At 42.4% G+C, this 72089-nt stretch overlaps 2 protein-coding genes across 3 annotated transcripts; both read right to left on the bottom strand.

The window, feature by feature from the left end:
* Positions 1 to 35369: 35369 nt before the first annotated feature.
* On the bottom strand, positions 35370 to 51921 carry ptp4a2b (protein tyrosine phosphatase 4A2b). Of its 2 annotated transcripts, none has more exons than XM_079175824.1 (7): positions 51792 to 51921; positions 38688 to 38978; positions 38253 to 38361; positions 38073 to 38165; positions 37853 to 37983; positions 36307 to 36381; positions 35370 to 35655 (listed from the first exon to the last, which is right to left on the bottom strand). In XM_079175824.1, the coding sequence occupies exons 2-7, from the start codon at positions 38690 to 38692 to the stop codon at positions 35544 to 35546; spliced, it is 525 nt and encodes a 174-aa protein (XP_079031950.1). In that variant the 5' UTR covers positions 38693 to 38978; positions 51792 to 51921; the 3' UTR covers positions 35370 to 35543. The 2 variants fall into 2 exon arrangements, with proteins under 2 accessions (XP_079031950.1, XP_079031951.1); XM_079175825.1 differs by lacking the exon at positions 51792 to 51921 and adding an exon at positions 49508 to 49583.
* Positions 51922 to 56418: 4497 nt separating this feature from the next.
* On the bottom strand, positions 56419 to 62042 carry col8a2 (collagen, type VIII, alpha 2; the record flags this gene model as incomplete). Its single annotated transcript, XM_079175549.1, has 2 exons — positions 56419 to 58322; positions 61880 to 62042. 2 exons carry the CDS (start codon positions 62040 to 62042, stop codon positions 56419 to 56421), a joined length of 2067 nt encoding a protein of 688 aa, XP_079031675.1.
* Between the last annotated feature and the right edge of the window lie 10047 nt (positions 62043 to 72089).

Here is a 72089-nt window from a genome sequence, read left to right as displayed (position 1 = left end):
ATCTGCAACATTAGAACCGTAGTATCATCTACCCTCTCACACGTTCGTGTTTCAAAATTCGGCACCATTTCTCGTATCATTGTAGCATTGCTAGGGCAGTGTGGCTCTGCTGTTGTTGATTGCGGGTAATATTGGCGATGTAGAAATGAAATTGCTGCAGTAGCTCATCCGTGGTAGGAATGTCAGATAAAAAGCTGAAATGTGAAATTTACAAGTCTAAATCTACTTGATGGATCTCATAATGTGGGAGATGATTTTACACCATCCATCACGAACTGTGCTTATGACAAGAAATTCTTCCTTTGTTACAACCATAAAAGGGGAGAAGGAGAGAAATGCGATCTGGGAAAGCAGGATTTCTGGATACACCGTGACACGGTTTTTGTTCTCAAGTGCTGCACTTCTAATAACTCAGGGTAGCGCAGGATCTTTGACGTCCTCTTGGTATTTATAGAGAAACTGCCAGTGTGACACATTTGTGTAGTGTGCAGTTTCATCCAAGCAATCTGATTGGTCAAAGACTAATTCCAACCGCGCTAATGCTTCCACTCAATCAGCTTGTGTTTTTGTTGTCACATCAACCTTTGGGCCGGTGCTGGAGTTAGTGACCTCTATTCATTTATACAGTCTTTATAGATTTGTATGTGCATATGAGGACAGCAGGTTATTGATAACCTAATACTCATTATCAACTCCTATACTGTCACAACATATCTTAAGTAATGTGATCAGGTAAACTATGGGGATTACCATATGGGGCAACATTTGTTTCTCTTTCCAATCATCACATTACAGTCATTTAGCAGACATTTTCATTCAAAGCGACTTACAATTCAGATTCTATCACATTCATACAACGTAGGTACAGCTACGGGAGCAATTTCTGGGGTTAAGTGTCTTGCTCAACGACATGTGACTAGCAGAGCCGGGATCGAACCACCGATCCTCTGATCGAAGGACGGCCCTGCTCTCCACTTAGCCACAGTCGCCCCCACAATCAATAACCTTAACCAATTGTTTATTATTGTAAATCAACCAATTTAAGCCAAAACCACGATGTTGCCCTTACCTTAACAAAGTACTTATTTTAAACCAAACCATAATCTTCCTCTAATTCTGTCCAAGACATTTTTGTGCCTAAAGCTAACCAAACCGTTACCATACTCACTCACCCCTGTCCTCCATAACCTCCACTGGCTCCCTGTCCCACAATGGATCCAGTTCAAAATCCCTCTCGAAAGCTCAGAGACAACATCGATCTGTCCACATTATTGTTCAGCATTGATTGTAATGGTTTTGCACAGCACGGAGAAATGATACACTTCTTCTGTAACATTCTAAAGGGCATGGACTAGCAACATATGTAGTCCTTTAACTTTAGTGTAGCCTCATGGGCACCGAAGGGTACGTTTGAAAATTCCCTTCAACGTCTGAAAAAGTGGATGACAACAAACCGGTTTATTGATTATGGGATGCTTTTTGGCTGAAAGCATCCTTTGTGTAAAATTCAGCTAAATCTAGTCTGACATCCCAGCATTGCATTTCCACCTCAACATTTAGCTGATGCATAATAGGTAGTCATCATATGATGCATTTGAATGGAAGTATTTGGAGAAAAGGCTGAATAAAATGAGTGACATTGATCTGAGGTCACATCTGAGAGTTCAGGAAAGCTTTGAAGTTTAGTTTCAAAAGAACAGAGGATTGTTGCCGTCACGGCCAGACCTTAAGTACGAGAACAAAATCTGATGAAAGCACAAAATGATGAATTTATGACCAACTGCTATACTCATATATATTTTTGATATGTTCTTTCTTTGTTCAGCAACCATAGATTTGATTCAGTCCAGGCTTTACTTCCAATTATCTCGCTCAAACTATGACATTTCAATTTCAGCAGAAGTCTGGTATAATTCACTACCTGCAGAAACTGTTTACCAGTAATAACTGGAGCTAAATAAGGATGCTAACATTAATACCAGAAATGCAGTCAGTGCCACTGCACAATAGCTGGGGGACCATGCGGAGTATCAATGGTGGCAAAACTGACTACAGTCTATGCTTTAGTAAGCTATTTAGTTCTGTACATCTGTGGATCTAAGACAAAGTTGTGCCTATCAGCTACAGCACTTTCCATTTCCTTCCAGTGTGAATGGCATCATGTTTGCAGAGCACACACACAGGGAAACACCGAATCCCAAAAGTCATAGCAATTTAATCCTATCGGATGTATGTGCATCTGTCTCCTCTTTTGGAATGGCTCTCACTGGCTTCAAACACATTCAAAATTGACTTTACAAGATGGAAAACTAAAATATTCACACTAAAACTGCGTTTAGCTGCTTATTAAAGATGAATAACAACGCTTCGCTCCTTTTAATATGTTTGCATATGATCGTCACCCTGCACCGACTTTGGATACTCAAATACAAATCTTTCAAGTGACTATAGACGGAACATTTCTATTACTTGCTTGTATTCACCCCAGGTGTATTTGAGGAAACTCGAGGACCTACCGTAGATGTTCAATTAATGTTACTGCTCAGTTTGCCAAAGAACACAAACATGTAACAGAGGCAAGAACAGGAACTGTGATGTCTTCATCAAAGGCAGCTGGAAAGCCCATTAGCCTGAATATTTCTCTCCTGATCCAAGGAGAAAAGAACAAACAAAGAATTGGATTGTTCCGTTGTTTAGAAGGCACAAGTACGTGCCGGCTGTCAAGGTCAGAAAAAGAAAAAGAAAATAGACATTTAAGACGGCATGTTGTGCATGCATGATTCTTGACTCACAGCTCAGGTTTTACTGATGCAATCGATGATTCTGAGAAGGTTTCAGCTGCAAGGTTTACGTGGTTAGCAGCCTTTAAAAAGAATTGTGACGCACTACACAAAACCTTCCCTTGACTGTTAAACAGCCAATTATTTAAAAGGGAGTGTGTGGATCTGCGTTTGTGTGGGAAAGAAAGCCAGAGAGAGAAAGAGGGGGACAGAAACAGGCGGAGAGGTTAAGAATATGTGTGGAAACGCAAAAGCAGCTCCAGCCATGCAATCACAGAAAATGACACATGACATTTCGAACTCAATTTGTTCCATATAGCAATCCTCGCTGTAAATTACCGAACCAATCACCCATGACCATTTCTTCCTCTCCTTCTCTCTATGCAGGCAACACGTGCAAGCAAAGAGAGAAACCTTCTCAGCATGACCTATCTGTAAAATCTGTTGCATATTTCAAGGGCAAAAGCCACTTGTGACCTTGGGATGCACTCCATGCATGAGAAGTGAAATTAAATCAATAGGGTTGCAGGCTAATGGAGCCAGTAACAATATTCTGGAGAAGTGGTGTTATTACAGATGTCCTTTCGCTTGACACCTTTTATCTCCAGTGGTGCTGTTCTGACTTGGTGACATACACTTTTTTTTTTAACCAATCTCTTGATTATAATTCAAATTATTTCAGCAGGAGCATTTGTTTTTAACCTATTTTACAAATGATGGGATTTAATATTGATCTTGCAGATGTCAGAGAAGATGCAGAGGATATGGTCCGTCTGTTGTACAGCAAAGGTCAGTTTTATATCCCAGCTCAGTCAAAGTCATATGACTACAGTTTTAGCCAAAACATGTCAAACACTACTTCGGCAATTAGATCAAATTAACATCACTACAGTCAATAGCAGAGCTTTTGAAATTTTGCCACGAGGGGGATTAGACTGGAACTACTCAAACCGCGTGACAGCCGGTCAAAGTTTCTGACATGCCTGAACTCCAAACAATCTTCCAAGAGTGATATCTTTAATTGTTCAGGGCATCGGGACCCTCCTCAAACCGCACAACAAACGATCATTTGTCAGGGGTGTCCAATTTGAGGGTAAAATTGAAGGGTCGCCCCATCACCCAGCCCAAACGTTAAAACCACATATTGCTGCAGTGTTTTCTGTAAACTATAAGATCTAAAAAGGACTTGAATCAGACAGTTGAGCTTCATACTTTCCTCTACATGAGTGTTGATGGTGATATCAAAGTGAGTGTCACACTTTGCCCTGTCCTTGATCTCTCTCTGACTCGCGGATTGAGTCATCCCTTGTGACACGTGAGAGACTATAAAATGCTGGGACAAGGCATCCGTGTCAATTATTAATGGATGTGTCCATTTAGTGCAAGAGTTATAAGATGGTGTAACCTCTTTCATCTGTCTTGTTTGCTCTTTCCATCTCATTCTGTTTTTTCTGTAAATCACAGAGGTTGGATTTCATTGGAAGTATTAGCTGGAAGTGAAGGGGAGGCTTGACTCCCTATGCGGAAAGCAACCAGTCTCTGACGTTAAGACTCAGTATGTAACACCTCGACAGTCATCTGAGGGATGGATCACATCAAACTGAAGTGGGAGAGGAACAGAAGAAGAAATAATAAAAAAATAAAAAAGAGAAGCAGACACTTGCCTCCTGGGAATTTTGAAACCAGAGCTGCTAATGAAAGGAGTCAAACCACAGCGAACATGAACCTGAATGTATCAGGCACGGGGAGAAAACGACATATGAGAGCCTGCAAAAAATCAATGATGGCGGACTGGTGTCTGCAAAGACTGCTGTGTTCATACCACTACGTTGCAACGTGGCTGATTTATGAAAGAGACGTGGTGCCGCGGTGAAGCCAGCCTTGAAATTGATCTGAATATAGAGGCCTTAAGAGCACTTATACACACACGAAGCAACTGCCCCGGCATGCACTTACGCACACAGTCGGGGGGACAAGAGAATGCCGTAAGAGATGAAAAGAGGACCTGAGGATATTAGTAAAGCAATGAGAGCTGACCTTCCGCGCTCAGGAAAGCAATATCCAACTGACACAGAGCAGAATGTAAATCCACAGCCTCAGTAATAGCCAGGCAGCTTCAACCGTGTGCTGTTTAGCTTATATAAGCATTCCCATTTATTCAAGTGTCTATTATAAGACTGATTTGGACGTACTTTGCTGCTGCCTGCATGCAGCTGATGGGTGCCAGACACATTTAACTGCTAATGAAAGTGCAACATACCCAACGATTTTCCACAGGTGTGTGCAGCTTTCCAGACGTGCATTCATTAATGACATTTTTCTTTTCTGACACAATTTCTTTTTAATTTGTGTGCGAGAGTTAAAATGTCAATTTGTATGCAAATATAAAATATGGTATGACTCAATTTCATTCTGCCTTTAAATTAGGGAAATAATTTACACATCTATCTCAATCAATTTCTCTTTGTTTCCTGCAACCCATCACTCTAAATAGGTTTACTTGCCCTTGGAGACCTGCTGCATTTTGCAAATCAATATTTTCTATTGATTCTAATCACTCACAAAACATATAAGCCCGCACAGTCAATTAATGTTAAGTATGTATTTCACAAGACATAAATAAATAAATAGCAATTACAGCTTGTGTGTTTTTTAAATATTAATGCAATTGAATTATCCAATATTGGAAGAATTTGTTTGCATATATATGTGTGTGCGTGTGTACTGCATTTCCATTAGTGTGTACGTGTGTCTTCTTCCTCCCAGTTGATCAGCATTCTTCGCGGCTTCCAGTCCACAGCAGATCCAAGCCTCCCAGCCAGAATAACACGACAAATTTGCAACAATACGTGATTAATTTCCCATCAGAAATGTCAGTCGCCTCCTCTGACAAGTGCTCCTCGCAATCCTTTTTTTTTTCTTTTTTCATTTTCATTTTTCATTTCCTGTAGTGCACCTGAGACACAAAGACTCGCTCACTGCTCCCCCTCTGTGCTCCTGACACCCCCCCACCCCACCTACTTGGCCACGCTGACGTGTCACACACCTGCGGTATATACGCACAGTCACACATGCAGACATAGGCTCAATATCATAACCTGTCATACTGTGCGCTGAACATGTAGGAAAGAAGCAACCATAAGAACACAAATACACGCTAAGCTTTTGCAACGGCGATGCTATTTGACACAAAATCATTCTGAGATTGGTCGTCTTGCCTGCAAAGAAATAAATCTCTGTTCAATCCTGAGCCGCCTCCCCCAGCAGCCTCGAGCTCTTTATCTGAGGGTGTTTTCAGGTTTTGATTCCTTGCTTCATCCAGGTACACTGAGGGCTTTGTGTGATTCTGATGATAAAGAGGTAGCAGCAGCTAAAATCTCCAAACACAACAAATGTCACACAAACTTCAGATATATTTAACCCCGGCCCACTTTTCTTTTCTTCAAGCGATGCACTCTTAAAACATTTTAGTTTGGGATTATATCCGCCAATTTAAGTAACAGCCCTCAATCCTCTTATAAGTACATTTATTTAAATAAGAGTTCTCAATTCTTAACAGTACTTTTTTCAGTTTTGTTTATGTGCTTATTACAGCGTGTATTGTTTTATCATTTTATTAGATTGGCAGTTACAGTAGAAACTAACAGGTGACTGAATGAGATGACACGCAACAATGGCCATCTGCTACGGATGCATGGTTCATTTTCACCCATTTTTGAAACTAGTTTTCACACAGACTGATACACAAACACACACACACACACTTCACACTGAACTGCTGACCCAAGAAATATGTGAGATCAACTGTCAGTGTGAAAGGGTTGACCTAAGACGGAGAATAAGCTCGGTCAAGCTCAAGATTGATTGATTGCCAGGTCAACTCAGCTTCACTTCCTGTTAGAGTTCAGTGTCTTTCACAGTGCTGAGAAAACAATCCTTTCTTTGGAAGCCTCAGGGTTACAAAATAGATAGTGTTGAAAACCAAAGCCAAAGCAAGTAAAAGTCTTAACAAGTTCCCAAAACAATGCATGTTTTGCTGTTCCACTGAACACATGACTTTAACACCTTTGATTTTGATGTTGTAATAAAAAGACTTGAGAGTTTAAAAGACCTCACTGACTTTTTGGAAGTTTGTCCCGCTCACCTACTATCCCTTAAGAGAATTATCACTAAAATCATGATTTACGAAGTTGTGAGTCCTTGCACTGGTTACTATAACGTGTGCTTGAGACTTGACCTGGACTCATTTTGTGACATCTGAGCACCTCTGACTTTTCCAGAGAGATTTTATTGCATATGAAAGGTTTTTTTCCTCAAAATCTAATGGCTCAGCATGGGGGGAATGCTTATTTTAGTGTAGTTGGTGTTGGAGCATTTCAGTTAGATGTTTTGTTAAATACAAAGTTAAATGTTTTGGGCCTTTACTCATAGCACACACAGTCGACCATGTATAATTTCCAGGAGCCAAAACACAGTATTACAGTGATTCTCTTTTATGTATTACAGTTGGGTGGTTGAAATCTGACTCTCCTTCATGCAACATGGGGATTTAAAAAGTATGGCACCTTTATGATAAGCGGCAAATTAGGTATGCCTTAAATACAGCAAAGCAATGTTTGTTTTCTATACTTATGGCTGGAAAGGTGGATAAAGAAAAATGTTCATTGTATAATTGTAATAACATTGAAACTAAACTGTTTTGTCAAATTTCATCCCTAGTGTAGTTGTTATCGTTGCAGTGCACACAACATGAGGAATAAAATGCACCATTAACTAACAAAGTAACAGCATTAGCATTAAAAGCACACAAGACAGCAAAACATTTTACAAATGAAAAGCATGAAAACACAGTGAGCAGAACAGTCATTGTTCAATGCAACAGAATAAAAAGCACTGAATGACATTTTGTTGTGTCTAATTAAATCAAGTAAGTATAAAACTAACATATAGTGTAATCACTATAAATACTTGTGTACTGTATATGAATTTCATCTAATTCTGCACAGTAATTATTGGCTAATTAGTTGCCGCAACTTGTATATTACACTCTCTTTCTCATGTGTCATTGGCCAAACTCGACTGCAGAAGAAATTAGATTAAGCCGGCTTGTTGCTCATTAGCATTGTGTCTGTGTGATGGGTGACTAAATCGGGGGCATCTCAGGCCTTGCATACAGCAGCAAAAAAAAAAACTTTGAAAATAATTCGGGAAAAGTTGTTCGACTGTTAATTGCCATAACCCACAGTTTCCCTTCAATCAAAATAGTTCTGCCTAATCAAGCTGCAAAAAAATAATCCTCCACAGAAGGATCTTTTTAATGCATTTATATTCGTTCATTATTTATATCTCATTCAATGATTCTGTCACTGGCCCCAGTGGCTGTTATGGCAAATTAAACGCCGTTTGTAAAAAGACACACAGACACTTAAGCAACAGTGACATATCTTCATTGAAATAATAACGCATTGTTTATGCGCAAATTCATTGACATGCACACATGCTCGGTTTATCAGAGGGTGTCTTTGGCAATAACGTGATTACTTGCAAGTTTAATGCAGCACTGAATATCATGTTGAGATGGGGGAGTAAGAGGACGGGATGGGGGAGTGCGTGTGTGCGTGCTGTTTGAAAAAGGATAAAAAGAAAGGATAAAACAGAGGGAGGAGGGGTAAAGGATGTATTGGATAATTGAGCATTTATTTTTGGAGCTATGCCACAACAATAAGTGTTCAAACACACTGCGCAGGGTCCAACCTTCCTAAGGGACAGGACAAAGATTGTTTACGGGCGATTAGGCAAATTGTTATCTAAAAATATGTGTGTTTAGGAACAAACAAAAAGTGAAAGAAGACTAATGGAGTTGTTAGGGCACACTTTCCAATTGGCAAGTTCCCATTAACGATCCTAAGAGTATTAAATGGACCTGAAGACAAATGCTTTAAAAGATAGTCGGTCAGGCCACAACTCTGACTCCCTCATCATTCTTGCCAGCATTTAGCTAATGATGAGGTTAGCATTATTTTAAACAAAGTTCTCCTTTTGGCCTGGAGGCCATTTCAGTAGGGAGAGCAGCTTACTTTTCATGAATGTTAAATGACGACTAAATCCAAACCCAAGGTAATTTCCATTGGCCGAGCATCACTGCAAAAAGGTTCTCACCTCACAGAGAGGTTCAACACATTCAGCACCGCTAAAATATATCCACATGTATTGCAAATTTCATGACTGAATCCGATTCCTGAGTTCTTTTAAACTGCAGCATGGAAATGATTACAATAAACTGAGTGTCTGATTAAGTTGTTTCAGATGTTGTAAGATTGTTCCTCCATGGAATATTGAGAACTTTCTGTCTTCTTCACTCATGCTGAAGAACTTACACACCGATATGTCATGCGTGTGTAAATGTGACAGGCCAAAGAAACAGAAATATAAGAGTGATCGCCCGGTCACCCGTCATTGCAGGTTAGCTGAAAACTGGCCGGTTTCGATCGTCAGCCGATCGATCTTTGCAGTCTTACTCTAATCTATTAAATAACTGCAATGCATTAACTATGAAATGCATCTCAATCCTGACTGTCAGTCTAATACATATGATTTAATGTATTATTAGACTGATGGGCAAGAGGGGCAGGTCCTCCCATCAGTGTATGAATGTGTGAATGTTGATGTAGTGCAAAGCACTTAGAGTGGTCGGAAGACTACAGAGGTGCTGTACAAATGCAAGGCCATTATACATTCATATTTACCATTCAGATCGGTAAACTAACTCTCAACCAGAGAGCAAGTAAGCCCATTTCTTAAAATGTTGAAGTATTCCAGGAACAAGATTGCAGTCAAACTTACTCAACAGGAACACATTGCCACATCCACCCATGGGCTGATATTATTTCCTTTGAATGGCACCGTTCAGTGCCATGATGCACTTTAGAAAAGCCCAACTGAGAGTGAATGACAGCCCCAAATAACATAATAACCTAAAGCACACACTGCAGTGGAGTGCAGTAGGGATTCCCACTTGCCCTCAATTATATTTTTCCAAGTCAAAGTTGAAAACAATGAAAAAGAAGAAAAAAAAAAAAAAAAGGTGCAGCCACATCCAAAAGCAATACTTTTGCAATCAGTCAAACACTGTCCGCCTCTGGCTTGCGTGTGGAAGGGCTATTCTAAAGTCTGGCTACTGTATTCTCCAGAGCATGAGCCTGGGGTAAGGTGGGGTAATGTAATAAAACATGACATGCAATATTAACAGCTGTGGGCAGCAGGATTTGTTATACCCAAGGTGGCTGTAGATGGTGAATCAGGGCAGCATAGAAAGTAAATCCTGCTCGAACAAGACGCAAAGGGCTCCGTGTGAGCATGACGCAGACAGAAACAGCACTTTCACTCTAGAACGCTACAAACAAAAATAAACAAACAAAGCAGACGTGTGCAGACGCACTCACAAATCCAACAGACTAATCCGCGAGCATAACGTGGCACTCGACTTGGATGAATAAATTCCTATAGGCACACTCAATATTGTGGCATTTTGACAAACAGCCTGCCAGAAGTGGTCTGTCCACAGAGGGGGGACAGGAGCCAGCAGAAAGTGCTCAGAGGCTGTGCTCTCCCCTGGGGGATGAAATCTGCTCAATGTCCTGGAAGGCTGGACTACTTCAAGGACAAGCCTCCGTCAGAGCACCACGAGTGCCCGGGCTGTTCCAGTCAAGCCCAAACTTTCGACATTGTTTTTGAACAAATCTGCGACCCAAAATTAGAGCTGGGCGTTGGGAGAGGATGCGATAAGCTGATGAGGCAGTTATCAGAAAATAGACTAGAATTAGGGCATTTCATTGGAGCTGTAATTTTACATTCGCCGCTAATCACTAATCTGGGAAAGCTGCTCCGAATGTGCCGTGCGTGTGGACCTATCGATGTTCCGAGTATTTTCAATTTTTCCTTCATTCGGAAAACTAAAGGGCATGCTGGTTGCCATGACCTTTAGTCAAAAATGTTTATACTTAATCATTATTGTATTTGAATATTTGTATCAAATTTATTTTCAGCTGTGTTTACTCTCATTTGCAGATTCTTATTGACAAAGCTGTAGGTTTTAGACGTGAAAATCCTTTTAGAGTGGATAGGGAGAACTCTGAACTTTGATGATTCATGCGCAGTAAAAAAAAGTGCAGCATTCAGTTTTTCAAAAAACAGCAAAGTTACTTTACTGGCAGTAGTGATTTTCAGGCTTGAAGAACTCAGTAATACATTTGAATATTCTTTCTAGCTCTGGAAATATCAAATGTAATTAGCATTCCACTTCATCTAAATATCAAAACAAGTTCTGATGAAATCAGAAAAAGTTTGCGAGTCAAAAAAATTGGTAAACACATTTTTATCCCCATCTCACTCTCCCCCCGTCTCGGTCCTTGTCGATGCAGATCATTCCTGCTGAGTGGAGAGATTTGGGCTTGTTTGTTATGGTTGAAGTGTATCACTCACTGAAGCTCTGCTGCACTGCATCACATGAATTAATGATGAATGGAAGGCGAGCTAGGAAGAGGGAAAGGGAGAGGGCAGAGGGCTGCAGAGAGATGGACAGGAAAGAGGAATATGAATCAGAGATTAGCTGGAGACATTATGAGATGCTCATGTGGAGAGGCAAAATGAGAAAAAGGATCGGAGAGAATAGAGACCGATAAGAGAGGGAAATGGAGATAGCAAGAAAAAGAGACGAAGCAACCACACATGCTATTATCTTCCCTGGTTGTTTTGTGGCAGAATAATCATGGAACTCATTTGATTACAAGTGTCTCATTGAAAAACATGGGTTTTCATAAGTGTGCAGCCAAATCCTTCAATCACAACTACAAAGCATTTTGTGACTGGGGGTTTGTAATGACTACTTCACGATATTTCATCTCGTCTAGTCACTGAGCAGTTGGACGCTTTCTGGTGATTGTTCTTTTGGAATCAGTTCCAGGAAATGATTCATAGTTTTAGCGACGTTAGCGGCGAGGCTCAATGGCAATGTTGGGCGATTATTACTCAAGCAATCTCAATACCCAACTCTTCTCATTTTCATGAAACGTGAATTATGTTCTCATGCCTTCTTATTTCCAGTCTCAGTTTGCAAAGAGGTAAGAACCACCAGCCTGAAGATAGTGCCTGAAATTGTTTTCTGTCCAAGTACTGTTGTCTCTTTTAGCAATTTTGAGCAATTTTCCATTAAAATACTTAATTTTCTTTTACATCAAGCCATCTTCATTTTTCTTCGACATGATCCAGATAAACTCTTTGACTTTATGTATTCAACAAGGACAAAACTGAAGGGCCATTTTTGTAGCAAAACTATTTGTAAATGTGTGTGTAACTGGATCGCCATGTGTGTGTGTGCATAATCCGATTTGTAAATGTGTAAAACAATCTCCAAATCTGTACTCAGATTTGCAAGTGAATTGAGATTTGTATAGACACATCTGTAAATGCGGACATAAATATATTGGCTGAGAAAAGTATTTTGTTGTAAGAGCTGGAAATACAGACAAATCATTAGTTACAATTCAGCAGGCCTCTCAACTGCCTGTCTATGTAGATTTTTTTTAACTTTTCTACTTTTGCTCCACTTCTGCCCTGGCAGAGATTTAAAAATGCGTGTGGAAATTTGCAAATGAATGGCAAGATTTGTCTGAACCACTCTGTCAGCACTGTGCCTCGGTAGCAATAGCCAACATACCAGTCGGTGGTAGCAACCAGAAGACCGGAGGAGACTGGCCAGTAAACAAGTAAACAAAGGAACTGCAGTCTTTCTGGATAAAAGCACTCTAATGATTTCACTTCTCAACCGATTTCAACGAGCCGTTATATTCGATGGTTTATAATCTATGCGTAGTTAATCAAAATCTCAACAGTTAGGCTATAGTCGCTGCTTAACACAATACAACACTAAAAAAAAACACACTCATCTCTTGAGCGTCTAACAGCAGCGATGAAGCCAATGTGGCGATTCGGTATAATACGCAGCCCAGCAATGTCACGCTTAAAATCACTGGGCACTGTGACTCAAAATGCCAGCTCAGTGTGCGACAGGCAGGTTAGGAGGCTACTTCAACTGCTGCCAAGAAAAGAGAGAGGCGTATAGTTGCACCGTGGAAACTAAAAGAGGAAAGGAGAGAGCCGACTTACTTACACCCTGCAGTTACACCGCTCGAGAACAGGGGAAACGGGAATCACGGGAGAGCGAAGATGTACAAAGCTAACCAGCTAGCTGAGACTAGAACAGAAGTCTCCTAACATAAAGTATTTTAAAAGCCTACTTACATCAATATGACAGACAATATCAAATACAACCTGGCTGGTGTACAATGCGGCATCCAGGTATATACAGTATGACTATCTACCAACTGGTGGTATGTAGGCTGTATTGCTATTGAGGTACAGACATCTCCACACACATTTGCAATGGCCCCATACAAAACACGTTAACATCACCATTCTGTGATGATGAGCCAGATTTAGCAAATTGCTATTACTGAGCAGAAAGAAAGAGAACAAAGATTATATTTGGAGTCATTCTCCAAACGTTTAGGTGTCATCCGCTACTATCTGTATCGAATCAAAACCTTAAAACCTGTAAGGCAACAATGCGCTGTCCAAATAAAATGTATTACTATGATTAAAGTTAACGCTTGGAAATCTTGAGTGACATGACATTTCCAGAATGTCATTCAGTGTAAATGTTTTAAACGCCAGTTATAACTAATGGGATAGTACTTGTGGTAAAGGTCACTTGTGTTGGCAATACTGCAGAGATTTGGGTTTGAGGATCAGACATGCCACTAATCCCTGCCCGTGGACTTTACACCAAGTCCCTTTAAGTCTTAACTCAATTTGTGGAAAACAACACTTTTCAAAAATGTCTGAACGTTTTACATTAGCTCTTTATAATAACGCTATCAACATGCCAATAAGAAGTAAAAGAAAGCTATATTGGGAGGGGGGTCACGCAATCATACATATTCACAGTTAATCTTCAACTGTAGGTCATCGGAGCCACTTTTTAGTTTCTGTGTGTAAGTATTGAAGAGATCTTAAAACCATTAGCCTAAATCACACACTATAACAGTTAAATATAGAGGAATGGAGCAAAAAACTTGCATAAGGTTACGACTGGGCCAAGAACAAAAAAATAGTTTCTTAAAGACGTAATATTAGAGTGTATAAGTAGAAGTATCACCTCACGGTTGTCAAGTAACATAGTAGTGAAGACTATGAAGGATTCAATACAAAGATATTAAATGTATTTGGCGAGGTTATCCCTAAATTGACATGTATGAATCCAGTGAATACATTTCCAGACAGAAACATGCCGTCATTTAGAGACTATATTTATAGGAGTACAGAGGACTAATAGAGAGCTTTGTCACATGGTATAACAACAATGATCTAACGCTCAATATCAGCAAAACCAATTAGCTTGTGGACAACCAAAAGAACAAGAAACCCTCTGTGTCCTGGTTGTCAGCCAGGGAGAGGAAGTGAACAGGATGTTCTCGTATAAGTACCTTGGGGTCCAAATCAATAAAAATCTTGACTGAACCCACAACACTGAAGCCCTCTTCAGTAAAGGACAGAGCAGATTGTTCCTCCTGACAAGACTTACATCCTTCAGTGTGTGCAACCGCCTCCAACGGATCAGTCTGTAGCCAGCGCTCTGTTCTTTCGTGGCGGTGTAATATGGTGGTGGCATCAAGGCTTGGAGATCAGCAGTCTTAACGAGCTGTTAAGGAAGGGCAGCTAGGCGATCAAGTTAGAACTGGACAGTGTGGAGGCAGTGACGCAGAGGAGGTTAGAGTGACAATATCAATCTCGGATAACCCGTCTCACCATCTCTGCAACAAGGAGTGGCAGATTTGGGTCGAAGGATCGAGGGTGTCGTTTGCTGTACAGTCAGGTTTTTTTTGATTTGTGATATAGGGATGAATTAATAAAACTGATTTGACTTTGTTAAGCGTTATTGTTCTGCTGTTTGTGTATTAATGTGTAAGTTCATTGAAAGAATGCAAAAACAGTCATATTCCTCGGATGTGTTTATCAGCTTGGCCAATAAATCTGATTCTAAAAGAACACAAAGTTGTCGACATCTCTACATGTTGCTGAAAAGATGCTTCTCTCACACACACACACACACACACACACACACACACACACACACACACACACACACACACACACACACACACACACTTTGAACCCGGCAGCACAGAAGATGTATACAATCACCGCAGTTTCAAGATGGGCAGGGCACTCGGGATTAGTGTCACCAATTCAGTTTCCAGAAAGAGGTAAGACGCACAGACTGAAGAGGTTGTCACTCTCGTCTGAAGCATCCTCAGATTTATTTTTTTAGTTGTGGATGCACTTCTAAGTTTGAGTGTGTGTGTGTGTGTGTGTGTGTGTGTGTGTGTGTGTGTGTGTGTGTGTGTGTGTGTGTGTGTGTGTGTGTGTGTGTGTGTGTGTGTGTGTGTGTGTGTGTGTGTGTGTGTGTGTGTGTGTGTGTGTGTGTGTGTGTGTGTGTGTGTGTGTGTGTGTGTGTGTGTGAGAGAGAGAGAGAGAGAGAGAGTGTGTGTGCACAACCGTGAAAATTGCCATAAGGCCAAGTCCTTTCCACTAATCATTGCAGCAGGGATCTATTACCTCAAAGCCTGCAGGGAAAAACATTCTGCTCAAGACGCACTGCTCATCTGCCAGCATATTTTACTCCCTCCCTCCAGAGATTTCTCATAAAATGAAAATGAAATATGAGAGTAATCAATATCAAAGTGGGTTTTTTTTCTGACTCATGAAGAGTAATTACCTTCAACTCATCTAGAGGACAGTATGATTCAATTTTACCGGGGAAACATGCTACAGTCGTTATTCTTCTATTCACTGTCAAACAACCTATAAACCTGTAATTTCTGTCTCAATAGTGCAGCAAATTAAAAGGGTGCTTGCATCTGCGTTTCATCTTTACTTGTTGGTGTGAACATGTTGCTTTTTACTTTCCCCTAAAGGCTGTGCTTACAGAGGACGCTGTATAGATTCATGCCATAGCATTAAATTACATACACGCAGGATTTACCCATCGGGACGACAAATGTACGTAAAACACAAACGTATTTGAAATTATTCTCACTTATTAACAAATACAAATACTATAGAATAGAACAGAATCCAAAAAAAATAATGCCTTGATGTAAATCGACAGAGTAAAAGCCGTCCATCTCAGCCAAGAACAGAGAAATGTCTGGCTGAGTCCTTCCGGAGTCACGTCACTGAGACAAGCCGAGCCAGAGCTTTTCTGACAATAATTTGGGGAATACTCTTATTTGCATTCTTACAGAAAATAATAGTTAGTGGATAGTGGACATATTACCTTTGAGAAACAGGGAGATTGTGATGTCACTATTTAATATCATTTCATATCAAGTAATCAAACACAATGATAGATTAATAATCATCAGTCAGTGTCATTAGTTGTAGCCCTGTGTAGTTTACAGCCAAGCACACAAAATGTGAAGTACAAAAGAAAAAAGAAACTTGAATGAATTTGATTTAATGAACGACTTCATTTTGACAAAGTGGCTCTCCACCAGGATCTGAACCATTTGCTTTTGTGCCACTTCAATCTTTTTGTTTTACACTGCTCAATAATCATTTTCGAAAATATCACTAGATATATACACACACAATACACAAAAGCAGTGTTTCTGAACTTGTGCAATGCCAGGTCTTTCTTCAGCAGCGCCTCAGTGTTAGTCCCAGTCGGTACATCTCTGTCAGTGAACCGCCCCAAGCTTCATTCCAATAACATAGTCTTGTAAATCTCTAACAATTCATATACTCTTTCATTTGGCCGTCCAGCCGCCCGATGTCTAGAGAAGCAATCCTTTTAAAGGCCTGTACCAGAACTATATACAGCCAATGTGGCCAGGATGATTTAGCATGGTCTGCCTGGTAATGCGTGTGTCCATGTTCCCCTCGTATTCCTCGTCCCAACCATTCAAATCCTTTCACTCCACCACAAGACGACACCAAGTTCTCCTCTCTACAACTTCTCTCCATTTTTATTCCTTCACTCTTACTCCAGCGAGTAAGAGTGGAATAACGTGAGCACTGTCAGATCCACTAAGAAATGTTTACCACTTGCGAATTAATGAAGGAAAGGAACGAGTGGGAGCAAGCAACAGGAGAACCAGAGCGATGGTGAAGACACACAAGGCTTCAGGCAACATTAGGAACCCTCAACATAATCGAAAGTGACAGCACAACACCTGCATTATGGATATTTGATCATGGCCAAGGGAGATGTAATTTTGCTCACGCTCACGGGAACACACACACACACACACACACACACACACACACACACACACACACACACACACACACACACACACACACACACAAATGAATTCAAGTACACACAACTTTTCTTTAATACACTTCAAAAAAGTGTTGATTTACCATACATTCTATTTCTGGTATTGTGTATCTACAACAGCCCCCACTTAAAAAAAAAAAAAAGATGTGAAAGAAATAAATCCAGGCAAATTTTGATACATTTTGATACAGTTTTTGATGTAGTGTCAGCAGTATTCAAGCTCCCTCTAATCAAAATGTGTCAAACTTAACTTTCCTCCAAGCTGTGTAGCAGTACGAGGAGCCTGTAGTTGTATTCTTCCTCCTGGAAAAATGGCTACAAAAACTCCTGTGACATTTTTTCCTGCGACATTTTTTCTTGCTTCCAAGCCTCGGTTTGTCATCCTAAAAAAAAAAAAAAACACCACGGAGAATTCAGCACCGGTAAAGCACATTTTCCCCCATAAATACCGCCAGGAGAAAAGAAAAAAGTGAAAACAAAATTCAATATGGCTGCTTATGCCGGCGTCAAATCAGAGAGGGGAGGTAATGCCAGCAATACATCTTCATTACAGAATCCATTGGGGGGGGGGGGGGGGGGGGGAGAGTTAGAATAATGAAACTTATATTTTGCACTTGGGCACTGGAACACCTCATTATAAATCACACCCAACTCATCACACAATCACTCATTTCTCTCCCTACTCAAAATCCATGCTCCTCTCTAGAGAGTGAAAACAAATAAAAGTAATATATATGAAATCCAATAGATGCCAAAAGGTGTTGTTTTGACATTGTGAGGGAGCAGGAGAGAACAGGGGAAGAAAAAAAACTCACGACATGGGATGATAAATATATGGCAGAGGTGGAAATGGTTTCCACCTGATTTGATATGGAACGCTCTGCCTGTCCCTCTTAATCTCACAGTCTTGGTAACATATTCATTGGCACTATCAGACTCACTGCTTTATGGGCTAAAGGTTGGGAGTGTTGTCACATGCTCTTATCTGTACCAACCCACGTTTAACTTTTGGCATTTCCATTCAGCGCACCCACAGCGCAGTATAGGTTGTTCATACAGAGGCTTTTGGGGTCACGGAAGCGGTGATATATAATTTGTGTATTCACACATTATGGATGTTTTCAAAGCAGACTCAGGCGCGTACACACATTAAGGTTGTTTAAAGTTTAAAGTGTTAAGGCTGATCAATCTATATCTCTCTGCTGGAATAAACAGATTCTCTGATTAGAATCCATCTTTATCTGTCTCCATCTCTGTTGGTCTATATTTTTCACACACACACACACACACACACGCACACGCACACGCCTTGCCTGTAGCTGCTACTGGTGGCGATATAGAGAGGCTGCAGAGGCCCCAGCTGATCTGGGCTCTGCTGCTCTATGAATCTTTTATCACATCACCTCTGCAACCGTTGCTCCCCACTCTACCTACCTACCTACCCCCCCCCCCCCCCCCCCCCTCCCCTCCCTGCTCCCTTTTCATCATCACACTGCAAAAATAACCATATAAAATGGTGCAATACTAGAGAGCATTTTAACTTGAATAAATCATAGCCATATTAACGACAAATGATTAGTGTAATTTCCATAAACAACACACTCCTTTGCCATGAAGATCATCATCCTCTGCCAGCCATTTGAGCTCTTTGAGTAAGCGTTAATGATGCCTCAACCCTGCCCAAATTAAATAAGAAAATGCAACACAGTATTCCTTTTATAGCTGGGCGATAAATCAATTGTATCAATCATTTTCAAATACATTTTCTCATCGTGTCCCATATGAGAAGAATATAAGTGCAAATGAAAACGCTGGAGCTGGAGGTTCCGCCTGCTCTATCTCAAGAGGCCCGTCATAGAGGTTTGTCCAGATTGCAGGAAAAGGTCCGTCATTTCGTGTGCACAACGTCGAAAGGATTATTGGTGAAAATGCAAGAAGAAAAGGACGAGACTGAAACACACAAACACGGAGAGAGAATAAACAACAAAGAGAATTAACATCTCAAGTTTTGAAGTGGCCGTTGAGTGTACATAATTATAGTTCCCTTTATACTTCTATTTTAAGTTGTGTTACATTTTATCATCATTTTTTGACTACTCAGTGCTTCTGTTTGGCCGCCGTCTCGTGCAGCGATATAGTGCTTTTTAACATATCAATTTCGAAACGTCGATGCTCCAACACCAAAAGCGTTGTTCCCAGCCATGCATTGATCGCACTCCTTGCAATAAATGCATTGCATACTATTGGGTCAGGATCATTCTAAGGGGGACTGGCGAGACAGGTGACGGGTGATGATGTCGGGTCTGGGCTCGGCCTTTCAGGGCAGAGGACGGATGTAACGGGCACCGCAGCACTGTTCATAACAAAAAAACGATCAATAGTTTGTTTTTCATTTTGAATTACTGGTGTGTTTGAAGGTTGTGTTGTTGCTCGAGGAGGAGTATAGGGCGCGGTTTCACACAGTGTGTGTGTGAGTGTGTATTCGTGTCTCTCCCCACACTGAGCTCTGCAGACTTTGTGTGTGACGCAAAAGACACTTTGAAATTTGATTTTAGCAGCCAAAGCATTCGGACTGAGATGCATCTGTAGAAAGATGGGATTGGATACAAGGCCACAATCTGAAACATTTATAAGGGTTTGGAATTCCCAGGAATAGGAAATTATTAAGGAGCCCATAAATGTCATATGAGAATTGTATTGAAAAAATATTGAGCACTGGTTGTGTTATGGAAAAAATGAATGATGGTCAATTATATTTTTCATGAGCATGGATTTCAATAAAAAAATTCCTATTTGAAACAGTCATTGTGAAGAAATGGCTTGAAAGGTACGGTATGCCATTTCAGAAGATGAAGTTCACATATTCTTTAATTATTTCATTTTTAGTCACATATTCCTGCTGCAGTTTATTGTGCAGGTAAGGAGCTATGTTGCATGTCAAGTAATTACATTTTAAAATGGACAATACACAAGATATTCCACATCTTATGTTCAGGCTGGTCTCATCCAGCATTCGTAGCTTTAACTACGGAAAAGAAAATGCGTCACAATTTGTAGATATCACACAAAATGATTTGGTACGTTATCCACATAATCATGTATGAGGAAGTATAAAGACCGTAAAAGACCACACATGGCGGGTGAGAGGAGAGGTGGATGGGTCCAAGAAACGGTGATCTCTCAGCCGGGAGACCGCTGTTTGTTCCTCAGGTGAAGCAATAAGTCAGCGTTACGGTTTTTGTCACGTAACTTGTGTATTTCTGTAACAGCACTTTAACCCAAACGATGATCTTTTCCTAAACCTAACTAAGTAGTTTTGTTGCTTAAACCTGACTTGAGTAGTTTCCTGTGAAGACGGAAGTTTATTTTGAAAAGAACGTATGCATGTAAGGGGCAGAAATTGACACGTGTTGCTGGCTTTCGTAGGAAAATGAAAAATAAGCAATAACCTTTGGTAAGATATCATACAAACCATAGAATGAGGACAAGTCATGTTCATGTTTAGGTATGGGGAAATGAATACAATTGTATCACATAATAATTTCAGCAAAACAAAGCTCGGCGAAAACAACCAAAGACAATGTTTGCTACTCCAAGGATGCATTGGATACAGCTTCATAATTATCAGAATAGGAATAGGAATATTTATTCACTCCAGCTCCCTCTAGGGGTTTGGGAACCACTGGGTAAAGCAAATAAAAGAGGCAATGGCCTAAAGAAGAAAAGGATATATCTTTCTAAAGTAGGAGAGGGTTAGAAATCACCAACTTGTTTGGGGTTTCCCCTGTTAGAGGAGGAAGATGAGGGACTGACAGAGAGAGTGAAAATGAAAAGCAGGATAAAGAGTCACCCCGAGCCCACACACAACTGTGTAAACACTCCAGAAACACCAACAAATCTCACAAGCTGTATTCTAATTCAAATGTGTCTCTTCTTTATTAACCTCCAGTCATTCTTGACACTGCTGTCACTCCATCCCTGGCGGTCCGGAGAGAAGGTGCGCTGTTCAATTATCCCTCTCCTTACAGGTCGAGTGCGGCGACCTTGGCCAACCCGGCTTAACTTTAAATGAATAACAGAGGGGCTTTTATGTGAATTGTAGAACAGTACGGCACATGACAGGCAATTACTCTTCGTGGTGTCACTCTGTCAAGGGGTCACTCCCGCCGCCATTGTTGTTATGCGCTGCTCCTCCCGTTCGCACGACTTTTGATAGACATTTCTTTAGTGTTTGGGCCGAGCTTTGCTGGCAGTTTGTGGCAGCGCCTGGACAGAAACTCAATATGGGCCGGTGCCTGTATAAATGAACTTTGAGAAAGAAACGGAGGGAGGAGGAAAGAACGCAATGGTGGGCGAGGGAGAGAGACAACAGCTTTAGAAGTGACACAGATGGAGAGAGAGAGATTCACAGGTTTCCATGGATCGTGGTTATATCTGGACCGTGGTTCTGCCCGACATCCACTGCTACTAATCATTATTTTAGTAGTTGTATTACTATTGCCGATAGCATTACGTGATTTATTATCATTCTATTATATCCACTGCTGCTATTATTGGTAGTCGTAATTTTGCCATCATTATTCTGCTCACTACTCTTATTGTAAAGCCCTCTGAGGCAAATTTGTGATTCGTGATTTTGGGTTGTACAAAATGAATTCCAATTCTAATAAAGACTTTTCTAAGACTTGAGAAATTGTCTTTGTTCGAGTGAAATCCAGCCATGGTTTATTCATGCCAATCTCATTTCATTTCTATTTACATGCATAACATCTTATTCCACAGATAGCCCCCGTCCGAGTCCTCCGAGACATTTCAGACTGCATGATGACATTTTGAGTGACAGTGAGATACCATGGCTGATTTCTAAAGTGCTGCATCATTTAGGGAGAGAAAGAAAGCCCTGCTGTTTTAGAAACACAAACACAAGCAGGCGTCTTCTGAACGTGCACAGCAGCATCCTTTTTTGGTCAACGTATATGCATTTCCAATAGGGAAATGGGAGCTTTATCCATAAAGAACAGAGAGAAACAGCAAAAACGGGAAGAGCACTTTTCCCGTGGGCCCCAATTAAAACTTCTTTCAGGCAAAGTGGTAGCTTTTTATCCCTGGCTTTTTCCAATGGTTTTTTTTTTTCCCGCCACATCTCTTGACAAACTGAAGGAAAGAAGCAGTGAAAGCATGCTATTAGAAACCAAGAGCCAAGTGAGGGAGGAAGGGGGGGACGAGATAGGCTAGAAAACGGAAAGAGCAAGAAAGCTATTAGTCACGCATTAGTCAGAAATTATGGAATAATTTCAAATGTTAAAACTCTATATCTGGTTTTCAGAGTCATTATTATACAGTTTGCTTGAACTTAAGGGAATGAGCGGACTGCTTATGTAAAACAAGAACGACAACTAGTAACGGGGGGGGGGGGGGGGGGGGGTTATAATTCCAAGAAACCAAGAAGCGGCTGCGAGAGGTCTTCTACGCTGAGCTATGATGGAGTGTTATGAGTGCTGTGTGAAGCAGAACCCATTTGTAGCTCGACATACACACTGACAAATTGTCAAATTTCAAACAATGTAAGGATTTGGATCCAGTTGTGAGCATTTGACTGATTCTGACAGATAGCACAGATCGTGCAGATTTACGCAGCGCCGGTCTATTTTCATATTGATGCTTGCACATCTCACAGAATTACACTTCAAGTAGCCTGTAGTGAACTTCAAAATCCCTACATGTTACTGCTGCTTTGATGAGAGGCAGTAAGCTGTGCAATGATTAGTTATGCTTGTGGGGTTGGGATGGCTGGCTTGAAGTGTGTGCTTTCTTTTTGCTATCTCCATAAGCCAACAGCTCAGCTTGCTGTTTCTAAGAATACAAAGTTTCCATCCAGACCAGACCATCAGATTCAATTACCCAGCACAAAGCCCACAGCAGCACAAAACCCGCAGCATTCAATAACCGATGGAAATAAATAATGTGCTCTTATAAAAAAAGAAAAGGGAGCTCTAAGATAGTGAAATTGGCTCATGAGGTATTTTGATTAAAAAATATCCACTGATTGCTTTCTATCCATCTTTCTACTTAATTTGTGTGTGATTTGCAGCAGTCAAAAGACCTGAAAGAATAAAGACAAGCTCTTTTGAGCCTGTGAATTTGTTGGGATTGGACGCAAAATAAAAAGGAATAACAATTGGGTTAAAAAGGTTGAATGGTTATAATATATCTGGAAATAAAACAATGCATTAAAAAATAAAATTAAAATAAAAAAAAGGTACCAAATCTTAAGTATACCTTTACAAGCAGAATGAAACGCTTGTCTTCTTAGAGAGTCAAACCTTTTGAAATTTGTAAAACATAGAAATTTCATTGAAAGAAATCCCGTTTTCCATTGAAATCTGAAAGACAAGGTGGTCTCCTTTCACACTGGTGAATGCCAATGTCGAAGTAAAAACTTCATTAAATTCAGGAATCTAGTGTTTGGCCCTGAGCATCTCTTCTATCACACACCCGGAAAGATGAATCAACACGCAGCAAAAGGTGATCGGTCAAGGCAGAGTTGAATGGACTTCCCTGAGTAATGTTGCGTCGGTGTCTGTGAAAATCAATCGCTGATTAAATCCTTGCACATAATCTCAGCGCTGGCATCAGAGTTTCAAACCCAGATGTCCTATTCGTGACACCGACCTAAGAACTATCGAGTCAAAATCAAACTCGGAGCGAACATCGGCACGTGAAACTCGACTGAACTTCCCCGTATCGTTGCAGCTTCCAAATGCTCCACTGCAGCTCTCTGCAGCATGTAAACTCTCCATCAGTTTGAGACTGACACATTAACGACGTTGATCCACAGCTATTTCACTCCAGCACAGATAAGAGAGCAAGCATTGCTCCATATAAATGAAATCAGGGACCATATCTCACATTGGTACATGACGCATTATGAAATATCGAGTCAACCATGCACGCTGGGTAGGTACTGCGTTGGTAGTGAAGTGTGTGCGTGCGCGCGTGTGCGTGTGCGTGTGTGTTGCAGGGGATGTGACAGCCGGGATCAGATAGCAGTGAATGCATTCCAGACTGGATTTAGAGTCAGCCTGATATAAAGGTTGGAAGAGGGGGAGATTGTCTCCGATATTTATTGACTGCTACGCTTGTGGAAGCAGTAGCGACGCAAGCAGCAAAAAGGAAACTTTTTATGCTTTGTGTTACCGCGATTCCGAACTTGTATTAGATTGGACTTCTTTTCACACAGCTTGATGGAACGTAGATATCCTCGGGTGATGCCCCGCAACTTAATACTCTCTGCAGTATCGGATGCCCTCGCAGAAACATGTGGACCTAATCATATTACGAGCTTGAATTGAACATTCTTCTCAAAAGTCTGTCCCTTAAGGCCAATGCTTTGCAACTTGTCAGCAGATGATCACAGATGTCGGAGCCACACTCGATCAAGTCAACGTCCGCTCTATGCCAAGCATTTGCGAGTGTCCTGCAGAGGGCCTTTCAGGATGTAATGCCTGAGAATCCTGTCACTTACGGCAAATCCATGCCACTTCACTAGTGATGAGGAAGAAGGATAGACTGCATGCCTCTGGGAGAGAGATGGGTAAAGAGAAAGAATAATTGAATTTTTGCAGCCAGGAATGCTTTAAAGCGGTAGGTGAGAAGAAAAGGAGGCGCAAGAAAGAGAACACCGATTATACGGTTCGCTCCTTGCTTGACTGAGTGTATTGCGTGCAAACTATATGCACAAGCCCTCCACGTGCGCTTGCCTAGGGTGATGACACAGTTTGTCACCAGAAGTTTATGTCCTAACAAGTCTTTGTCTGTAGTCAGATTGAGGCAAAGGCCTTGAATGGACAAGCAGCCCGGAGAGAGAGCCTGATTAGCAACAAGAGGCCAAGCCCTTGGCAGACCTTTCCCGAGACCTTTTCCTGTCTCCCTCTTCTCACTACTGGAGACAGCTGAAGACAATGCCTTGGGTGCCTGGCCCTGAATGTAGAATAGTCATCCAACAGTAAACACTGTGGGACTATATTTAGCAGAGACATTGCATCATATTTTACCATATATATGTATGCAAACAAACAGCCCCAAAGGCATGAATTATCTGATTTGCCCTCCCTCTCCAGTTTATTTCTACACCCTGCCTTTTGTTTGCCAAGAAGATTGCCTCCAAGTCTTAGCCTGTGTGCGTTACCATCAAGGTGGTGCACCATAAACACATTTGAGGAAACACACGCTGAATAGTTCACGAGTGCATTTGCATGAAGACAAGTTCATCAGTTCCTCAACCTCTCGTCACCCTCTGATTTCCTCCCCTACCACTCCGGTTGCCTCCACCAACAGGAAACCTGTTATGCATCTTGACAGTGGTGGGTGTTTGCCAGCACAGTAAATGGTCGGAATACTAAATAGGTTCCTACGGTGTTTCTATCTGGGCTCGAACATGGTTGAATTAAACATGTATTTGGAGATCACTGTGAGTGCGTGTGTGGAGAGAAAAAACAAAGCAGCAAAGGTCAGAGGTGCACTGTGTAGAATCAGCTGTCAATTACACTGGCTTCATATTCAGCCATTCCTCTGGTGCCCTCTGTCAACTGCTCTTGTTGAATTTGGATGTATTATTGTTTATTCCCTCCCACCACTGCGTTCGCTCGGTCCCCCTGATTGCAATCGGAGTTCCAGCCTTCCGGCATTAAGTATGCAAGCCGTGCCGCATGCGGTGCCTTTGCGATCAGCAATCAGCAAATGCCACCGTATCTTGCCTTTTTCCTAAAGACAAGATGAAAAAGGACCTAACACTTGCAAAAACTACACACCGACAGGGGGAAAAAATAGAGGGGAATGAACGCTGACGACATGGAGGTATGCAATTACAAGCGCGCACACACCTGTCATTGTGCAACTCAAGTGTTTACAATGAAGAAACTCCCCTGCCACCTCATTATCTGAATACACATTGAATATGTACCTTTAAACTTGACTTTTACATGCCCTTTATGAATCTTACATTTTTACTGCTGATGGTCTGCATCAACAAACATTTGATGGCTTAAAAAAAACACAAGGCTCAATCATTGGAATTGAACAGCCTTTTGGACATTTTCTCAACACACCTCGCAGAATTACAGAAAAACGGAGGTATGTTTCTTGACAGGTACACATGGTTCCTGTCTAAATCTCTTTTTCGGAAGCGTAATGAAACCAAAGGAGATATTTTGGTGGGTTTGTGAGGATTAAAAGGCATTTTTCAGACGGATGCATGTTGTCTGATGTTTAATGAAAACATCAGCGCCTGCACTTTTATCTTCTGAACAGGCAGATGCCACAGATGATCACAGCTACCGGGAGGAGCACCTACAGATGCCTCAATCTCACACACTGATGAGCTCACCGTGTACCTCCAACTGTGGCGGTGACAGTCGAGTCTGCATTTAAATAACTTTACTTCAAAGTTGCACAGTTGAGTAGGTTAGTGCACTTTGTTCTTTAAGTGATTCATTCACTGCATGCGTTTCTCTTAGAAAGTAAAATACAGAAGAAGTAAAAGTACCTGAGCAAAACCAGTGACTTGATTCCTCTATTGCTGAAAAAAGGAAATTCTGGTGATGCATATTTGTTTTAAATTAAAATAGTGCAAGTAAAGTGCAGGAATAAGTGCATTTTGGGAAATAAGTCAATGTTCTTTCTTGCAGAGAAGACAGACACCGGTCGTATGTCTGTGCGGTAAATATAAAGCCCTCCTGGATCTTATTAAATATCATCAACAGTTTGATGGGTTTGTTATTTTTTAACAAAGATGCTCTATAACTGTCAAATACATGTATACGATTGCTGGCTTAGCATCAATGTGAATTCAGGGAAACAATGTGTTCTTGTCCTCATCCTTAGGTGACCAGGCAACCAGACTCCAGGAAGTTGATAAGAAATACTCCGGCACATAATTTACATTTTACACTTCAGTTTTTGGACGGATTAAACAAACAAGATATAGAGTGTTAATTGTACTCTGGTAGTCAGATTGTGTTGGAGATAGCCAAACAAGCCGTTTCCCCAAGTTTCCAGTCTACTAGCTAAACTAAGCTAAGCTAAGCTAACTGGCTGCTCGCTTCAGCGACATATTTACCACACAGACCTGAGAGTGGTATCTATTTTCACTCTCTGCAAGAAAGGAAGCCTATTTTCCAATATGTCAAACCATTCCTCTTAAAACAGCACAGCCGTAATACATGTTGCAGATACTCTGATTAGCCTGATTAGCCCTTTTGAACTTCCATTTGATGATTTGGGCCAACAACCTTTCATCCATTAATGGAGAGGCTTTCACACTACATTGGAGTATACTTCTCCACGGCATGCACATATCCAGAGGCCTAGCATAAATACCACTTTGATCTCCCCACAATGGAAGAATAGCTCAGGGATAATAGTGAGATCACCTCTCCAAGCCCCTCTCATCCACTCCCTGGAATATCACTCTGGCAGTGGTCAATGAGCAAAGCTTTGCACCAAGAGTCAATCGTGGAAAAAGGGCAGCACTGAAAAGAAACCATTATTGAGTCAATGATTTGACCATTACTGTCAGATTAGCATTACTTGAACTACCTGGTTCAATGCTGAGTCTAAACAAGGACTATACTGGAGATGCGCTCGTGTGAAGGTTGCAAAGCAGCAGGTGGAGCGTTTGTCGAACGCTGCAAAAGAATAGCTAATGCCTTCCCTTTGATTAGCAGTTTGACTCCAGAGATGGACTTGGCTCGCTTGTTGTCAGTGAGTCTGGAGGGGAGCGTTCACATTCAAACCAGACTCCTTGGCAGCCATTTCACTCAGCAGGGATCAGCTGTCTGCCAGAACAGATTACACCTGGGATACTGACGTCGTCTCTCCGGAGAGTGTTTTGACAGATGACCCCGATAAAAAAAAAGTGATCTCTCATGAGTCATCTCTCACAAGTGTGCTACGGAGGAGCAGACACAATAAATATTAGGTTTAACGTTGGTTCAGGGATTGCAAACAGATTCATACAATTTGACTTAAGCCTGGAACCTTCCCCTTAAACACTTACTGAGCTTTGACTTTAATCCTGAAGGTACTTCAAAGCGTTTGTCGCAATAGACAAACCTCTTGTTTTGTCATGTTTAACATATCATAGGCTACATGTATTAGATCGGATCTATAATACCATGATGTACAGTATGTTAATAATTTACCTCCTACAGCCTGACCAGTGCAAAAAAAAGGGTCTTTTAGCAAATAAAAAGATGGGTAAATAAGATGTAGATGGACGACCCTGAAACAATATTCCTCCACTATACATACACTGCAATTTACAACTCCTGTTTGAATACTGTATGTCTGGATGTGTGCATAGCCTCTAATCTGCTCTGCCCCCGTCTTACTTCTTCACAGGTGGGAAAGGAAAAATGAATCGTTGCTGATTAAGTACCACATGTGTGTGTAGGTGTATGTGTGTGTGTGTGTGTGTGTGTGTGTGTGTGTGTGTGTGTGTGTGTGTGTGTGTGTGTGTGTGTGTGTGTCCGCTTTGTTAGATTCCGAAGCTATTCAGATATGTGCTGAAGTGGAGGAAATGCTCAGGACAGCTCCTGCGAATCACATAGAGCCACAGAGCTAAAGTTCCACGGGGAAAGATAGAGAGATAAGATTAAGAACAAAGGAATGCGCACACCTGCCCACTGCAATGGCGTGACCCTAACTGCTAATGAATAGGGATCTCAAACACAACCAATTAGTAGAGGTGCTTGTTAAACCGACCACTTAGAGCATGCTGTGTCAGGATAGATTGGCCTTTCATGGCTGCTTTGGGGCTATTGATATGGCTGCTGACAAGTGCATTAAGAGAGAAAAAACGCCTCCGCTCCGGATTACTATTTCATCTTCAGTGAGCAAATAAATGAAGATCAGCCGGCTAAACGGCAACCACGTACCACTCATGCGCTGTGTATTATTTGCTGCTTCAGTCTTTTGTGCCTCACCAGCTTTGAGAGAAAGGGAAGCAACGAATGGGTGGAAGACGGGGCCAGAGGATGAAGCTGCGCGGTCCTGCTGAGTCTTGCATCCGAAGGAAAAGGGTGAGATGAAAAGAAGCAGCTGGAGTTAAAGATGAGAGCTGGGCTGATAAGCAAACAGGTGAATACAGATGGGAAGAAGAAGAGAAGAGAAAACATCATCAACAGATATAAGCCAGAGGAGACAAACTATCACGGAGAAGCAGAGTGGGGCGGGGAGGACTTGGCACAGTGGAGGGAGAACGGAGGCACCGCCGTGGTGAGATGCCTCATGGGAGGATGACACATATCTCATCCCCTAGAGAGTGAAGGAGAGGGGCCAGACAACCCTGCTGATTGACTGGCAGTGTGTTGGCCTGCCATTCACCATGCACTCACACTCATTAACACCGGCTGCGGCGGAGCCAAGGGCAGAAAGCAGCGCTGCACAATAACATTTACCAACATAAAGCTGTTCTTTGCCAAACGACTGCGCAGCATAAAAAAAAAAGGAGCTTTTAAAAATATGCGATTCCCCCGTCCTCAGCTCTTTTTCAGTGAACGTCCATATTATTCTGGCACGACATCTGAGTGCTGTGTCAACCATTTCTGATATAAACAAACAACATTTCGATTGCTGTCATCTCAGGGAAAGAGCTTGAAAGAAATGGGTTACAAACTGTTTTTATAACTTGTAAAAAAAAAAAAAAACTTCCACATGCCAAGACAAGCTGAAATCAGCTTCTATTAGTACAAACAGAAACACCTGCTCCTTGTTGCAGTCTCTCCTTATTGAGTTAGGTAGGGGTGAGTTGCAGAGAAGCTAAACAAGCCTCCATTTTCCACCCCTTTCCTTGTTCCACAAAGATTAAATATGTGCTTATTAATTAATGCGCGGCCTCTGCCTGCTGAATCCAAACAGGCTGGATACAGTGGCAGTATGACTCACCAGATTGGCGCTGTCCAAGGTGCACCCAGAGAGAATACATCACACTTCTCGCCACTGCAGCCCACGGGCAGCATCTGAGGGATTGGTGTATTAGTACTGCTCTCTACTGGCCATTAGATGCATTACTGCACTGTTCATATAGGTCTCCATCACCATCTCGTGGGAAGGGGAGACATTACACTTTATTATCTTCCTCTTGTGCTTGCGATGTGTCTCGACACCCACTAACATTGAACTAATGATTCTGAAAATGAAGCAAGTGTTTCAGTAAATTCACAGTTTTCTTTCTTGATTTTGTATCAGCTGATGTTAAAGACTTTGAATGTCTTTAATATGCAATATGAAACAGTTCAGTGAACTGGTGGTGCGTTCCTTACCCGCAAATAAAATACCCAGCATGTGCCCTGAAGGCAAAATCACTTCTCACTTGTCACATCTGCAACGCCACATCTGTGATGGTTACATCCCTATTCATTCATCATTCAAGCAGCACATTCTAATGGGACGAACATCCATTTAACAAATGCGCCTCAACGCTTGGTGAAAACTGATAATTTCTTTTGAGTGTAAATAGTCTTAAAAGATGCTAAATCCCACTTTGAAAATTAAATGGCTGTGCTCTGAAGCACCGGAGAATGATATGCACCAGTGTAGCCTGTGGGGAGTTACTGTGCGGAAATCCTCGCTCCGCATTAGACAGAGACAATTGATCAAAACAGACTAATTAATGTATGTGTTTTACATATATTCATTTCCGAATCAAATATTAATGAAAATAAACGTACTTGTTTTTCAAATGAGCACAAGGCTATCAAATATTTCAGACACACCTCATTAAAGATACAGAGCCAAGAGCGAACATGCATTTTTAAAGGACCACGAATCACAATGGCGTATCGCAGAGTTGGCTGCTTAATAGTGTGGCCTAGATCAGATTTGCAGAGGGCTTAGTGTTGCACTGGATCACGGTCTTCTTGAGAAGAGTCAGGACTTCTTGGCCTTTTTTCCCCTACGTCCTTTAAAGTAAACATAAAAAGTAGCTCCGGGGCTCCTGATGTCCTCTTACAAGCAATTCACATAGTAAAACAAGAGTAAAGAGAAGCTTAGGGCCAATGAATTGGCAGGGTTTGCATATTATCAAGTGTTGTAGTGATACAAAAAACTCCTTGTTAGACTAACCCTCAGTTTAGAGTTTATTAAGTCCATAGCCAGACTAATACATTCAGTTTGGGTTGAAAAGTCTCTCATGTTTTCTCCATCTCATTCATATCAGTATAACGCAATAAATACTATTCAACAGCACTACAAACTACAGCCTCCAAGAGTGCAATCAACACCTCTATAAAATCAAACGGCACTAACTTTGATGTCAAAATGATTGCTCTTTTATTTATATTCTTTTTTTATGTATTTTTTTAGGTAGAAGTAGATTAAATGCATCTCCATGGATATGTGCCAGTTTTCCTTGTCTCTTGTGAAAGTTGATTGAATAGTTTGGGGTTTTGGACTTTGCATATCAATACATGACAATAATGTCCTCTTGTGGTCTGGTATATTGTAACAGGCATTTTCCTAAACATATCAGACATTTATAAAAGTATCTGACATTTTAAAGACCAAGCAGTTAATTGAATAAGTGAAAAACAAACTTGTTGTCGACTAACACTCCCACGATTTTCTCGACTCATCGATTAATTGATTTAATGGACAGATCTGTAAGGTTTCTCCACAAAGTATCACACACAAGCACCACTTTAACTCTTATGTTTAGCAGAGACGTCCTCACAAGTTTCGAGGAAATAAGTCATTCAGCATGAAATGGCTTTAGACTACCGACCTGCAGCCCTACACTTTTCCATATTTAGTAAATGAACAGATGTCACAACGATAAGCTAGGCAACTGAATAATACCAAGTCAGAGAGAAAAACCGATAGAAAACGCGTAAGGCCTAACAAACATCGTATCATGCACACAAGCTCACGTGTCCAACACTGTGATTGTCAGTCAGTGATAAGAATTGAAAGCGCAACAGATTTAATTGGCAGCACAGTTTGACCGACAGACACTTAAACCCAGTTTAAAGTTCATAAACAGGCATCGACTGGCACGGCGGCCATCACAACAAACACAAAAACACACTGCGAAGACAAATAATCTGCATTTACCGCTTGTAGATTCAGCTACACTCGAAATCAAGTCCGTGCATTGATCTCTGGATTTAGGTTAAGCCGTGTCTCCTGCAGGCTGCTGCCTCTGGCTTTACGAGGCTAGAAGTTATGTCCAGAGTTGGACGTCCTTTGCGGCGTTTTTACGTTGAACATGTCCTCTCCACCTGATCACGGTATCATACATTCAACAATCATTTTGAGCCCATCTTGAGAACTTTTAAATTGTTTTCATTTACAAATATGTTTCAAGATAAATGTAAAACAAACGTAGTAATATTCTTGACTTTTCTATCCAGCTACCACAAATAAAATAAATAAGACTACATTGTCAATATGATGAATTTCCAAGATGGTTGAAGTGATTCAGATATATTTCTGCGTCACCAAAACGTAAAGTTTATTTTAGCATGATTGTTAGGAGAAGCACAGGTGTTACTAATATTAACGGTGTTCTGGGTCTTTGGGTGTGCTGTGCTTCACACCAACAGGTGTCACTAAAAACTAACAGGATTCGGAGCGGTGCTGGAACTGATGCCAGACCAGGAGATAAATGATTGCTGGGTCAGACAATGATCAAAACCACAAACCTGTTGTGCAATGGATTGAAAGCACAAGACACGACAGTGGCCTGCTGCATCTCTCCCATAGCAGGTTATATTTTCACCTCAGACTTGGACTGAGGGACGCTCACACAGACCAACCATCATTGTCAAATATTAACACATCATTTCACACAATACAGTTAAATCAATGTACCACTGTATTGGATACATTTTGTAAAAAGGAGAATGCTTCAACTTCTTAGTTTTCACTGGACGTTTAACTTAAAAAAGTGACCATTTTGACATGTCACAGCTGGCAACACACAAGTGTACATAATAACATGACGTGTTAATATACAACTGTGCTTCTCCTGCTATGACAAGTCAAACATATGTGGAAGGAAAACAAGACTGATGTAGATAAATGATGGTGCAAATAAAAAGTACACATTTTCTCTTCCAGCAACGATCTCGGACCCAAAGTGATGTTCTTGTCTCAAGACTAAACTAGCTGGAATTCTGCAGAACATAACATAACCAGTTATGTAATCTGCTTCTCAAAAACTCAACACAACACAATCATAAACCAAAAGAAGTCAACTGGAAAATGAAAGGCCGGTTGTGTTTATTGTAGTTTGATGGAGTGTATAACACCGTGAGGTGGTGTCTGAATACAGCTTCTCAAGTGAAACAACGAATACAAAGTCACATTTAAATCACACATTTCACTGGAGGCCTATTTGGCATTCATAGTATACAAAGCAGGTTATGCAGCTCTAATATGCCGCCACAAGCTCATTTGTTTGTGGTTCCGCTGCATTATTGAAGGCAGTGACAATAACCAACAAAGCAATCTCAGTTTGTCAAACAGGCCAAACTTTGTCATGTCAAGTTATTAATCTTAGAGCGGTTTGTTTCATTAAATACGGTGTTTTATGTGCACGTTCTGTTCCGAGCTTTGGCCATGACTAGATGTGAGCAGCAGAGGGAGCCCTTTCAAATGGTTCAGGTCCCGGCGCGGTGTCGTGATTACCAGTTGCTGTTGTGAGTCATTTCTCAGTAGCACGGTGTCCTGTGCCTTCCACGAGGTGCTGACTCACTTTCTGCTGGGGAAAGGACATGTAGGGCAGGCTTTGACTGACGTGCCTCATGAGCGCGCGCACGCACACACACACACTGGCTGTCTGGGAGACACAGACTGTTAACGCCAAGTGCTCATTTTCAAAACAGGATAATAAAATGTATGAATTTTGTTATGGACTGGTATAACAAAGTCCTATACTTTGAGTTTTATGTATAGGGAATATTGATTTTCTGTGTTAAGGGGAAGACCAACTAAAGCATGTTTACTTGAATACAACAGAGCAGCTGGTGGCCTAGACAGAGAGATCACAGCCATATATCCAGTGCCAATGTTGACAACTACCTGCCTACATATAGTACAAACCACCGTCACACCAGTAACCACAAAGACCCTGATTCAAACAGAAAAACCAGACGCGTGTGCTTTTTATTTCAATTTATTTATCTTTAAAGAACCAATACGAATTGGGGATGTTTTCAAAATGGGTACAATGATAAAAAACTGACCATTTTCATTCTTCTCCACCTTGTCTTTCAGGTTGAATCTTAGGCTCTGTGTGTGAGTTTAAATATGTATACTTAGGGAAGTCCTATTGTAGCCCTGTTAAGGAGAATGAATGAAAGCCAGAGAAGTACCTTCTGTAGGAGTTGCTGCGTGTTTTCCTGTTTAACTGCCTGGATGAGGTGGTCTGAAGTGTAAGTGTGTGTGTAAGTGTGTGTGTGTAGGATGCTCAGCAAGGTTTGATGGGCTTATCTGAGGTGGACTGATTATTGCACTCCAAGATAAAAAACAAAAACAAAAAAAACATGGCTCTCAATGGATAAAAAAAAAAAAAAAAAAAACACAACAACAAAAGTATTGGATAACAAAGTGTCCTTGCCCCTGCCAAACACATAACTGCCACACATCATATCTTGTGAATAAATATTTCAGACATATTCAAACTGAGTGAACCCCTAAACTGAAAGTGACTTGAAGCAAGTGAAGGGTAAAAATAAAAACATTACTGCATTTTCAGGTGAACCTTTGAGTTTTTGTGCAACAAAAAAAAAAAAAGAAAAGAAGGAAAAACACCCAAATACCAAAATGGACAGTCACAATATGTGTTCAAAGATTTAAAAATGTTTTTTAAAAAGGTACATCATTACGGCCTAATCATAATATCAATTAGTGGAAATAAAAATCAGTTCATCACTTAACGTTACATCTTTTCATCACCTTTTGTTTGTTTAAAAATAAAAATTCACAAAATGGAAAATGTTATCCCATGATTACAACTGAAACAAGAAAAGAAAAGAAACAGGATGGACTCAAGTTGAAAAGATTCTGGCCCGCGGTTGAACAGTATAACCGGGAGGCAGGCCTGTCTGTGTGCTTTGACCTTCCATTCATTGGTTCGGCTGGTGGATCCCCAGATCTGGATTCATTCATTCCATCGCTCACTAGCTCTCTGATCAATTAACCATGACTCAGTGTTGACAAATCATCACAATAATTACTGATAGCACTCTCTTCTTTTTTTTTTTTTTTTATTCATTTCTTTTTCTTTTTTTTTTAATCTCCCCTTGTTGGAAGATTCCCCACAAACTGTGCATTAGAAAGATGCACCGACAGGCCGCCTACTGCACACAGCAGTTGTGGCTGTTGGTATCCTTGAACTTCAGACGCATTTTGGGTCTGTATTTCTCGAGGTAAAGAAGCTGTTTGGAGTTGAAGGCTCCGCGTCTCTTCCTATGAAAAGCAGAGGAGAAATGGAGGGGAAGAACATTAATATAATACCCACAAAATTAGGCAAAGAGCACACCATAGCAAGCATTACGGTCATTACATTCTAGCTTAACTTTTGCAAATACCTCGGACAATACTTTGCGCGTCCCTTCACAACATTTATTTTAAACTGCCTCTGCATTTAACCCGTTCTAAGCAAGCATCTAACCCAGGGACATATGGGCAGAAAGGAGCCGCCAACATTGTGGTTAAAGAACATTGTTCATTCACTTTATACCAAGAGAGTTAGTCTGTTCAATATAAGCTGCATTTGGCAGCCTGGTAGTGGATTTCGTGGATGGGAGCGGTAACTTCCTGGAAGTCTCAGCAAAGCCGTGAGGCGAATGCTGTAAGTGTTGAACTATTCAGTTAACTCTGAACACCGTCGTTTCCTGCTGTAGTGCCAAACTCGAGAAATACCTCTCCCTAGTATTTACTAGCGATGGACAAATGCCAAAGCGGAAGAGTTGTCGGCATAACCAAAGAAGCCAAAATGTGTAACTGATTTACCTGAATGGCAACTTTGAATTACAGTTTGGCTAATAACAATAAGAGGCTAGCTACTATTATCTTTATCAAAGCCTTACAAAGTAGAAAAGTAGGGAGGGTACTTACTGCCTTATGAACTGCACAGCCTCCTCATACTTCATCCCAGTCTCAATGAGGGCTAAGGCCACCAGGACTGGAGCTCTGAGAGGTAAAGAAATCCAGTGGACCGGTTCAAGGAGACAGCGAGAGAAGAAGGAGAGAAGGAGAACAGAAGATTAAATGCCAAGGTTCACATGGTTCCATAGTAATATGGTGGACGGGAAGGGAGGGGGGGGTAAACCTGGGAAACAGGCCTGGGAAATCAACAGGGGTGCACATGTTCACTGTTGCCCTGCTGGGGCACACACATACACACACACACACAAACGGTGATACGTTACAGTAAGATAACCTTCTCCTTTCTCACCAGATGAGAGAAAAATAAATAAATATAAAAAAAGATTTTCTAGACGACTTGGGAGGGTCAAATCTCAGTGCTGACAGAGCATTTCCTCCAGTGGCTGCTCTCTCACACAACATTCACAAGGGACAGTATGTGAGAAAGGAGGGATTGGACAAAAACGTGAAGAAAAAAGGTGAGATAGTGAGGAACGAGGGATGAGAATATTGTCAAAGAAAGGCACAAACAACAACAAGGAACACTGCTGCTGCTGCCTCCCACACTCAAGACCCTGAAGAGAAGGCTGCTGTAAAGCAGATCAAACTGCTGTAAACAGGTCAGGGAAGGGGAGGAATTCAGAAAATAGCAGTCTAACCAATACTGCTAATTATACAACCTCTGGAATGCTATAGCAATGCAAAATGCTGGAAGCCATTTGGGAACCGATTGGCTTATTTTGCGTTTGTGGCGAGGAAGGACATTTTAACACTACTTCTCCCACGTCACGGGCTTCTGTCCGCTTTGTTTTCACACTTGTGTTGTTATTCTGCATAACCCGCCTGTAACTCACTGCCACATTGGTCTGTGAATACGACGACAGCCTGTGCAACCTCAGTTCACATTCAAATGTAATTGCCTTTTCTTTTCAAGTCTGCAGAAGCAACCGAGTGTTGTCACTTATGATAATTTAACCAGCCGATTTCTTCATTTACGCCCAGTTCACGCGACTCGACTTTAGCCCTGATCTTCCGCTCGCCGGTGGTTTTTGGAGCTCCCGGGGAACAAAACAAAAACAGATCAGAGCCAGAGCCGCATTGGCTCAGCATTCGCACGTCGTCACTCAGGCGCTAGGCGTCGACTGTTCGAAGACGAGCGCATTCCAGATATCTTACATTACCAAATGTCTGGATCGGTCAGGGAGCTACAGCCAATGAGCACGCAGGACACCGGTTGAGGGGACATCTGTCGGAGCGACCACCACGCCTACAGCCGACCTGTGTGTGCCATGTGTACGGACCAAAGTTGTTGTTGTTGTTGCACCACCTAAGGTGTCGAATGTTTGCATGAGAACTTTGAAAGTCGTGGTGTGAACAGGAAGAGAGGACAACCTTTCAAGATACTGAATTAATCACCACTTACTGATGTTAGAGCAGACCTTTTAACATTAAAAAGTTGAGCATAATTATTGTTATTGTCACATCTCTACACAAATGGATGCAGCTTGCCACTCACCGTCCAAGTCCTGCTACACAGTGCACAGCGATGCAGCAGCCGGGTTCCTCTCGGAACTTGGTGTTGAGCAGCTTGAGCCAGTCGTCCACGATCTGGGTGGGAGGAGGGGCGCCATCATCGAAGGGCCAGTCCTAGAGGAGACCAAAAGAAGAAGAGTGTCAGCGTATGAGCGAAACATATAATAAAAGGCTCCCACAAGTGTGTGTGTGTGAACTCTTACCAGGACCTGAATCCCCTCCTTCTCCACTGGTGTCTTATCATAAGTGGCATCACAAACTCTCACCAGTGTGTTCACCTCGCACTTCTTCAGCTCCTGGTAAGACATAAAGAGAGAACTTTCAGACACGGGACTTGCAAACGAACGCACACGGACACCAGGCGCGGCGGGATGCGGGCGTACCTCGGTGAACTTGTTGAGCGTGGCATTGGTGGGGTTGTGGGTGATGACGAACCTCATGCACTCGTAGGCAATCTCGACTGCAGCGGGGCGGTTCATGTTGGCGAGACGGCTTAAAAAACAATTACAATACAATACTCTTACAAAACAAAAAGCAACTGTTTGGCTCAGAAGTCAGCAAAGGACTGCTAACAGATTCATGTGTTCAGAAACGGGTAGAATAAATAAAAATGACAACACGTGGTGAAGGATGGGTTCAGGAGGACAACAGCTGTTCAACTATGTGAGGATGTACACAGAAAAGGGAAACGATCGACTAGTCCACAGTACTCCGGGATGTAAAAAAATGAATTTATACAAAACCAAAAAATGTAAAAGAATAAAAAAAAAAAAAAAAAAAGATGGAGAGACTATCCAGGAGTCATCCAATCAGTTTACCCCATTCAGGAGAGCTGTTTGTGATTGGCTGTTCAAGAAGAAAGCGGCGAGCAAAGATTTGTCGTATTGGTTGGGACAAGGCGGGGCAGTCGGGGCCAAGGACTACGCAGGATCCCAGTTGGTTGATGAGTCAGCAGTTCCTAGTGTGCCGGCTTGTCAGGGTGGTTTCCGGGTAGCGTAGTCCCTCGGGGGGCGGCCGATTCACTTCTCCACGCAGGTGAGGTGCTGTGCCTGGCAGAATTCTCCACTCACACACGCCATATAGGTACGGCTCAAGTCAACACAGAAACCCTGCCGAGAGAGGAGGAAGAGGAGCGTGAGGTCACACGACGGTAATTACATCACACACACACCCGACAGTGACTGAGCTGCGTCGTCTTTTGTTCATAAAAGTGTGGAAAAGCCTGTTTTACTGTCAATAATTGAACAGGCTTATTACAATCCTGCGACAGCCACGGAGCATTCGATTCATCCATTGCTGTCGGGACGTAATGAGAATTTCAACGGAAATATGAAAACATTTCTCTGAAGAAGATTAGCAACTGAAACCTAACCTGTAGCATGCTTGAACCTGTGGTCAGAACGGGAGAAGACAGTCGCATCTTTAGCGTTTAATTAGACCTCTGTGCTTTTTAAATGTCAGCCTTCTGCACATATCATTTTGAGTCGCATGATTTTACCTTCCAGCCATAGTTATACGTAATTTATGCGTGCCATGGTGACGCCGGCAGGTGCGTGAGCCTAATAATTGTTGTCATCACTCGGGTATAGAGACAAAACTTTATGCATCGGCTGTAAACAGACTACACCGTGGGATCACATAACCCTTTTATTCTACCACCTGGAAACTAATAATATGCTCAGTGTGACGCGCCACGCGCTTAAAAAGGGGGTGGCGTACAAAACAGGTAATGTCTGCTCTGTATCCAGCCAGGGTGCAGTCAGTCAAACTGTGCCAAGTCCTTGACAGTCTAAACCCAGCCGCCACAAACTGGCTGGAACTGTCTCAGAGCAACATTGGAGGGAGGTAGGAAGAGCAGGGGGGGGGGGGGGTATGTACACACACACACACACACACACACACACACACACACACACACACACACACACACACACACACACACACACACACACACACACACGAGAGAAAAGGCTTGGACTTCAGCACCGTGTCACAGGCGGCAGTCACAAGGTGAGGATTGCCGGGTGGGCAAAGCTTCAAACAAGCATTACGGTCCCACGCTCCCTCATTTCACCTACTTGAGACCGACACAAAACTCTCTGTGCTCTTCCTGACTCTCTTTCCATTCCGATCTCACTCAGTCAGAAGTTACTCAGGATATTAAACTTAACCGTAAGACGTATATTCACCGTATATACCCCCGTGACAGTTGTCCTCTCAGCTAACAGAGGACGTATCAACCCATTCTCCTCCATAAATGTATTTCGTCCCTTCCGTCTTTTATACTTGGCAACATCCACAAGGGCACTCGAAACAGCCTTGATTTTTATTTCATTTTTCTTGCTTGATGGCCGAGATCCTCCGTGACGCCTTTAATTACCGTCTGAGCAGTTCTAAACATAATGTGGCATTGCTGCATGCAGACAAGTGAAACTTGGAATAAAAAGAGTAACCAGACTTTAAAAAGCTTGTTTGCGTCTCATCTTGTAGAAAGGGAAACAGGACAGACACGGGGCTAGAGGGGGCAGTGAACATGTGCTTTCACCTGTGAAGCCTGAATGTGGAAAGGAGAGCAGACGGAAACACTGAAGAAGAAAAATAAAAGCTCACAGACGCACCAAGGACACCACAATGACAGCTTATGCTAAAAGATGAAAAGCAGCTGGTTTGTGGAGGGGTGGCCCAGATGCACAAAGTGACTTCATACAGTCAATAGCAGGGTTACCAAGAGCAAAATGGCCATTTTAAAGTTCATATTGGAACATGGAGTGAAGAACTTATGGGCTAGATGGGAAGTAACAAGATTTGTTTCTTTATTGGACGCCATTCTGTCATCGTGATCAAGTCCAGCATGCCTCTACCGCACCGATCTGATAAGAGACCAGCAGGAACAACCCGAGCGAGCTTATCAATGGGGAAGTGAGTAAACTGTGACAACATCGCGCCGGCGCTGCTGGGAACACATGCAAATCACTCAGACATTTGCAAACAGGTTCTGCAGTTACACAGCGCACAGATGCAGGAAGAACAAAAACAAACACATGCAGAGACACCCCAAACATGTTTAACCACACAGGAAGCAAGAAGCAGAATACACCAAAGCCTCAAGACTGAGCAGCCTGCAGCTCAATCACACTGAGTGAACAGGTGATATGCAGTTTCTTCACCGCTTTAACTTCACACTAAACAGTCGTGTTGCAAAGTACACCGACACCAGAAAAGCATTTATGTTAGTACTTTAAGAATGACAGTGATTTAATAAGAGCTGCGTGAGCCGTAGCGCTCTGCTCTGAAAGGGATGGCATTGAGATTGGGATCGAGCGGTTTGAACTTTGCTGCAAGCGGCCAAAAAATAAACTCCATGGATTTAGCTCGGGCTAACCAGAAGGACGGAGTCCACAAATGGAGTTAAAAAGAATAAAAAGGAAGGTCATGCCCCGCTCCACAGTATCAGCAGAACTCCATTAAAAAAAACAAACAAGGAAAATAAAACCGTGGATCTAATTACCAACTAGACGTACCGATAAAATTAGATTCTCCCTCTTTTCTGCGTCTGTCCGAGCATCTCCTGTCATTTCGGCAAACACATTATCCACCATAGAAGCGATGTTTAAACGCCATATTTAGGCACGGCATCGTAATGCAGTCATAATTTCGATATCGTGTCAAGACTAACCAACAGTCCATAACTCAAAGAGGGTCCGTTTACTGTAATCCAGCAGACAGAAGCTGGAGGCTGAAACCACAAAACATTTGGCATTTTTTGCTTTAAAAAACGACCTAAATGACAACCAAAAAATGCCATTATTCATCTAATGATTTCAGCTCCACCTCTCACAGAAATCTCCTACAGCGACTGAAGAGAGAGAAGAGAAGGAGAGAGGGCAGTAAGTGGGAGAGAGCAGGGAGTAGCAGTACTAGCTGATAAGGACCACCGTGTCTCAGAACAGAACAGGACACACAAACCTAAACCGGCAATAAAGTCGCAAAATAATAGCAATCGGGGCATGGGTGTCCTGCCACTGCCAACTCATTATTTGTGGATGATTCAACAGCCTGTCTGGCAAAGTATAGAGCGATCTGAATGAAAACATGCATTTGATTGAAGTGTTGTTCGAGTGTAAGAGACGAGGCAGCTGTTCATTTATCGTGATTTAATACGTTTACGTTAACAAAGCTTATGATATCTGAAACACATCGGCACACTGCCTGTGGAAGTTGTTAAGTTATCACAGCTAAAGTGCACGGAGACAACTACAGTGGGAGTCCTAATTGAAAGCTGTCCACATCATTAAGGACTTTACTGCCATGGGACTCTGTAATTATAGCGCTCGGGCCGCGGGCAGCTCTTGCCGACACCCGATAGCCGTCAGGTGGCCGATCCCCATCACTGGCGCACCACCACAGATATGTTCATAAACTATGTAACACCGTGTACATAGTGTGGACAGTCACAAGCCGGCTGCGGGCGGTACATTTGCCACAAGGGCGGGGGCGGGGGGGGTTGTTACAAAATTAGAATTCACACAAACCCAAACGTCTGGACGTGGAGTATACAGACTGGAAGTGGCAAAACAAAGAGGTTTACACAAAATGTGGTGCGTCTGAGTCCATACTCGTCCCCCCTTGTGAAAGGTGTCAGTATTACACAGAACCCTGTCTGGTGGTCTGAGGTTGTGCTCTGAGTCTCGCTGGTGTTTTGTCTGGAGCCAGACTGAGCATGACCAGACTGTGCTGCCCTGGAGCAGCTGTAGGGCTTCTCTGCCGTGTGAGAAGTAGGGGGGGGTCAAAACATCACACGCCTTCATTAACTCAAACACACACACATGCAAAAAACAAGACGGTCACGATCAAAACTCGAGAGACGCCGTCAATCAGTGGGAAACAGAAATGAGGCCATAAGTCACGGGGACATGATTTCACTCCTGTGGCCTCTATGAATGCCAAACAGACGATAGCGGATATGTCAAGGAGGACGGGGACAACAGGAAGAGGAACATGAAGGAAGCAGCTAAGCAATCATCAAGAGGACACAACAATGGCTACGCTAAATTAAAACAAGTTAAAAAAAAAAAAAAAGTTGAGATAAACAAAAAAAGTCAAGAGTGAAGAAGTTGGCAGTGACTTGTGGCCGAGATAAAAACAGAGGATCACACCTGCCCAACGGACCAGCTGGGTCCACGCAGTGACGTCAATGCCGCCGATAGGCTGGGTGGGTGGATCTCACCTCCAATCGGAGCTGTGCTCAACTTCACTGTGTTCTCACACCGACATAAAGACGAAGAAACCAGGATTCATTCATTTCAAATGAGTGCTGGGACACAAGAGATCTCAGTGACAGGGCCCAACTTTATACAAGGCGCTCTACTGACATGCCTATTCTTTGGGAGGGAGGGTTTTTTTTTTTTCCGCAGACTTTGGTAAATTTGGCTGAGTGTGAAAGTTGGTGTCAAACTTGGGTGTGAGCCAGACGAGCAACATCTGTCATTAACATCTATCTCGGGTGAGCCGATCACAAGTGGTCATTTCTAAGTACAGGTGTGAATACACCCAAGAGAGGGCTGCCATAATGCTTCATCAATTACAAAATTACGTTGATTGTCTAGGGTGCCTCTGCACGTTGCAAGAATGATTGATATTATAATGTATCATTACCAAATTCCCGAAAAGGGCCGCTCGGGACAATATTATCAGCTGTAACCGCCATATGAGAGCATGCAGGGCAGCTGCAAATAGTTGTTTTTGGTTTAAATTCAAGTATTTGGTTCTGAGAAGTCCGAAAATGTAACAATAAAAGTCTCTAGTCGCCCACAAGCTAAGAGAATCGACTTCATGCTCAATAAAGATGAAGGCTGTGGCCTCTGGGGACACGGTGTGAGCCTCACTAGTTTATCCAGTATAACAACCGAGACTGAGATCTGCAGGCAGGCCGGGACACGACGGCCTTGAGAGACATCGGCGTGTATGCAAAACTCCAGCAGAGATCCTAAACTGCTGCTGTGCGTCCCGTGAGCAGCACACCTCCGGGCTCTGCAAACGGGAACCTCGGGCTGAAAGTGATACTTGGAAGTAGAGTAGACGATGTGTGGCCTTGTGCTTTGTTTGGCGAATTCTGACAATGTGCCCGTGGGTTTCTGAGAATACAGTCTTGGGGCGGGGGAAGAAGTGATCCACATCCACACAAAACACTCACCTACCATGAGGGTAGGGACAAGGGTGTGTTTATGCATCTAATTTATCCAGTTAAGGGTGGGGTGGAAAAACTATTAATGTAAAAATCAAGATTCTTATCTTCTAAGATCAATTCAAAACTTTGAAAAATCTATTTTTTTAACTTTTTCACCCACAAAAGAACCGAGATAGCAATCCTTCACACTAGGGCGGTCAACAAGTATTACATATATATATGTGGAAGCGAGCAACGGGGATTAACAGAAATGAGGGTGTCCGACACCAGTTGAGCTCAAAATAGCACAGCCAGATAGAACACGGCAGCATTTTGAAGAGGAAACATTTCTATTTTTTGAACTGAGAATTGAGAAATACTAAAAACTTCAGCGGAAAAAATAAGTTTTTATTTGTGCAAGTTTAGAATTCGTGTTAACTTTAGCCTTTGTGCGTTTACATTATTTCAATCAGTCGATTATAACTTTTTCAAATAACTGGGAATGCAAAAATATTGGATTTCTGAAGATATCTGATATTCAGATATCTTCCAGCTCATTTCGACAGATTGCAGATGCGCACACACATGTTTCGGTTGTAGGCGTGTTATAGGTTACCCTTCAGGTTAGGCTACCGTACATGTAAAACATGCCACATGTACGTTCAGGTAACATGTTCAAACAAAACAGAAATATGTATCCTACTTTAACACGGTGTTCACCTCTCGCCGATATTTCACTTTAAAGCCTTTATCTGCCAACACCGAAGATATGCCGACATAATCAAATTGACTGTTTTCAGGCCAGTATTTAGATTTTGACTCGAACAATTACGGTGACCTGCCCTTTGGACCCGGCCACTTAATCACAGCCTTATGATTGACACATGATTCATAACTGGTCTCGTCTGTTAAGCTGTGTCAAGACAGAACCAGTCTGACTCAGGCGTGTGGTTGTCTCAGTTTAAAAATATAATAACCCCGTGTTTTTTTTCACAGGGCAATAAACAGGGTCCCCATTTTTGGTAGTAGTAGTACTTCCAAAATAGTACTCAAAAGAAAACAACAGGACAAGAAGTCCTCAAGGTGTAAGACCTAGTCCAGAATCCAAATGTGGAAATACCTTTAAAAAGCCAAAAGGTTTGGTGTCAGATTCCAACAGCTACTTATTTTGTTGACAAAATGACAAACAAGATGGCAACAACAAGAGTACACACACAACCTTTATAAAGACATCCCTCATGTTTACGCCTGTGGTGTAAACATGAGTACCATGAGGTGGTACACAAAGACCCTCCATGAAAGAAACACTCGAGTCCAACCGATGCATAAGAATCCTCAAGGCTGCCTACGAGTTAAGACTTCTCCAGCTGCTGCAGACCTCTTGAAGGGTTTATAGAGTCACCTCCTCTCCCCTTAGCTCACGCGTCTCTACAACCACTCGAAGCACTTTCACACCACGTCATATGCTGATGGCAGCCGCTGCCATGCAAGGTGCCACCTGCCCATCAGGACTATTCCTAGCCGTTCATACACGGAAACAATTTAGGGTTTTTTAATTGAATGTACGAACACAGAGGGAGAGCGACTTCATTCTCTGTGCAGGTAGACATTAATCCACTATATCTTTACACAGAAAATAGTTGTTTGCTGCTATATTGACGCTCAGAATGTTAAAAACAGCTCCTTTCAACAAAAAAAAAAAGAGAGAAGAGTGAAAGGTACTAAGGGCTTAGCACTAGTGTGCTCACTGACACAACAGCTATTATTTCTGTAACACTTTTGCAACATTTTGTCTGGAAACATGTCATCTACGTATTGTACAAAGACTTGTTCTGCGGTTTGTCAGAACAGAGACGGCAAAAACAAGATGCAGGCCGTGATGTGCACTTCTCCTTCTTGATTAGATCCACTTATCGCTTAATGTATTCTCCGTCTACAGTCGCTCAGTAAGTTATGCTGTTGTGCACCGTAACAGCGTACACACCATCGTTGCTGCGTTATTGGCTTTTAATGCGTGTGTGCTGTACCACGTCTTTTCTTTTATTGTTCATTTGTGGTCCATGCTTCTGTACGAATTGAGGAAAAACTAATAGTTTTACTGGAAAAAGTAAATAAGTTTAGAATAATGACAAAGATTATGACGGCAGTTGTGTTATTGCCCATCTAAAATGTTGTTTAATGGACATCCTCATTCGGTCTCCTTCAGTGCAACAGGTTACCTCGCTCTGCTCCCTGAGGACAGGGAGCTAATCTTCCCGCAGAGTACTTCTTGTTCTGGCTCCTTGTGGACTGGTGAGAGAATATGCAACCCCCCCCCCCATATTTCTATGAACGAACCAACACTCCCCGCACACGTCCTTGCACACATGGCAAAGCCCACTTATCACACCGCTTTGCAGCCTCTGAGTGAGCGCAGATAAACAGTGTGACGATCAAAGGCCTCTGATAGCGCTTAGGGAGAGGGGGGGGGCAAGTACTGATCCGTCTCTGGAAAGGACTGAAAGAGAACAGGGGCTTAGTACCTTAGAAATGGGAATGTAAAGAGGAAAACATATCCAAACAAAGGCTCGGCCTGTTCGCGCCGTGGCCTCGTTGCACTTTTAATCACACTTTTCACTAAATTAAAAACACCTGCGTGATGAGCACTAATGACAACGAGCCAATAACTTAAAGGGGCAAAAAGGTGGAGGACAAAAAAAAACAATTGCACTGCACTATGGGGGAAGTCATCGATTTCATGCTATGGCTACAGAATACCTCTAGTAGGAAACACTTTGTTACATATTGAATAATAAACTGTATTGGGACATCCCGAGAGCCAGAATGATTGAACCATTAACCCGTTTGAGCCTCAGTCGATTGAACATTTCCCAATGTTTTAATGGCTCACTAAATGACTCTTGAAACGGATACGATGTTGCAATAAAGTTCAAAGTGTTTGAAATGACCAGCTATACTTTTACCAATGCGTTTAAATTTGCTACCAACATATCTGTCTTACCATTGGTATCACTTGTTTTTGTAAATAAAGCTGCATCCTCCCCAGATAGTAGTTTTTCATATTCTATATATGTTTGCATCTGGAATATGGGTCGAGGGACTATATTCAGCCATCTCTGAGCTCCTTTGATAAGTCATAATCTCATGTCACAATCCTCAAATCGGCTGCAGGATGACATCTCTCAGCCTCGACGGACACACTCGTCACAGCAGTGAGCCACACCTCTGCCTCTCTGCCAACACATCGACGCACGGATAGTAATACTGAGGCTACAGCCGCACTAATGCCTTTTCCTTTTAAACAGGGTGTTTTATGTCCACACGGGCGTTCCAGCACCGTTTTGGAAATGATTTCCATCCACACGAACACAAAAATCACATTACTATTTACGTACGCTGTGCAAGCGGGTGCCGGTGTAAACAGGAAGTAGATTGGTTGCTGAGTATTATTGTACCCTTTGACAATAAAAGGTCGCACTTGATACTTACTTGAACTTCCTCTATAATCTTCCTCTATATGCTCAAACGGCCAAAAAACAAAGTTGTATTTTTAAAACTTAGTTACAAGGCTGCCTATAGGCCTCTCTGACACACACACATCAAATTTGCTTCATAATGAACACTTACAAATTAAAGTTTTACTAGATTATGGGTCAAGAACTTTGGTCAACACGCGTTTCATCACTCGTTCCCTTCGGTTTTGTTGTTGTCTGTACACACGTAGCTCAGCTGGTGGCTGGAAGTCCCCGTCGCACTACAGAGCATTTATGCTTTTGTGAACTTCACAACAGTTGTGCAGAACAAAATAAGCATCGATAGGAAAAGAAAATCCCTCCGTTTTGAGTCCATCGACCCCCTCAAAGCCACAAACAGTTACTTCTGATAATGCGGCGGGACACGCCGCTCGCTCAAATAATAGCTCGCTTCCTCTGCGTGTCGGCAGCAGTAGAATTACAAAATGCAGAATTGAACTGCACAACAGCTGCTAGTACAGACAACACGGTCAGCAACTCTTGTAAGCCGTCATCCATGTTGAATTAATCGATAATCACGGCTGTTTTTTTTCTTTTGGCGGCACGACGACTCGGGGAAGGACACGTCGTGACTGCTAAGACCCAAGTACCTCACCAATACGCAGTAACGATAAGCGTACTAGTACCGCGATCTACCCGAGTCAACGTAGGACACAATCACCATGACTGAAATCATAGTCATTTTCTAATGTTAAATAGAAATAGGTTTCAGGCCGACACTCGGCAACAGACAGGAGAATGTCGGCAGAGTCCCACCGTGACATCAATTCTTCTGACATTTGGAAACCAAGTTGGCTTTCTGACAGCAGCATCAGGGGATGCCTGTTGCTATACCAACAATTATCTCAGCTTTAGCAACAAGTGCTCCTGTTGGGAGTTTTGGATTCCCTCGTGAATAGACGAGAGAAGAGCAATGGCGCACTCTTAAAACATTTGCAGAGCTAAAGCTGAAAATGCAGTGTGCAATCTGCAACGCTGAAGAGGGTCAGAGCAGAGTTACGGCTGCTCATATAAACTATAAACTCAGAAATCCAACTTCCTCACCAAAGACATCAAATATACAGGCCCTCCCTGTGATCTTGAATCAGCTCAAAAAAGTACAAAATCCACCCTTTTCAGATTACGGCCTCAATGAATTAGTTTGGCGGTCATGTTGTGAGAGGTAGTCGCACATTTCATGCGTTTAATAAGCTGCTTAAGGAGAAATGGAGAAAAGGCCACGCTTCTGTGAGAAGGTAAACAGTGCATGGGCAGTAGCAAAACACAGCAAGCTGGTCTATGTGCAATAACACGGCATGTTCTAGACTATAGTTGCTTCAAAACTAGAACATTTTCTGGATCAGCGAAGGTGAGCAGCTACATGCGCCTACGAACAACAGCTCTAATAACAACAACACTTTACTGTGGCATGTTTTGGCAAAGGACTGTGTTTTCAACCCGCTAACTGCAGCTCGACATGGTAACTGTAAACACAAATAAAAGGAGGATCCTATTCCTACCTGTTGCTATAGTGTCGGTAGGCAGCCTTGCAGCAGCATCTAGAAGAGTTGTCAACCTGTCAGATACTGCCAGTACTACAGAGTCTTTGCTTTATCCCAGCGCTGTGGCAACAACTGTAAACGAACGCTGTGCCGACCGGGACATGATTCATTAACCAACACAAGGTGCCCATGGCTACCAGTGCATAATTATATATGGCTTTTTACTTAAGAGCAAAAAAAAAATGTGTATCTAATCCTAGCTTTCCACTTTCACCTGATTTCAACACAACCAAACTGCTCCAGGAGCCAGAGATCTTAGCAAGCTAACACAGATTTAAAAAACAAAAAGCCTGTGTTCCTTTCTCCCCACAGCACAGACGCCATGGGGCACAGCTAGATTTTAAAATTGGCCAAATCTGTTAAGCCAGTCACTGTGGAACAGACCTCTTCAACCCTACCTTTCAACACTCGCAGACACCCTGTGGCTCGATGGGCCGACTGCCAGCGGGCTACAACATAGGTGTTCTTCTCCCCCAGTAACCTCCTCAGCAAGTTGGTGTCACGTTACTGTACACTGGGCTCGCCTTTCTCCGTTACGGTAACCAAGGCTGAGAACTTCCCCACTTGTCACACTGCCCTTTTTAAAAAAAATTTTTTTATAAATGCCGTCTATAGACAGAGGAACCACCCATCTGTTGGGTGTAAAATGTCATGCAGATAGTTATAGGCCTACTACGACACACTCCAATATTATACCAAATGTTTTGTAAGCAAAACGAGACAGTGCAAAATGGATATGTGTTTCGTCCCGAGTCTAACAACGGTGCAGCAAAACGAAGGCTAAGATTAACCTTGAAGTTCATAGTTTAAAAACATAAAAATAAAGTAATGCGAGTCGAAGTGCGGTGTCTCAGGGATGAGGACTTCCTACTGTATACGGCCTGCGTTTGGCTGCAGGCTGTGCTGTAAGTGGACTGAGGGGAGCTATGCTATTTCCACATCGGGCTGTCAATTAGCTATAACATAAAGCAGGTCACCAGTACGAGCGTCCTACTTCCACAATAAAATGTGAATAGAGCATAAAGACTCACTATTGTGTAAGTCAGATATGTGGAATCCATGTCTATTTCTCTGTTGCTCGCATTACATAAAGTGGTACAATCGTGTGATTTGCATACAAATACATGAATCATAACAGGAATATCTAGCTTCTTCGACTGTACATTGCCCTCAAGTCTGTTTTGATTGCATTAAACACATCTCTTCTTCTATCCTCGCTGTAGGCAAATTGGATCACCTTGCAGTGACTCATGAGCAGGAATGTAATTAGCTTACCTGTTACACCGGTTACTCATTGACTCATACACCCATGTTGGTAGGAGTGTTCAGAGCTTATTCATTTGTATTCGCTACCCACTGGCATTTATTACAGAGAGGAGACTGAAACCATAGGAAGGTCATAAATTGAAAACTGAGAGGCATGGGAATGTGCTGCGGCCTTTAGAGTCACAGCTGCTCGAGTCAACTTCCTCCCCATAGTGCATTTCCTCATTTCACTTCTACCAACACGGCTATATGGTTGGGTGCTTTCTGTTTTTAAGAAAAACAGACAAAGGCTAAATCGTAGACCCCCGTAACTTCGGTGCTAGCTACATTTGTAGCATGAAAGGCTGACATATTCACTGAGACAAACCGGCTAATTAACAATTAAAGAAAGAGAGACGACACAAACGGTCACCCACGATACCATAACAGCAGACGGGACATATCGGGTTTTTTTTGTCGACCAACTAGTTTGGTTTATTAAGATATTAGCTCGGCATGTGGCTTCAAAATAAATGGGTCCAGCATGCTCTCTGGGTCAAGATCTGTCACAAAGGGCGGAAGGCAGTTAGCTTTAGTCGCCATCTATATACCCCTAGCCGAGCTTCTCGCAACTAACGTCACCGACGTCTGTCGAGTCCACCGCTAAAGAAGCTGAAAATACTGGAAATCACAGTCACTGGTTATAAATATGTGAATGGTGTCGCTGCCATGAACGCCAAAGAGAACCAAATAACTGTTCACGCTAAGCTAGATGTTGTCCAAGAGAGAGGCTACCTTCACTGATACGCCAAGACTTCATTGTATAGCATTACATTAGCCCTTATTTTGATCAAATTTGCAGACGACGGTCCGTTTGGACAACAGCGTGGCGTTTGATAACACACAATGTGCCGTGTTACCAAATAAAAATGAACTCCAGTGGCCCCCGTGCTGATGCTTGAAGTCGTAACGAGATGATTGTTACTATTATTCTAGGAAATAGCCTTAGCCCAAATAGCATGCTAACGTAGCTACATTAGCTAGCAGGCTAGCTCAGCTCCGTCACTTTGCTTTTCAACATTTAGCAACCAGTCCAGAGATATGCCAAGACTCGCTATATTACGTTAGAGTTGACTAAGTTGACGGTTTGTATTATTACATGTTAACACATTGAATGGTGTAGCGTTAATGTTACGTGGCCAATAATCTAACGTTAGCTGTTTGCTCTGCTAACGTTATCGAGGCTACATACTGGTCCGTCTACTCAGACAAACTCACTTTAGCTCCCTTGTGTTGTGTTGATCATTTTACAATATGCAACTTTTAAATCAGAGCTTTTTTTTGCGGATCTGTGTTATTGCAGTCGTGTGCGATCGTATCAGAGACACACATTCAAATGGGTCAGTCAAGAGTTAGTTTAAGTTATTAGGTACTTACAAAGAGCAGGCTGAACATTGAAATCCCGTGACTACCCCGGAGAAAGTGGAGGGAGTGTAGAAGACCGCTGCCAGGTTGCCTTTTTGTTCCACTTCAATGTGGCAGCTTGAATTCTCGTCGGAGGTCGGGAACTGTTGTTGAGGGAGGAGCCTTCTCAGTGGGTCCACACATTCAGGAACTGTCGGAAATATGAGAAGCGAGGCTGTCCAAGGTAGCGGCAAGTCAACACAGTGGGAAACACCCGGGACATCTGTCACTTTCTACGGCACACACGTGCTTTGTAATTTTGGAAAACACAACACACACACAGCGAGGTGCATACAGTGAGCTCAAGCAATGCATTTATATTCTAACAAACTAAGGAAGACAGCTGCAATGCATTTTTGACTATACATTTGAATATATTGCTTCTCTCTTTACTTCCCCGCTGTAGCAAAATATCAGCTCAGTGTCACTTAATGCATTCATTATGACACTAGGTAAATAAAAGCAAAATCTGTTACGAAATAATATCTTACTAGAACACGTGTAAGCACGTCTAGTCGTAATCGCAAGTAAAGGGAAAAAAGATTAACGAGTTTACTAGTATCACTCGAATGCAGCATGAAGGTCTGGCGTCAGTACGACGTAAGAAGAATCCGGGTGCACGATGAGAGCTCACTATAGTGACGACAGTTCCAGAAAATAACCGCACAATTATGGCTGTGCTTAGGGTTTGTTTTGCAACCTCAATTTCATGAATTTGATCATTTGTGTGTATATATATATATATCTGTATATAACTAAAAATATATCTATGTTTAGACTATGTATTTTAGTTGGATACCAAAGGTTGGACACTGTTCCAGTAGATGATTTGCTATTTTGAGCTTGTTTTTCTTAGTATGGCATCTTCACACAGGGCAAATTATGACAAAGATTGGTCTTTTTGTGTTAAACATTTGTCTGCAATGAATGAGCATTCCAAGTAACTGACTAACACACAATTGTTTTTCAAGTAATCTGAACTGACCAACAAAAGCCTATCAATGCAGCTCTGAGTTTACTAGCAGATCAACAAGGAGCTGTCAAAATCGTGGCCGAAATGCTGTTTTTACTATATTGCATATCTCCCTCTAGTGTTCATTCCTTTACCTGCATGCAGATATCTTTGCCTAGAAAGCATTAAAATCCCCTACAACTACCAATATGTACAAATCCAAATACAGTAGATAGAAAGAGGGGGCCTGACAATAATATACAAGAAGGTTTTTATTGATGTGGTATCAATACAATCAAGTACTGTAGATTTTGTATAAGCAGACAAACATTTTCAATCAAAAAGAGTGCATTTTATACCCAAATTCTATTGCATAGAGTGCACGCAATAGCCTTGTATGACAAAAAAAAATCCTATAAATTGATACATTGTACATTACTCAAATAGAAAATAAAAGTCATCAAATAATCCTTCACAAACAACTCTAGAATGCTAACTACATGTCGTAAATGCTCTTAACTCATCAATGCTGTTAAATACCATGTATACGTTCTAGGCTTCGGTGGTCGGTTTTGGCATCCCTATTAAATTATCATAAATGTATAAATACATCTTCATTAATTTCATGTGCAAATGGGAATGGCCGTTTGTATTTACTGAAACTAAAACAAACAAATATCCCTTAAGAACCGAAGCAAGTTTTTTTTTTTTTTTTTTTAAGAAAAACAGAAAACACTTCAAAGCAACTTGTGATTGAGACGGTACATGAATCTTACTGACACTCGTTGACTGATTTGCACACACAGGGCAAACTCTGCAAGCAAAACACAAGGACAGAGAGTTATAGCCACATGTAACTCACATCAACATTTCATAAGTCCGAAAATAGAAGGCGACGAAAAAAGGCAACATACAGTACACAACCAGCCTTGGACGGTCTTGTAGACTCACATGATAATAATGATACGGAGCAGTTGGAGGTGTTTTCATGGTATGAGAAGGAAAGGGCAAGAGCAAGTGCACCGTTTGCATTACATAGACTTAAAATACTGATTAGGCCTTTTCCAAGCACTGCTTTTCCAGAAGAGCTACCGTTTATGTATAGTGACACAGCATGGTGGATGATTTATAGAAACTATTGTAAATGAGTCAAACAGTATTACATTCATTCTGATTGAACAGCTCAATATCTGGCCCAATCCTACTGTACATTGACATTCCTCCATCAAGATGTAAGGTAGTCCTAAATTCAGTGTAATGATAGCGTTTGGGCGGCATGAGTAAAGGCACGGCAATCGGTCAGTCATTTAAGCTACTTTTCTCAAGTTTGCTCAAACGTCCTCTCTTCTGTAAATGCAACCATGATGAAAGATTTTGCACACTTCACCAGAGTGCCGTTTTTTCCGTTCATGACTTGGTACGTGACAATAAATGTTGCACACCTTGATGCCACTCGTTGGACCAATATGCAAAACAGTCAAAAGCGTTCAGTGTCAACCAGTAATTTATGTTTAGTAAATGTTGTCGTCTTATCTCATTATTTTGATGTCATGTCCCGTAATCTACTCATTACCTTCACCTATTTTATTTAGAACTTGTTCCCTTACTTTGCAAAGGCAGTTTGTGAATTTTTCTTTAAAGTCCAAAGCAGGCCGAGAGATTCAGGAGTCAGAATACATGTGGAACATTAACAGGACTGTAAGCTCTTCCTAAGGTTTTGTAACTTCTTTCAAGTTTGTGATTATTCTCGCTGAAGTGTTCATGACCTGAATGCCAGGGGGACAATGTGAACTACACACACACACACACACACACACACACACACACACACACACACACCCACACACATGTATATTGACATAGTGACAGACAGACGGGTACACCAAACAGAACATACGAGCACACGCATACACACACGCATACACAGCATGTATCCTTAATACCTCATCCAACAGAAATGAGTAAATACACCACTCTCACCTCTGGCCCACCACCTCTCCCAGAAATCTGGCAAGGGGTTGTTAAATGTTACACAACCTGTATTTCACAACCTGTGGGCCTCAGTCAGTCCCTTTACTTATTCATGGAGTGAATGCAGATTGATTCTCATTTCCGGCTGTATATTTTTGACATAATTCGGGCTCTGAGAGACATCTTGTCCTCGTTGACACGGATGTTCCATGAAGCGAAACAATAATTCTGCTATTTTAGACACAATGGTTTGGGAATTAATAGAAAACAATTTCATTCACCAACGATTCAGAATTGCTCTCGTTTGCCCAGCAACAGCAAGTTGCACAGAAACTGCCATTGAAGGAAGAAGTGGATGTACTTTGTTTGTCAACCATTTGCATCCCTATTTCTCCTAAAACAGTCAGCCTCTTCACAGATTTAGCAAAATGTGGTCAGAAATGGAGCCTTTAGAGTATGGCAGCAGAGATTGCTCACTTAGAATGACTAAATAGGTAGTATACCATTAGAAAGCGGTGATGTCATGTTTAGAGTGTCTGAAGGGAATGCCGTGATGGGATTTGCAGTGCATATGTGAAAAATGGGATCGATACAAGGAAACGGGCCATTAATCCTGCTGGATTTGTGTCCTTACCGTCCATTTTTCAGTTGCTCTCAGTATCTATTCTATGGCATGTAAACATTGACTGTATGCATACATATCATCCTTATTTAATTTTGTCCTGAAAGTACAAAAAAAAAAGCATAATTCTTGCATTATCCACTTCAACAGGGCAGTTTAAATTGTATAAAGTCTAATACTGTGAGGTCATATTTACTCTTGGATTGGACGGTTCAATAAATTATAAAAAAAAAAGATAAAGGTCATCTTAAATGGTCGCCAACTAAATTCAGAAAGAAGCAGAGAAATAAGCACCCTACAGATGCCAACTAATTGTCAAAATATATATCTCACTCTTAAAACAAAGATTTAATCCCATTAATAATTTTAACGTAGCAATTGTTTAGAGTACCATAAAGGCCAAACAAAGGAAACGTGAATAGTAATAGTATTTCAGCACAAAATGCCTTGTTTTGCTATTGTCTGTCTATATTTCCGATGTTGTGTCATTGCTCTGTATGTCAGTATTGCCATTCACGGTTTAAATAGGAAGACAAGGGGGACGTGACTGCAGCCAGAAGAAACAAATCACCCCCCCAGGGTCTGGTGATGTCAGAGCTTGTGGGCAGGATGTGCAGTCACATGGGAAGGTCTGTCACTAGCACATTACAAAGTAAGGCACTTAATAGTCTGAATCCGATAAACAACAACAACAACAGCAACAATGACGACAAAGGACCAAATAATAACAATAAAATTATGACAATATAATAATTAAAATAATATAAGCTAAAAAAAACACCATCATGAAATACAACCCAAAACACACATTTGAAGGACAGTGAAACAAAGAACACAGTATGAAATTCTTTCCCCTGCTTTTTTAAAACTCTCCATATTTCATTCACAAAGTTTTTTTTTTCTTTCGCTGATATTGCTGAGGGTGAGACCGATCAAGACGATGGCAAAAAATATTGAGAATCCTATGGGTTTTGTGTTTCTGTAATGGCTGTAGGTATTTCAGGTTTAGGGCTGCTCTGAGGTGCCAAATCAGGAACATGAATGAAAGGACAGGGTTATGTGGGACAGAGCAGAAATCCTGAGAAGGAGGAGTGAATGTATTCGGTAGAATAGAGGCCATTTGCCTGATCCGAGGGCATCTGGACCCATACCTGATCACCCTCCTTCAGCTCTAGGACAGCACTACCGGACGCCTGGTCCATGTAGCCTTTCTTGTATTCATCGTAGGTGTAAGTAGCTGGCACATTGTTCTTGTACAGTGCCACCCACAGGCTTGTTCCCTTTACGTGCATGTGGTATGCAAAGTAGTAGACACCAGATAAAGGAGCGGTGAACATGCCAGAAGTAGTGCTGTAGGCATTTTGCCCGTTGTAGAGGGTCCTGTCAAATTTGATTGGCATGGCAGAGGGAGGGAAAGGTGTGGTGAGGATGGCTGTGAAGGCTGGTGCCACAGAGGCAGACAGCGGGACTTGACTGTATGCGGGCCCTTTCCTGTCCCCTGGTACTTCATCCCCTTCCAACTGTGAATCTGTTGGCCCTGCAACAACTGTTTGACCATTTCCTGGAGGACCGGGGGCCCCTGGAGGACCAGGAGTGCCGTGGTTACCATTGACTCCAGAAGGGCCTGGTTTCCCTGGAGGACCCTGGGGACCTATATTTCCCTTCTCTCCGAACTTACCCAGTCCTGGAGACCCTGGAAGTCCGGATTCACCCTTTGGGCCAGGAGCACCCTGTGGCCCCATGGGACCCATGGGCCCCTGTAGACCAGGAATTCCTGACTGTCCCCTGGGTCCTGGAGTTCCTATAAACCCTCCCTCACCTCTCGGCCCTGGAGCACCTGTCAACCCTGGATTGCCAGGTAGGCCAATATGCCCTCCATCACCTTTGGGTCCAGGTTTTCCAATAGAACCGTTAGGCCCAGGGATGCCTTTCTCCCCAGGGTTGCCGGGTTTTCCAAAGGATCCAGTAGGGCCTTGGTCACCTCTGAGGCCAGGAAGTCCCGGAGGGCCCTGGGGGCCCAGCTCTCCCTTCAGTCCTGGCATTCCATGTTTTCCAGGCAGTCCCATTGGACCTTGAAGTCCTGGTGGTCCTGATTGCCCATCAAGGCCAAGTTCTCCAATCGGGCCCACCATTCCTGGCTCTCCTTTGTCCCCTGGGAGACCAGGCAACCCACCATAGCCCTTTTCTCCTTTAGGCCCACTCAGACCAGGTTTTCCATAACCAGGAGTGCCAGGAAATCCAGGAGAACCCCTGGTCCCTGGCTCACCTTTTGGACCTAGTGGACCTGGTCCTCCAGGCAGTCCGTCTTGCCCAGGCTTCCCTAACCCAACTGGTCCTGGCAGACCTTGTAGACCTGGATTCCCAGACTCTCCGGGTTCTCCTTGTTCCCCTGGGAGTCCTTGATCACCTTTAAGACCAGGCAGTCCAGACAAACCTTTTAGGCCTGGTTTGCCTATACCTGGAAGACCAGGTGGTCCTGAACTGCCTTTTAGCCCAGGAGGACCCCTTATACCTGAAGGCCCTGGCTTTCCATTTCCATTCTCGCCCTTAAACCCACGTTCACCTGGTGGGCCTGAAAGACCCTTTGCTCCCGGTTCACCCCGAGTCCCAGAGGGGCCTCTCATGCCTGGAAGTCCAGGTTTCCCATTTAAAGACAGTCCAGATGGGCCAGGGAGGCCGGGCTGCCCTGAAGAACCTCTGGGACCTGGTTCACCACGAGGGCCAACCTCGCCATTAAGCCCAGGCATCCCCTTTAGTCCAATCTTTCCTGGGAGACCTGGAAGTCCAGGCTTACCAATTCCTGGAAAACCAGGAGGCCCCTGAGAGCCTGGCTGGCCATTGAGACCCGGCTTGCCCAGTCCAGGTTTGCCTGGAATTCCTTCTGGCCCTGAGGGGCCTCTAGGTCCAGGTTTGCCTTGGAGGCCCGGTTCCCCCTTGACTTCCATCATGGGTGGCATATCTGGAAAAAGAAAAGATGACATCGTTGGCATGACAATATATTTTAAAACAAATAAGAAGTAGAAAACTGATCAGAAAGTTTACAACATGTAACATCTAAAGGTGTTTGTGTGTATTTTGATCGAAACCAAAACAAATCTCTCAAATGAATGTAGGTCAAAGCAATACAAAAAAACCTGAGGGATGCAATTCCTATCTACACTGCAGCCAACTGCATCAACCAGCTGCTTCACCATTCGAGGTACATTCAAACCGTTTCTTTACTCAGAAGGCAACGCTGCTTCATCTTCATGTCATAACTAAAGATACTTGAAACACGGGACTTTACACAATACTGCCACTTAGTGGTAAGGGTGTCAGGGTTTTAAAAGAATACAAAATAAAAAAAGGCAATAAATAAAAAAATAATATTTTTATGTTGGTATCAGTAGTTTTTAATAAGCCACTAAAAGTTTTGAAATGTCATCGTCAACATTGAGATAATAAATGCAGCTGCAAAGGCACTAAAGAGAGAAGATATAAAAATACAACTGGGGGCTGAGTACATCGTCCATTGTCAAGTGAACACAACAATTGAGGGCCGACAGAAGGAATCATGAATTAAGCTACATTGATGAAACATGTGACATCACAACATCATTACCTGGGAAATAAAAGGAAAGGGTCCTCTGAATTCACTTGTATACAACTTTGTGATTTGATGATCTTTTCCATCCATTAAAGGCACAGTAAGCTTTCTGACTATACAGGTCATTATTTCATATTTTTTCTTAACTGCTTGTTCATTGTCATGAAGGGCTAAAGCCTATCACAGGTCAGATTGAGCAGCAGCCTGGTTATAGTCTGTCTCCAATCGATATAACAATCCATGTCATCATACAACTGGACAGGATTTCACTTTTCTGTTTTACACCTGAGCGACTTGGGTTTGAGAGTGTCTGTAAAATGCAATATTTTTGATCGTGGAACAAAGTGGAAACTAGACTGAAGAAATATGCGACATGTCAGAAACTGTCTCAATATTCTTTCCTGGCAGAAGAGTGAAGCAGAACACAGCAAGGCCACACTGAGCAGAAACACAGGCCTGGTCTGCAGAACACTCCAAACACAACATTTCAGCATGCTTGCTGTTCTTCAACTCAGCAACAACTCGCCTGTAGGTCTGCCAGAGGGAAGCTCACCTTGTATTCTTTTCATAAGAAAGCACACATGACAAGTATCCATATTTTAAGTTGGAAATCCCATTATTTCCCCTAACGTGACCACAGACCACTACTTCCCCCTGCTGGCACTTAATGAGAATACATCCATCCACTATGATGAGACTAAAAGCTTATTTTGAATAAGTGTTGCATTTTAAATGTGATGAGTTTGCTTACTGTCTGACTTCCAGGTTCAACTTTGACCTATTTACCAGACTGTACAGTTTTCATGAGATTTCAGGTGTAATCACTATTGTATCCTCCTCCAAATAAATGGTTCGTATAATATATTTAGACTAGAGGTTTGTCTATATCAGCGAGGGTGCCGGCCGAAACGTTGTGTTCAGGTGTGTAATGAGCATTCTGGCCTCAGCTCTGTTTGTTTATTAGCTGCCGGGCGCCGTAATATATCACCCAGAGAGAGGAAATAGGGTGCTTCACACTTGAGAGGATATAATGGCTTCTTCGTTACTTGTTGCGATTCTCTCCAGAGGACAAAGACTTAAGTTGTGCTGTCAAATACATTTAAACTGACAGAGTCACTGCATTTATTGAACTCTGCTCTTGTAAGAGCAAGCCTACAGGAGCACGCAAGCAAGCCTGAGGGCAGTACTGACTCCCGTCCTGTTAAGATTGATACAGAACCCACAGCTCATGAATGATTGCACAAGAAAGCCTATATACCTGACTGGTAGCCTTCTTCTTACATTTCTTCTTGCTTTTAGACATTTGACAAGTTTATTAATTATAGTCTTTAACCTTTCTTTTTACCTGAACATCTGTTATTATTAACCACATGAACGCATTCTCCCCACTGATATAAAGTTACTACACTCATTATAAGCTAAGTTATAAGATCTTGTATCTGTTTGTTTGATATAATTAATACTATATAAATGTGTTATACCTTCACATATTCTGTATAACATCACAAACATTATTTTATACATTTCTGGGATGTTGACGGTATTTGCAAATTCTAATACTCCATCACATACAGTAGATCTAAAGATCCTATGTATGTATTGTTGTTTGAATTTTTCTAACAGACTTTGAGTCTGTTAATAAAGATTAACTGAACTGATAATCATAGTATATGGTTATCTAATAATTGATAAACTGTTTCAGTGGTGATGCAATGTGACCATGTGACCACTGGGTGGCAGTAAAGGCTTTGTATTCATGCGACGTTTCGTTTAGTTTCACTCGTCCAAATCTTAAACTTGTTTCCACCACACTTTGAAATCCCATTTATAGAAAGCATAGCTATCTTTGATGTTTCTGTGAGGGATTTAACTGCAACACATGAAGACTGAAATTGCTCTGAATCCAACTTCTGGAGTGTGTCTTTGTCCAACATCATATCATGGCACTGAAATGAAAATGTGCCCCTCCTTTGCTTTGAACTTTGCTTCGAAGAAGGGGCCTCCGCTAACACATGGCGCGTCTCATCTGATCCAGACCTTGTATTGGTAGTTTGAGTCAAATTTGATAATGATAGCAATGACAGCATGAACATTTTTTCGGGATGATTATCACCCCCTCCCTGTCCCAGTTCCCCTTTTGCCTGAGCCTTTTATATAATCTATTTTTATATCCTTCACACTCTCTCCTTCATCACACAGCTGAAAAAGATGTGATAAACAGTGGGGTAACGGCATCCAGATGGCAGGAAGAACAACTGGCCAAGTGGAGCTCAGCAAACAGTGGGCAATCAGGCCTCCATTAGGCCCCAACTGAGAAGCTGCCAAATGCTGTAGGACCCGCAGGGCAACGAGACACACACTTCAGTGAGTCCTTTAACTGCCTGAAGAGAGCCACTGAACCAGTGGCTTTAGTGCACGAGTCTGTCCTGGGAGGGTCTCAACATCAGTCACATATTTAACCGCAATGTTGGAGACTTCCTTTGTTCCTAGCAAGTCGTCGTATCTCTGTTCTTTACTGTACTGTGGTTTAGGACTTGCATGTGATGCACATCAGTGCTGCCGTTGGTTCAGATAGTTGGGGAAAAGTTACTTGTATACTGTTTGTAGAAAATAACTTTGAGTCGGGAACTTTTCAATTTGAAATAACTGAACACAAACGTCAAAACTTAGTTTGGGTATTGTGTACACTTGCATTAATATCAGAGACTTGTCAATGAGTCTTTTACGTTGCAAATTTGTAGTTTCTCGTATTTAAAAAGGCTTTACTGAAGAGAGTATCTCAATAATATAGGCTTAAATCATTATGAATCAGTTCCAAATGCCCCCAATGGACTGTTGCTGGAGTGTGAGAGTTCACAGCAAACAGTTTGTGCAGAGCAGAGTGAGACATCGAAGTAAAAGAGACACATATAACCCCGTGGATTACTTACCAACGTAATGTCCCTTGCCTTCTCTGAACGGGGGTCCAATAGGCCCTTTCATCATGGGCTGCATGTACTTCATGTGGGCGATGGGGGGATAGCCTCCAGCAAGAGCACGCGCTCCCAGCGTCAGCAGCACACAGACAGGAGCCAACAGCATGGTCACCAGCATCTCAGGCTTCAGATGTCACACAAAAACAACTGGAGGAAGAAACAGAACAGAAAAGAGGGCCATGTTCATTATTATGCTCAAAATGACTGGGCTTAGATTGGAGTTGGCAAGGATTAATCCGGGAGTCAAGGGGAGTATGATGGGATAAACCTGATGTGGAATTTACATCCACAGTGATAATGAGTTAAGGGATCATATTGTTGTTAGTTAGTCTTTCCGTCATGCGTTTAATGCATCTCCTCATTGCAGTCTTATTTACTAAACACCATTCAATACCAAATTGTGGAAACACATTTGGACTTCCTTGAAAGTTGCAAGGCACACGGTAATCTACCCCTACCCCACTGTTCAGATGCTGAAATTAGTGAATTGCACTGTTACAAGCAATGTGAAGTAATGCGCCGATATCAAATCTTTTTCAATGTGAATATTAGTTTTTAGTTTTATTAGCATTGTATGTCCTAGCCAAGCCGGCCACAGATATTTTGGAAACCAAGGAAGCAGAGTAGAAGCCGGGAAAGCAGAAGTTACTAATGCCCAAATATAAACGGGCTAAAGGTTGTATGACATTTACTACAGCATACATTACTTTATGTGCAGCTATATATTAAAGACAGACCCTACCGCCAGTACTGTTAAAGGATAAGTTACACAAGACTGTTCCCATACATTTTATCTGTCCAAACATGAGGTGCACACTCGTACAAATACAACACAACGTGAGCATAATTGCTGATGAATGTCCCGGCTCTCTGCTGCTACACTGTATGCGGTAAGTATTTGGTTGGGTTCATATTTGGCCTAGATGGCTCTCAGAACCTGTGGCAAGCAGATCTGTTGACTTTAATTTGCTTGGGGAAGAAATGACCACATCTCCCTCTGCTCAAATATTTTCACAACCGTGGTCAGGTGCGAACAGGAAACCACCAGAGGATGGTTAGTGTGTTTGCGTATCATAAGTGAGCCACTGCAGGTGTCCTTTAACTGGTGAAATTATGTGTGGAAATGGCTTGAATTTCCACTTGAACTCTCCCCTGTGCTGTTTTTGTCAGCTGTCTTATTTTGTGATGATGTGGGATGCAAAATGGAATGTCAGGTTCATCCTGCTCCTGTTTGAATGCCCACAATGCCATGCTCATATCAGGCATGGAAATGGTGTGAAGATGAGAGAAAGTGGTGCGTAGCTATGAATAACTGCAAACTGCAAGTTTCTCTCTCACCTGCTAGGAATTTTCAGATTTACAGCGTGTTGGACTTACAGGACTTTACAGCAAAGTCAGCGATAGGTGACATTTGGCAAACAAAATGAGACACGAGAGAGATACACTTCATCACTCTGGCAAATGTAATTTCTGATAACCACCTCTTACTTATTTTGGTTCATTAATATAAAGCAGCATTAAGTGCCAAAGAGATGGAGGAGGCTGCTGCAGTAGGTCTCTAGCTCATCATCCCTAACTCGATTTCCCCTGCTTCATATAATACACATCTCGTCCTGTGTGTGTGTGTGTGTGTGTGTGTGTGTGTGTGTGTGTGTGCATGTGGAAGTTTGCTGGTCTCTGCTGATATGTTTGGAGAGTTAGTTTGGAGAGCGACAGTAAGAGGAGAGTTCACTCTGAAAGTATACAGCGTGGAACGGCAGTTACCCAAACACGAGTTGACGTTTTTCTCGTTTGAAAGTTATCTGATATTTTGTAATTTTGAAATTACACCAAATCATACACGGCAGTTAATTGCAAGCAGGGATTTCGAGTAATCTGGGAGTCCACAGCAGACTTCAACTCACACGTACTTAGAAAACGATGTGTTCATTGACACCATGTGTGTGCAGAGATGACGTCTGTTTTACAGCTTGGCTTTTACCGACGTCTGTGATTGTTCAGCAACCACACAGCTAGGTAGTCAAATTCCGGTTTAACAGTCACTTACCAAAGTGTTTCTCTGTTTTTTTTGTCATTAGACATAAGTGTGTGTCTGCGGTATCTGTTTATGCTTTTTTACGGTACTGTGGGTTGCTGGAGACTGTGCCTGGAAGAATTAGGGATCACAAAAGCTTAATCTCTGCAAAATGAGGAAAGCAAAGACTAGGATGTTAAAAGAAATAAACAGGAGAAAGAGAGAACAGTGTTGGGAGGGCAGTGTATGGTCGTTGGCCGACTTGCCGGCTGGCTGGCAGGGAAGCTCCGTCTGGTATGGGGGTCTGAGGTTTTGTTGCAGACGTAATTTAACAGGCGGCTCTGGATGCCGACCATTCTGCAGGCGTCAAACTCTCTCAAGAACCAGAGCGACAAACACAGTCAGACCCAGGAGCCGTGCGTGAACAGGGATCGGACACAGACAGGCAGTTCACAGACATGCACAATCTGTTTATCAAATGTTTTTGATCAAAGAGCTCTGCCGACGTTGTTAAAGAATCTCACGCAATCCTCTCTGGCTGGCCACCATGAGCCACTGCTGGCTTGAGACTCGCACACAAGAACACCCAAGTAACACAACACACACACACACACACACACACACTCTCAGTATGCACGAGAACACAACATAGCTCTGGTAAGTGGTTACGCGGGTGTCTTGAAAATGCTCAAACTCGTTAACTTTCCCCCACTTTTCCCATAAAAAGCGGCCCATTCAAAACAAACCGAGGCAAAACCCCGGGTTTGAGGGGAGAGGAGAGCTAATGGTAATCAAAGCCGCCCTCAGTCATTAAACATGAGCAGCATCCAGAGTTACGGTGAAAAAGCCCCGTCTGGCAGGCCAAGTGACACTTTATATAAAACAGATTTAGCTGAAAAAAAAGAAGAAATCACCACACACATCACGGTAACAGATCCAAAAATACACAAAGAAAGAAAGAGCAGAAGAGAAAAGAAGCATTAATGAGGAAGTAAGGGAGAGTCTGACCCGCAGGTGTAAAAGGGCAACCGCACCGCCAGCTCCATCATTCCATTCTTACAGTCATCACTTTGCTGTTCAAACCTCCAGCCAGCTGTTAAATAACTGCACTATGTCTGACATCCACATCCATGGACGGATGGATGGATGTCTTTTTGGTTGTTTTGTTTCTCACTGTAATAATGTTGTGTCTCTTTGTTGCTGTATTGTGTCTCTCTCTGGTTGTGTTGTGCATCTTTGTTGTCATTTTGCATTTCTTTGTAGTCATTTTGTGACTTTTTATAGTTGGTTTGTGTCACTTTGAAGTTGTCTTTTGTCTCTTTGCATCTTTTTTGCATCACTTTCTTGCAGATGATCCATGCTCTTGCTGCTAGTTTGGTTCACAAACTGCACCTGAACATTAGTCATTTGTTCCCACAGGATATGAAGAGAGGCCGTCTGACTGAGCTGTTCTTCTAAAAAAAATGTAAATTACTCTAATAATGTTTTGTTACTGTAGCCTCAGTATGCTGTCCAGCTGTAGCATGAAGGAAAGAAGAAACAAAAGCAAACATTGGACTATTTTTGGTTTGCATTTACTCAATAATAAAAGACTCTGACAAAGATCAGAGGCAAAAAGGCAGACCGAGTCGGTTCGGAAATCCATCCAAGCCCACATCCAATACAAAGACACATGTCGGCGAGTGTACATAATGAGCACAGACAGACACTGCACGTTCCAACATCCAATACACCTCACAGGCTCTAAACCACCAGGTAATCTGAGTCGCAGACTCAAATCATACCCGAAGCTCGCAGTCTTTTTCGAACATGTGCTGGATGCCATTTCAATGGAGCCGAAACACTAATCTGCGAAGGCTTCGAGCCGCAGAGAAGACTCAACAGCCTCCAGACCCAAACTCAGCAGCATCTCAAGTGGCCTGCTCAGACAGGCAAAGGAGACGCAGACACCGCGGCTGAGTGCGAGCCAAGCACACGCTACCCGAACTGCTACGGCTACCCGCTAATGAAATCAACAAGCGCTGGGGAGGTGAGGTTGAAGGTGCTCTGCCTCCACTTCCCTTAAGTGGTACATGTGTGGATCCAGACTGCCAGGCATTTCCTAAACCACGTGCCACGGAGAGATTATAGGTACACCAAGAGTGAGGGTTCTGTGTCATTGAGGAAAGAGGAGGCGGTTGCTTTTGTGGTGAAACTTTGAGCCGCTCCTCGAGTGGGGGGGGGGGAATCATCACCTGAACATCATGTACCAGCTTTTACAAAAACTCCAAATGGTTCAACAACAACCGAGGTCCATGGTTGTTAGATAGTTTGGTTACGACCACAGGTCTCGCAGAGATGTGCAATTAAAAACCTGACCACATATTTTAGCTGATTCATCCAATTCTGACAAACCTGAGCCACGACCATGACCATAACCATTCCTGACTGTTAACCATGAACCCACATGGGTGGTCAGCTTCCTTTACCGAACTCTCTTCTTGTAAATTCAGCAAAGCAATGGTTGGAGACTTCCCTTTTACAGCCAGACTGAATTTCTAGAGAGGAAGAGGCACTCTAAAAATAAATTAAATTGATGCATCGGTGGTTTCTTTTTTCAAATTGTAGTCTAGACGTTTGAGTATTAACGGATTTTACAGATTTGCAGAAAAGATACATGCACCTGAGAACACTCAGCAAACTCTTAAAATATACACAAACAGGCTGAAGCGTTGCTAAGGTGTCACTTCCAGACAACACAGAGCCCCATTGACCATTGAACTGTGTGAACGCCTTGTTCTGTACCTACATACGAGATTGAGGGAAACACTGAGGCTGGAGAAAGTGAGCACAACAGTTACACAACATGCTGGCGGCCGGAGCCACACGGCTCTTACCGAGTTTGAAGGTGTGTGTGACGGGGGAGAGGAAATTGAGCGTTTGGGGTTATATTTAGAGAATCACCTGCTTTCGAATGAGGTAATCCCTCTTTAAGCCTGAGTGGCACTCGGACCATTACACCTTTCCGGTTTCAGCTCACTGCGTAATATTTGAGTAGTGGTCACAGTTTTCGGTGGCTTTGAACGGCACCCTGTATTACTCAACACAAATAAGCACTGGTGGAACAGTACGGCTGTTCACATCCATGTGTGTGTGTATCAAAGTGGCCACAAAGTAAATGCAAATACGATGAGGCACTCACATCGGTTACTTCAGTTGCCGCCGGCTGGAAAGTGTGTGTTGAAGACTTTGTTTGGTTGCTCTCAGGAAAATATTGTTCCTTCTGTGCCGCCACAATAAAAGCCCCTGTGTCATCAGCAGTGTTTACACTGAATCATTAGTAAGTCATTAGTAATACTGTAAATGTGTTAAACATCGAGACATGATGTGTACTGTTTACATTTCTACATATGCTGATGCATACACACGTTTGTGCTCACATACAATCACACTAAACCGCATATTAACTCACTAAGATACACAATAAATGTTCCATTCTTTGATTTGAGTAATTGTTTGGTCAATAAAATGTCACAAAATGATGACAATTATTTCTTCTGCAATCCGAGTTGACATCAAATTGCTTGTGTTGTCTAACCAACACTCAAAGATATTTAGTGTGGGAGGACTTGCCTGGCCTCACACTGAGCCCTGACTTAAACCTCATCCAACACCTTTGGGATGAATCGGATGGGCGACCATATCACCTACGGCCCGACCTCACTAATGCTCTTTTGACTGGAGCCAGGTTCCAAAATCTTAGGGAAAGTGTTTTGATCAGATTAGCGGCCATTATAGCAGCACATGTGACAAGTTCAACAATCGCGCATGGGCCATTTAGTATACAGTATATTACTGAAAGGTACAGGTCTGTATGTGGCCAGACAGTAAACATGTTGAAATGTATTAAACAGAAGATGATGGAGAGTCAAAGAGTCTTCATGATGATATTAATATATCTGCACTGCAGATGACACAAATGGCACTCTCTCACTTTACACATGGAATGCTTGGGATGGGAATACAATCACAACCTTGTTTTTTGGTGAATCTGTCACGGCGGCCTATTACGTCTGTCATCTGTCTTGCTTGTTGTTGCAACCTTAGGATTCCCTTACAACAGCATGACAGAATGTGCGTCCTTGGTTTTCAAATGTGTCCGTCATCATGTGAATGGGGAGAAGCAAAACAAGAGATGACAGTCAAAAATGTACCACGGCTGAACTGAAGACCGGATTGAAAAAAGCCTTGATTTGCTCCAGGGGAGAACCCCCCCCCCCCCTTCATAAAACAGTAAAAGAGAAGAGTCTCATCAATTCAGGAAAAGGTACCCGTGGAGCAGGGCTGTGTTTTTCTAACATCCCTGAAGGTTGAAGCGGGTGAGAAAACGCCTGAGAGATGGTCGGAGAGGGGTGGGTTTATGCTGATGGAGGGGTTTAAGGGGGAACGAGTGAGAGTAAAAAGGAAATGGGGGGGGTGTAAAGTGTGGGTGGTGAGACAGGTTGCGAAGAAAACATGGAGAGGGGAAATGAGTGAAGAGGTCAGACGGAGGGTTTCCATTCCATGATGACTTCATCCAGAAGGACACGTTTAATACCCCTGGGCACTTATCTAAGTGCAGAAGCAGACTAATCATAAGATGGGGCTGATGTATTGTGCATGTGAAGCATAGGTGTGTGTGTACTCAAGGGGTACAGGGTAAAGCAGTCAAAGTGAGGTTAATTAGTCGCAGAATTATTAACCCGCAGGACCTCACACATTCACAGTTGCATGTGAGCTTTAAAAAGGGACTCGTATATGCTCTTGAGCCCCGACTAGGAACAGTTTCAGGCCAGTAAAAGCGCATTAATTACAATATATTAGCCAGTCTGGCTCCCCTGCTGTTTTACCGATTCATGCTCTATCGCCTCATCTTTCGGTGAAGCATTTCAGATCAAGATATCGCCAAGGGAGATGGATTGAAAGTCTGCAAAACATACAGACAAGAAACCAGTTGCAGTCTGGAGCAGCTGCTGAAGCGAATCTGTCGGCAGACAGTCACGGCTATACTTTTCCGGCTGACCCGTTGGTGCACTTAAACTCAATATGAGCGGCTGATTAGGTAATCAATAGGAACGAGTACAAAAAATAATCTCATAAAAGGGGATCTGCTTCCACCTTTCCAGAGCAATAAATGTTCAGCAAGACAGGTCTTTGAAGGAACACATCACCCCTCTCATTTGCTCGTCATGTGAAAAATTGGAAATTACTACAAAGATGGAGATTTATGGATTGGAAAATACAAAAACAAAGGGAACTGTGTGTCAGAAGAGGCACTGTGGAGATGACCTCAACTCAGAAAGAAAACTCTTAGGACATCCAGTAATATAATATCCTGCAAATCCGAACGATCACCCCGTCTCTCCCTGCCTCGTAGGTCTCGACCGGCAAACCTCCTCTCTTCTCTCTCCCTCTCCTGTTCCTCTTATTCTCTCCTCCTTAAACCTCCCGCTCCCCACACCGCTCATTGCTGCTGTGAATACTGTTATTGTCTGCTGCCAGGGCCTGGCAAAGCGAGGTGTTTCTTTTTCCTCCGTAAGTCCACCGGTACCGACATATACTCAGGTCTCGGTTATTCTTAATAAACATAACAGCAAATGTTGAGGTAGAAGAACAAAAAAGAAAAAAAAATGTGAGAAAGAAGGAGTGAGCAGGGACAGCAAAGGATGTAAGCTGCCGCTTCGGCTACGACTTTAGCACAGTACATAGTTTACAAAAATAATGGAATTTATAGTTTTTAAAAATGAAATCTGCTTCTGATGGACGTGGATTTTGTCGGCTCAAATGAGGATGAGGAATTCTAACGTAATGGCGGCGTAACGCTCTCACACAAGTTTGGCTGGGGTTGCTCTAGTGTATACTAAATAAATAAAGAGCAGGAAAGTGTTCAGAGTGTTACTTGAAATTAGCAGATTGAATATTCTGGTCCCCAAATGAGATTTTTCTAAAGTAATCTGCAACCCTACAAAAATGTTTTACTAGTTAGCTAAAGACATGCCCCAGCTGTAGATAGCATGCTAGTTAAATGAGCATGATAACTTTCAAAGCTTATGTTACAGAACATTAACACACAGTTTAATAATTTACACGTTGTTACACATATGGTAGACTTGTGTTTTTGATTTGAAAAGACAAAAAATAAGGCAGCATCCTCCAAACTCTTTGTATTCTGGTCTTTTTAGAGCCCTGTGCATTTTGCATGCTTGACAGGCCTTTTGTGATTAGATATACAGTTGGTGGTCAGTTGTTCAGTAGCTGGATAGTATGGTGTTGTACAGGATCAGGGATCAGATGCTGGACTCTCTCTGTAGGGCTCTAATGTGCTGGGTTTGGCTTGGTCTCTGTTATGTCTTGTGTTTGGGTGCCATGTCTCCAAGTAGCTGTTACCTTTCTCACTTCACTGAGTGGGTGGCTTTGCTTCTGCCAGAACGGGGCCTCTGAAATGGGCTGTAGACACACAGGCCAGAGAACACTGACAAAAGTGAGACAAAGAAAAGTGCTCCAAACAAGCTGTCGCATAAAGGAATCATGATTTTCCTCATAACAAAGTGGATTTTTTTTTCACAGCATAGCTTTGTTATTTCCAGTTTTAAAGTATTCATGGTGGCAGTTCATCCAAAAGGCAAAGGTGGCTGTGGCGCGGAGTCAAGACCATGTGGAGCGTGTGTGCATGGGTCTATTTACGATTCAGTGCTCGGAAGGTGAGAAATGTTCCCGGGAGCTTAAATAAGAAGACTAAACCCGGAACAATCGCACACCATCAATTGTTCCACTCTTTTTTGCCAAGTCTGGAAAAAATCCCAAGCTGCGCGTAGCTGGGGCTGACTTCCAGGAGGGAAAAGCCCAGAAAAGTCCTCTTGTCGTCTGTTTCTATCAAAGGATTCCACAGTTTGACACTCCATGAAAACACTAAGCTAATACAGATAACATTGTCAAAGGCTACCACTGATGGAGACGGGGAGATGGAAACTTGTGTCAAGGGAGAAGAGGAAGAAACAGAGGAAAAGCCTTATTGACCGTAAACGAAATTGAAGCAACAGAAGGGGGAGAAAAAGCAAGAAGCCACGAAGAAGACATGAAGTCATCACGACAGGCCGAAAAAGAAAGACTGGGAGATGGAGGAGAAAAATGAAAAGGGAGCAGAAAGTAAAAGCTTTAGCTCTTGATCTCCCTGTTGACCCAGTTCAGATGCGTGCCCCGCCAATCATCCCATACAGTCCTTCCGCAGCCGAAACAGCTTCACACGTATATATATGCACACGTCGTGCACACACAGACACACACATCAGTTGGCAGCAAAACAGAGAGGGAGGCCTATTTTTCTGTTCCGAGATGGAGAGAAGGGGAGAAAGAAAGCGGTAGAAGGGAGATTATAATTTAATAAGGGGCAGGAAATCTTGGTCAAATCCCCCTGAAGGAGCTGAAAATGCCTCCGTGCTGGAGGCTACTGGACTGTAGACTGACGAGGCTCCATCTGAATGGGCTTCTCTGGCGCAGGGAGCAGGACAGACAACAGACCAGGAAGAGGGAAATCCCACCCTACCATGGTTTGGGGCATATTCCTATTAAAATATCGAGCCTGCAATTTGTAAATCTATAGTATCAGCCGCGTGACTTCTGCGTCATCTAGAGTGATGCATTTTGCGGTTAGCATTAATGCAAATATGGTTCAATGCTGGAACGTCCAAAAATACTCGTTTTTTCTTCTCTCTATTGCCTATCTATGAAACACAGTTCATGTCATGTCTTATTGAGGCATGTGTTTTGTTTGAAATATGTTATACTGTAATATATAGCGTCACAGTGGCAAAGTGATGACCGAAATTAAGAAATATCCGTGGAAAGAATATGATAACAAGATCTGACAAAGAATTGGATGCTAACGTTCAGAACTTGAACGTTTTCGAAAGAAAACAAAGACGCCATGATTTTCTTTTTGTTAGTGCTATAAAAATAAATTAAAAAGGTACATAAGTATCCATAGCCACAACAATTAATAAAGGAAGCGGCACAAACTGGAGAAAGGGAATCACAACACTGGCCCCTGCTGCCTTGTCTACTGAACTGCAGTACTAAAACAGAGCTGTCACCAGTGGACTTCCAATGTATGTAGACTGTGTAACGTTTGTTGAC

The sequence above is a fragment of the Pholis gunnellus genome (genome assembly GCF_910591455.1).
Source record: "Pholis gunnellus genome assembly, chromosome: 16".
NCBI lineage: Eukaryota > Metazoa > Chordata > Actinopteri > Perciformes > Pholidae > Pholis > Pholis gunnellus.
Note: the sequence above shows the minus strand (reverse complement) of the source record. Positions and strands in the feature narration are given on the sequence as shown.

Excerpts from the sequence above, each read along its gene's own strand:
- ptp4a2b (XM_079175824.1), bottom strand. Across the intron at positions 37,984-38,072 it reads AGGAGGGGATTCAGGTCCTG|GACTGGCCCTTCGATGATGG; the intron begins GTAAGAGTTCAC and ends GGTCTCCTCTAG. Across the intron at positions 36,382-37,852 it reads TGTGTAGCAGGACTTGGACG|AGCTCCAGTCCTGGTGGCCT; the intron begins GTGAGTGGCAAG and ends TTTACCTCTCAG.